The sequence below is a fragment of the Dysidea avara genome, chromosome 13, assembly GCF_963678975.1.
Source record: "Dysidea avara chromosome 13, odDysAvar1.4, whole genome shotgun sequence".
Lineage (NCBI taxonomy): Eukaryota > Metazoa > Porifera > Demospongiae > Dictyoceratida > Dysideidae > Dysidea > Dysidea avara.
This window is the reverse complement of record NC_089284.1, coordinates 12,106,513-12,170,872: the sequence shown is the minus strand read 5'-3', so window position 1 is coordinate 12,170,872 and position 64,360 is coordinate 12,106,513. Positions and strand designations below refer to the sequence as shown.

The following is a 64,360-nucleotide window of genomic DNA, read 5'->3' as shown; positions in this document are numbered from 1 at the left end:
ATTCCAATGACTTGCTCAACATGAACTCTGACAGTGGGTAGTTGGTGCAAAACATCGATCTCCCATCAAATTCAGTCGTATCACGTTCCTCTAATTGGAGTTTTACCTCAGCAGTTGTACAAGCAGAAACTATAGTTTGTCATTTATGCCAGCTTGCCTACTTTGATATCTTATTTAGTAAGGCTTTACAGCCAGTCTGCAGGACACCTGGTCCTACAGCCTGTTCAGTTGAAGATGTCTCTTCAAAGACACCTTTTTACTGTGCATTCCACATTCTTAACTATGCTAGGACCTTACCACAGGATCTTTGCTGCTTCTGTCTGACAGAATTTTGTGTTACAGTGTATTAGAAGGTTCTGTTGCGAGGTCCACTGACCTTAGTGACCTACTCCTGGTAATTCTACATCCACTGGGTTATTGCAAAATGTAACCATATTTGGCACATTCCCCAGTCTTTATTTTATCCTCACATCTCTTCTTTTCTTCGTTTTTAAGCTCAGGGAAGTACTTAGAATGCTTGAACGCCACTGTACTTTACTAGGAATGTTTCTACTCAAAATGGCATCCATGCACATGTATGCGAATTGACGATATGTAAATGTGATGCTGTCACGCCCCCTGTATAACCTCTATAGTTTGTTGGGTTGGAATTAGTTACTTTGGCATGCACAGTGCTATAAAACTGAAAAAAGGTACATTTTTCTCTAGGGCTCTCCATACATTTTAAAGGTAAAAATGGCACAATTGAATTAGGAAGCCATCTAGCAACCAGGACTGTCTTGAAAACTGCAGTTGCTTCTAGCTGCAAGTTTGTATTATGTTATGTGATTAACTTCAGGGTTTATCGGATCTCAGCAATCTTTGTATACTTTGTGGTGAGCAACATTGTTTCAACTACTGCACACTTGTCAATACAATGTTGGCTATATACCCATAGGCAAGTGGCTAACTCAAGTAAGTAAAAACATTAAGTTAACAACTTATAAAGGTAAACAACTAAAGTGGAGGTGTCACAATGATGCAACAATACCTAAGGTGGAGTTGTGGTTTCAGTTATGGCATTGTTATGCCAACTTTGGAGTGGTTCATACTGTTACGTAGCTGAAAATCGCTAACCTGAGCAAAGTACCTACGCACTTTAAAGTAAGCATCAGTGAATACCTTCCATATGACAATATGTTTTTTAAAGTTTCAAAGCATTCCTCATACATTACAAGGCTTTAAAAGATTACAAAACGACACAAAACTCATGCGCACGATAAAACTAAGATTTCCATTATGATCAGCATGTGGACAAACCCCAAAATGAGATTCATCCCCATTGGAGCTTGAATGACAGAGCAATCCTAAGTTAAATGCACGTTGTTATTTTGTACCAGGGTTCTACTGGGGAATATACGGAGAATTTTTTAATTAAAAAATCTCGGATACTAGAATGCCTACTATTAATAAAGTAACTCACTCAGTGTAGTGATTTCCCCAGTCTTTCTTCAATTGTGCATTTTCTCACATGGTTCCCATTGATTTTTGTCTCAAAAACATGGTGTTACTAACTTAAAATGATGTAAACGGATAACCTCTATAGAGGTTTACAGAAGAATCCAAAACGCGTATATTGGAAAGCCATTACGTTTGAACTTGCGTCACCATGATTTTTTGGCAGAACTTATTATAGGCTTCTATGGATGTATAAAACTTGGGACGTTCTATTAGCATCTCGAAAACCACCAGTACAAATTGGCTACTGAACAAATATGTTGTTAATCACTATAATATACTCCTATTGTCTGGAGTATTATGGCTAAAGCTGGCTGATGGGGCGAATTTTGCATTTGACCAAATACTTCTTGGTGACTAAAGCATACTTAGTCAGTGACTTTTCTTCAAAATATGGTGCTGGATAATCTTTATTTACCATACTTGAATCCTTCATCCTGACATCCATCCATCCATCCATCCTTCATTGATTCTTTAAACAGTCTCTAGCAACCATTGCTGAGTCAAGTTACAAAAATTCATATGTCCAGAAGTCTGAAGCACATATATTATTTCCGATATTTCTTGTAGATTATCGTGGCTATTACATGACATTAGGTCAGACGTAATGGCGTCCCATAAATATACTTGTTTTCGGAAAACCTTTATAGTTTGTTGGGTTTGAATTAGCTACTTTGGCATGCACAGTGCTTTAAAACTGAGAAAAGATACATTTTTCTCTGGGGCTTCCCATAGATTTTAAAGAAAAAAACTGGTGCAATTTAGGATCAGCCATCTAGCATCCAGGACTGTCTTGAAACTGCAGTTGCTTCTAGCTACAAGTTTATACATGTAATGAGGGTAACTTCAGGGTTTATCGGATCTGACAGAATAAAATGCACATTTTTACATTTATGCCAGAGTTCTATCAGGGATTATATGGAGAATTTTTTATTTTAAATATCTTGGATGCTGGAATGCCAAAGTCCAGTAGATCCATAAGTCTATCTTAACAAAACTGTGTTTCGCAGTCCTCAGTGTAGTGGGTTTTGTACTTACCGCAGTGTAATTTGAAATGTGGAATTCTTTTAGATTTACCTTAGATCGCAATCCATGACATGGGTGGATTTGGAGGTGGCCAGTGTTCCTCCCCTCATCTTCAGAATTTTTCATAGTGTAGCTCATTGTATGTACTGTAGCTAGAGTGAACTATCAATTATCAGACAATGTGATTTTCAAAGAGCTGCCACTCATTTCATGGAAATCCAACAGCTTAGTTTATTGTACCACAAAGTAGCCTAGCAATCATCCTCCAATAATCAGGTATGTAGGATTAGAGCTACAGCTACTTGTATGCTTGCTCCGATAAATGCAGTGTTCGAACAAAACTATCCATTTTCGAACATCACGGTTCACTACCAGAACACAATGCCCAATTTTTTTATCAAATCTGTGTATAATATACCTGTATTCATTAGCTACCAATGACCAAAAAATGGTTTTGATATCTTTTGCATAGAGGGTGTATGAAGTACAAACCTTACAATTTTTGACAGTATTTTCAGATGCCTTCTGTTTTTTTATGCCCACCAGTAGATTTTATGCTTCTACAAGAAATGCACAGGCACAGGCACAGATACTCATAAACAAGTACATTGCATGTGTAGAACTGCACCGTGAAGTTGATATCAAGGATATTTTCATTGGTGTATTGTATTATTAGCTACTACATGAAAGCAAGAGTTCATAATATTTGAGGGGGGGGCAGTGGCGGATACAGGGGGGTTGCAATGGTTTCAGCTGAAACCCCCTCTGAAAAAGTGCGCGCACCCCTGATTTATTTACGACTCGTTTGAGTGATAAAATCACCAACAGTTATGCATAGTGTATCACATTGAGACCTTTTCTACTGGCCAAACCTCATACTTTTACCTTTGAAATCACTAACAATGGCATTACGGCTTTGAAACGTGTTAAGCGCCTCTAAAAATAATTATTGATTTAGTGCTGTTTTGTTTCAAAACATTTTGCAGAGGCCTGGATCAACTATATATGAAACTATGTTTTGGAGGATTTTTATGATTCACCATAGATCTATGTAGCTATAGGCTACTGAGCTATAAGACTGAACATAGTCTCGTTATTAATTATCTATGCACTGAGTTAACAATCCCAACTGGACTATTGTGTTAATTTGATCTGTAAAGTATTAAAATAAATAAATAAATAAATATTGCTAAGTGGGATCACAATTATTGAAAACTTCTGCTGATAAATGCAATGTTCGAACAATATCATCCATTTTCAAACATTGTATTTTACTACTACAAAACAATGCCCAATTTGTTTTTCAAATTTATATATAGTTCATTAGCTATCAATGACCAAAACATGGTTTCGATATCTTTGGGAGGGGAAGGAGGTGCATAAAGTGTCGGAATTACATGCTTCTTTGTGTGCCCATACAAGGTAGAGAAAGGAAAGCCCTTCATGGTATTTGTGATGGGCCACCTAGATTAACATTTAGGAATGGTTAGGAGATTGTTTCTTTTTACTTCATTTTTTCACTTTTCGTGCATCAGATCTAGGAATTTTCAGAGGGGGTTTCAGGCTTAGTATAGCTACTTTGTGGTACAATAACCTAAGCTGTTGGATTTCCATGAAGGGGTCGAAAATCATATCGCCTGATAATTGATAGTTCACTCTAGACACTTCAGAATAATTCATACATTTTGGTGTAGTTTATGTTTGTGTATAGTATGTCTAAGGAGCTACCCATATATAGGCATAGCACAAGGGGAACATGGGAAACTAGGTGGGTTAGGCTGTATATGTTTCTGGTCCCAAAATTGACCATGTGACCAGGATTTTTTTGCAATTTTTTGATGTGGTACACTGCATTTGACATAGCAGTACATGGAATTATAGGAAAAATGAAAAACACAGTTAATGTATATTAAGTTAGTGGAAATAAGTGTTTACAAGACATGTAAACCTTTCAACATATATAAAATATTATAAATTGTTGTGTGGTAATTGCACAATTCACTCAGCAAAAAAAATGACCAGGAAGGGAACCAGAAACATATAATTAACATTAACTTTTCGTGGCCTTAGAGCATAGATATTATATTCTTTATACGGCTCATTAGTCGGACCTGGAATGTCCAGGAAAGCCTGCATGTGAGCATTCTGGATCTTGTTGGGTAGTCCATATCTTTCCTTAAGGAGTGAAATTGGTTGGGAGTAATTGGCCTCTGTGAGGGGGAGACCAGCAATGGTCCTGGCAGCATTTCCTTGAAGCTGGTCCTTTAAACTTCTGTGTGGCACCAAGTGTGGGACTGCTATCTATGGCTGCACTGAATGAGTCCCAAACGTTGGCCAAGAGAGAAATTCATCTGAGAATATTAGCAGCATGAGCTTAGGAAGTGTCTGCTGGTGACTTGGGGATAAGAGCTAGTCATATCAGTGATCTCAGAGCCACTTGGGAGTAGGGCCTGAATGAATGTTGGATGTTCGTTGAATGATTCGAATGTAGTAAAGTTCAAATGAAAAGCTAAAATTTGAATGTTTGTAAGTGCATGCGTAATTGAAGTTGTGATGTCATAATTGAAAACATGTATCCGGTGCATAGGAATTGTTTGGGCAGAAGGCCTAGTGTAAACTTTGTAAGAATGAATATGCTTATCACAGAGGAATCAGTAACTTGCGAGACCACTTGGCCCGTGCTCACCCTTCATAACAGCGTCCATCAGAGGATCAACCTTGTCTAAATGCGTATCTATCTAAAGCTAAGTGCCCGGAAGGTCGTGCAGAGAGAATGATGAAGTGCATCTCTGACATGGTTGTATGCGATCTTCGCTCAGCTGCTATGGTGGAAGGCATAGGGTTTCGGACTCTTATGAATTATGTTGAACCTGGATATCACTGCTACGCATTTTGCTGAAGTGGCAAGAAGGAAGTTTGCAAATGGATAAGTTACCTTCAAACAGTCGTGGAATAGTTTGCTTTTGCAATGGATATTTGGACTAGTTGGGCCAATAATGCTTATTTATCACTTACCTATACCAGAAGATGGAATATGGCTACCTGTGTTCTAGCAACATCTCCATTCCCTGAGCACCATACAGCAGATGACATTATTGAGAAGGTGCAGCAAGTGATGGCAGATTACGAGCTGGATAAGAAAAACTTGCTGTCAGTGGTTCATGACCAGTGCTCAAACATGGAATTGGCTGGTGACAAGTTGCACGAAGAGACTGGTAATTGTCAGCTACAGTTGTGCTGTATATCGCTTGCTTGAGGAAGACTTGAGCATCACTGCCATTTCATAAGCTTTGAGTGTAGCAAAGAAGCTAGTAATGCACTTTAGGCACTGTGTTATTGCCACTGCTGAGCTCATTATATGACAAGAATCAATGTCTATTGAATGTAAGAAGTTACAGCAAGCCTGCATTGCTCGATGGAATAGTAAGTTGTATATGATACAGAGTCTACTGCACAACAGGTGGCCTTAGACTACAGTGCTTGCTGACGAGAGTGTGACAAAATGTCAGTATCAATATTTGGAGTTGTCACCAGCACACTGGGTAATTTTCTGGAGGATATGTCAAAAGTATTTGAGCATCTAGAGGTTGCTACAGTGCTCCTTAGTGAAGAAAATAATGTATTGATTTCTGGTGTGTTGCCAATTGTACATGGACTGGGAAGTCAATGATGATGATTCCTCCTGCATTAAGGAGTTCAAAACAAAGGCTTCTGCTGCCTTACGACGAATATGGGGGCTTGACTATTTAAATACTGAACTTGCAAGTGCTATTGATCAAAGGTTTCGTGGACCAAGTCTGCTGACTCTTTCACAAGTCTTGTAATCTCAAAGCCTAATGTCACCCTTCAGTTTGTCATCCAAGTACTTCAAGTTACATGTTGCACCAGTTCAGTCGCCATGTAAGAATAAGACAAATTGACATCCTTCTTGTTGAAGGAGATGGTGATCCTAGTGATAACTGATCCTAGTGATAACTGTGAAGATGAAATCAGCCAACATTTTGGTGAGAAAGAGGTTTCCAGGAATACAAATCCCTTGCAATGGTGGAAGATGAATGAGCTTAGATTCAAACACATGTCTAGAGTAGTCAGGTCAATTTTAGCTGCAAGTGAAAGGCTTTTTTCAACAGCTGGGCTGCTTGAGAGGTGGATGTTCTTCATCTGGCAAACCACAGCTGGCTGCTGGTGATATCTCCTTGGCAGTTAGTGAAACCAGGCTTTAAGTATCTGACTGACTGTATATATTTCCATTTTATGTTGTTTTATTAAAGAAAAAAAAATAGTCTAAGAACGGCCCAAGAAACTGATGAGCAAAGACAAGCAAGGTGCAGTACACAATAAACAATTATGACATTTAATTTTATAATGGTGCTGTATATAGATTGACTAGATGCAGGGATTCTGACAGAGCTAGGCATGCTGCAATGTCCACGGAAGAACAAGAAGCCAAGGTCATTGATGACCAAGGGCCTACTGCAACCACAGGACCATCCAAAGTTATTAAAGGAGAAGTGGTGACTGTTATTACAATTGAGAAGTACAAAAGCTGTCGTAATTGTAAAGTGAAGGTGGCACCAGATTCAAATGCAGCTTTAGCAAGTGCAGTTCAAAATTGAAATTAGCAAAATGTGTAAATCAGAGCGTAGCCAAGGTAATTTTAGGCATTTTTTTATACCAAATAGTTTTAGGAGAATGCAACTATGCTATCACACCTCCTTTAAGGACATTGTATCATCTGTGACACAATCATGTTTAAAACTCACTGCATAAAATTATAAATAGCAAGCGGCCACTTATTAATATCTCCTGTGCTGACTGTTAATGCCTCAGTGCATTAATTGTGTGTAGCTACTTTTAACGTGACAAGTGTGTGCAAGGAAGGTTACAAACTAGTAGGAATTGTTGCAATAGCTTATGCAAGGAGATCATCACTTGTAATGCAAGCCAGCTTGGCTAAAGTAGGAATTAACTTGGTGACTCATTCCAGGCATGCCATGATAACTGATTACTTAGTTGTGATACAGCTTACTAAGTTGTGATACAGCATGGTAAAGGTAGTATAATTTAAAGACTTGTATATTTTGTTCTTACAGACTGTTCAAGATTACAGGGCTAGCACTGTGCTTCGCTATCTCCAAATGTCCAGTAACCCGATCACTTACACACAATATGTGTTTATCTTTACTGTTCTTATTTGTGCTATTGGATTAGCTGTGTGGTGGGAGTGTTATGGCACTATAACAACAGCAATACAATTGCCACCTGTTGAGAGGAACTATCCTCGTGAGTATATGTATGTGTGTACGTATGTATGTGTGTATGTAGTGTGCAGCATTGGTGTGGGCGTGCATGTGCGTGTACGTGTGTGGGTGCGTATGTGCGTGTGTCTGTGTGCGTGTGTATGCATGTGTGTGTGTGTGTATGTGTGATGTGTACATTTGTGTAGTGTGTGTGTGTATGCATGTGTGTGCGCGTGTATGTATGGTGTGTGCATTTGTGTAGTGTGTGTGTGTGTGTGTGTGTGTGTGTGTGTGTGTGTGTGTGTGTGTTGGTGTGTAGTGTTCAAGCATGTTTGTTTGTATGCAGTGTAGTGGATCAATCATAACATGTGCTTCTGTGTGATGGATAAGTGTCTTCATTATTGATCATAATTCAGGGTATCTATTTATATAAAATATAACATTTGTGTATAGCAGTTATCAGAGTAATGTTTCCAATCACATTCTGTAGCATTTGTAATTTCTATTACTCTAGCCTGTCCTCTGAAGGGTCAAGTGAGGCGTATTTGTGCTCCACATCCCAGCTGTACATCCACTTGTTCACTGGAATTTTTTGGTTGTACTGAATTTTGCTCCATCAATGGCTGTGGATGTCCTATTTCAAAAGTGCTGAACAAGCATCGTAATGAGTGCATCTCTCTGAGTCAATGTCCTGGTAAGTATTGTGACATGGTTGTTAATCAGTGGTGGACTGACTATACAGAGGGTTGTATTAGTTTATATGGAATTCCTCTTTTGTAAATTACTGCTGCACCCCAGAAAAATTACACAAGAAAGGAATCATTCAAGAAAAGAAAAAAAAGTACCATATACGTATGAAATTTTGAGGCATGTCATTTTCATGGATTAACAATTTTTAGGATTTTTGTAGTTTTATTTTTGAGGATTATAGCAATGAACCATAATCATTAATTTTTGAGGACAAAATTTTTGCAGACAGCCAAATCAAATTACTTCCCTTGAAAATTTGTACATAATTATGGTAAAAAAATTATGGTCTTTTGTAAATACCTGAATAAAATGAGTCATTATTTGGACTTAATTAAAAGGTTGACTTTTTGCTCTCGTAAAACAAACAAATTAATACCCTAATGAAGCAGTCAGTCATCGTTACAGTCTTACAGATTGGCATCTAGTCACAACTGTATGCCAAAGGATGTCCATTCAGATCTGCAATAATTCTACTTTTTAATGTAATATTACTGCTATGCAATAGGGCCGAGACAAATAGTTCAAAGCTTCGTTCAGTTTCATAATGTTCAGATGCAGCTTTACCTCACCAAAGCTTCGTTACCATGGATACTCCTTGTGGAAGCTGCCATTTATGTACTTTTGGTGTAGTTATAGTTGGAGCTATAACAAAGTGTAGGAGTTTGTACTACAGTACCCCTAATAACCATCAATTGTGTTCATTAATTGTTGGCATGACATTTGTAACAAAGCTTCGGTAAAATTTTCAAAAAGAGCTTCAGAGGATGTATTTGTACATTCGTTCCAGCCGTACTATACAATCAGAATTTTGTAGGAACAAGTTGCTAATGAATGACACATATGTGTGCCTCTTGAGAAGAACATGCCACAAATTGTACAATACAACTCAAAGTGGTTAAGAAAGTAATGGAGAATCACATCTACATCAGCAGCTCACCCTTTCTTTTGTTTAGTGGCTACCTTTGTATAAGCCTCTCACATACACTGGAAGGGGGGTATCATTGGCAGACTCAAGTTGACTCACCTCTTTTCTGAGCTGTTTAGTTTTATTTGTCAGTCGTATTTTCCATGGTGGAGTGCTTGAGCTAGGAGATCTGGGTGGAGTAAGTTTGATGATACATAAGCAATTGAGTAAAGAAAAGCAGATATATGCCCGTGAATTTGCTCAACAATTAGTAACCTGTATATTAGTAACCTGTATATAATTAGAAGACCGGATGAAGAAATCAAAGTTGATGTTAACCCTAATGCTAACCTTAAGTTTCTCTGTTATGCATAATGATTTCTTTACTGTCTGTATGAAGGTAAGTTTTTGGTGAGTTTGAGGTGATCTAGGGTTGGCCTGGCTTTGCTGGGATGCTTGCTTTGCTCGCTCCAACCCTAGCTTGCCTCAACTCACCAAAAACATCATACAACTAGTGTGCTTGATACTTGGGTGAGTGCCAGACAAATAGCCTGTATAAGTCAGCGTCTGGAACTAGATGAATAGCCACTACATTTATTTAATGGTAATAATTGACATAAAGAACATTTATCCAACCTATCATTCACCCAGAACAACTTCATCTGTATTAAATGGCTCTAAAAATAATTACCAAGTTGGTTAACTACTTTGGAAATATTCCTTACAGATTATAACTACTTTGAAAACATTCCTTCGGGGCTGCCCAAAAGGGGGAGCAACTGGGGCATTTTGCCCCAGGCCCCAGTCTGAAAGGGGCCCCAGGCTATGCAGGTTCAAAACTGAATTTAAAAACATTATAATATTATAACATACACGCATGCCTTAGTGTCCACCCACGTCTTCAATATTCAAAAGTAGCACTTTGTCTTGGTGCCTAACAGCTGGCATCATATGCAGGAGCCATGATTCATATAAAGGGATCGACTGTGTGCCTATGAATACATAGGTGCTTATATGGCATTGTGCCTATTAACTGTGACAACTGAAGCCTGAAGTGTGTATGACACAGCACAACAATTTATAAAGCTTACATTCATCTCTTAGGGAAGGATTTACAGAGCTAACATGAGCTCGTCTAATAGAGCAATCAGGTATATACTCTAATAGAGCAGTCAGGTGTACTGTAATAGAACATGCATGTAATGTTAAGGAACTTCATTAGTGGAGTTTTTTCAGATATTTTAACATCACATGCAAACTGAGCATGACTTATACTGCTATAGCTTTGGTGTGCAGTGTTAAAGATATAGAACTCCATTATTTTATCACTTGGGCATACAAAATGAATCCATGTGCACATTTGTAGTTATAATGTTTGATTGTAAGTCATTCCATTTGTAACAGTGGATTCATGGTTCCTATACCAGTGGGATAACTATTGTTTACAGATGTCTGTATGTGTCTCTATGTCTGTTCTCATTTCAGGTAGCTTTATCTAGCACTAGCTTCGTCCCAGGGGCACTTATAATTATGCAATTATAATTAATGTACTATAGCTTATAGCTACCTAAAGCTGCATGATAATGATTTAATTTTGTGCAGGTGCTGGTCTGGCGAAAAGCAAAGATACAGTACACCATATATTAAATCTAGTAGTAAAGCAACATCCTAGTTACAAACATAGCTGTATAGCTGCAGTAATTAGCTCTAACATTTATAGCTTTATGAATCTTCTTGAATGTGAGTCCCTGAAATACCCTTAAAATTTCAATCTCATTGCACTGTTGTTTCAAAACTTTTCTGGGAGGCATGCCCCCAGACTCCCCTAGATAGAGCATGTTTCCATGCTGTGTGTGCATATACGGAATGTTCAAACTTAAGCATGACCAATCATGTGTGTAAAATTAAATATATAGGGCCCCACTTTAACTCTGCCCTGGGCCCCTTAAATTCTCTGCATTCCTTACGGATTATCTTAATAAACTCAAATGGTAAAGTTTAAGATTTAAACAGTATAACAGAGGTGCTTTTTGTCAGTGTCCAGTTTTATCCCTGATACTAAATAGCTACTTGTCAGGTAGCTAGCTCAGTAGCACCTTGCACCATTAGGTATATGCATACACCAAAATTGCCTCCAATAACATTTCAAAATGTGACTTTAAATTTCTTTGGGAGCTTGCCCCCAGACCTCCTAGACTAGCTGCCTTGGATTAAGCCTTACCACTTTCACTTTTTCTCTGACACCCCTGCACAACAGAGAGGGTATTATTCATTAACAGTGTACACAAATGCTGGTAAACAAATAACCTGGTTCTAACCAAGAGGTGTAGGTAGCTATAGTAGCAAAATAAATGAAATCATCATTAAGGTGTTAATGTCCAAACCTGACTTGAAATGTTTGTATCAAACTAGACGGTAAGTTGAGTTTCTCTAAAACATGTCAGTATAGAAATAGTTCCTAATGCCCCAATAATTATAGAAATGACTGATACCTTTTTACACTTCCACATGTGAACAGCTTCAATCTTTAAGTTAGTGTGTCTTTCTTGTGTGAGAGACATGAGTCACCAGAAATGGCGATGTCAATTGGAAAACTTCATTATTAAGGACAAAAGTGATGAACACATAGCTTGCAGTCACTATTTCTGCAAATTCTAGGAGAGACTGTCACTACAAATCTAGCCTGCTTACCAAGTATGCACGTAATGGGCTAATGTCATGGATGAATTATTTTGTGTGTAATGAATTATTATTATATAATTCACTGTAACATATATATGCAGAGTTAAGGGGTTACAATGCTTGAGTTCCAACTTGAACTATATAGAGAGTAATGAATTAATGTGTTGGCAAATTCCTAAGCACTACAGTCTTCTGCAACTGGTCGACACTAATATCAGTGATCTCCAATCTTTGGAAGTAGGAAGGAATGTTATTAGAGGAAGATTATCATATAAAGTGCATTCACTTCCTATAGTAGAAATATATACTTGTGCATAAGTATATAACTAGTTCAAATTTTCTTCTTTTCCTTCTTACAGATTTATGTCAATACCCTCCTTGTAATGATTTTACAAGACCAACCTGTCAAGTGTTGTCTTCTGCTTTTACTCATTATGCTGAGTATCACAAACAAGTGGTGACCCAACAAAGAGAAGGAAGGTTCTTAAAGTACGTTTGTAATTCTCGATGTGGTGGTTATGGAAACAGAATACAAGGAATAACAGTGGCACTAATGCTTGCTATTCTTAGTAACAGAACTCTATTAATAGAAATGAAACATCAATTTGATATTAATATATTACTACATCCCAATGCTATTCAGTGGAACTATGTACCCACTACAATTAACAGTATTCAACATGTTGAATTAATAGACTGGGGAAACCTTCAGAACCATTGGGCAACTTTTTTGGAGGCACTGTATGACTTGAATACTGATATGATTACAGTTCGTACTAATCTTGGATTTTCCTGGTATTTTAGAGTATTTAATGGTAAATTGACTAAACAATTTCATGATGTGTTTGGTATAAGCCAAAATGACAATGTGTTCTCTTATGGTTGTGTCTCTAAGTATTTGTTTACATATGATAAGCGAGTTATTGATGCAATAAATAAAGAAATGCAAGAACTTCAACTAATTCCTGGGAAGTATGTGTCAGCTCACTATCGGACTCAAGCTATTACTGGTGATGACCATTTGAAAGGCCCTATAAATCCTTTACCATATTTTAGATGTGGTTTAATGATAGCAAGTATTTTAGGGAAAAGCTATCAGGTTTACTTCATATCAGACTTTGAAAAAGTGCACAAAATGGTGACTGATATTTATGAAAGGAAAATTGTCACCAGCAATGTCAGCAAGATGCACATTGATCGATCTGATGTAATACACTTGTCAATAGATTCTCTCATAAATGGATTTATTGGAGTACTGGTCAACATAGAGGTAGCAGCAAAAGGCGCAGCATTCATAAGATCTGGCAGCACTATGTCAGACTTGATAGAAAGCATTGGACAATTTTCAAAATGTTCTGTAGTTAGAAGATTTATTTAGAAATAATATCATCCATTCACTATGTTCCAACTCTGGTAGAAGCTGCAGCATTGGGTACTTGAACAATGATTCACCTAACTAATTTGTTTAAAACTTATATTCATTTATAGCTATTCGGTATTGCTGTATTATAGCTAAGTGATCACAATTTTCTGTTTTGTAAACAACATTGATGTATAATACAGTTTATAGGAGATGTAAAATGTTTATGTGCTTCAAATCAGATGATAGAGAAATTCTAGCACTGTTGTACTTCCCTTCATGCAGGTTAATTGACTGTAGTTGAAGCCAACATATCTTCTTAATTGCTGCATAACTCATTGTACATGTTACAATCTGATCACATCTGGCAATCTCTTCCCGAAAGGGTGGTGGGGCATCCCTTACCTTTCAGGGAACGGAGAAACTTGCTCTGCCCCTATAACATGAGTGGGAAGGAGGACCAGGAGAGGTTGGCTCCAAGAGCTGTCTTTCTTGGTGGTGTGGTATAGATGACCTCATACCAAAACTGTAGTGTCAAATTTATAATATTCAGGCAATTGGTTGTAGTTATTGCTACATTAAATTTTGATATGAATACCTGCCTACTTTGCACTACTTGTGCATTTTAGCACAATTAGTGAGCAGGTATCATTTGCCAATCACTCTTGAAAGAGACAGCTGTTAACTACATCAATGTGTTTAAATGAGAGTATAATCTCATTTGTTTTACAGTCAAACATTTCTTTCATGGCATGATCTCCAGAGAGACATGCATGACTACCCATGTATAACAAATGGAACTTGATACTTCAATAGAATAGTCAGTAAGTATGCATGCAATTAATATTCATAATGTGTCTGCTACCAAGAGTTTATAATATATATGATGAACTCTAGCTGCTACTGTTTCCTTTGATGTGGTATGTGATCATAATGGTTCATCGATGGTAGAATGTTATTACAAAAAAAGGTAAACAAACATACAACACTGTGACTGAAGTATATAGGAATTAACTGGTATTAGGTGTACATAGGTGACCTCCCTTGTTTTGTTTCTTTTTATGGGAAAAAATGAAGCACAACATGCAATAATGTGTAATCTAGATACTCTAATAGAACAGTTATCCTAATAGAATATTTGTTCAACAAACCAAGTCTACAAAAAGGTGACTGAAAAAAATGGCGTGGCCCCAAAAAATCCACAGCAAAAAATTGTGAAATCAAAGGTGGTGATGGCTAAGCTATGTTTAAAAATTGAAATTAACATTATTGCATCCATTCTATCCTTGTTATGAAAGCTGTACATGACGTCACAGCTTGGCTGCTTTAGTGCAGATTTCACCAAGTTTAAATGTACCAATGATTGAGCGGGTATATGCATGTTGTTACCTTATTTTATTGCAGCTTGTTCAAGTATGCATGCACTTAAACCAACAATAATACATTATTATTACAGATAGCTTAACATGTCATATGTACAATTATAGTGCAGGAGTAGTGGTTAAATTTTGTTTTAAAGCATTAAACTGTTCAACAATTTCCTGCCTAGTTGTTTTCACCTGTGATAGCATACCAAATTAAGAAGTATCTCTACAAGTTAACCCTAACTCACTTGTTCACACATTGCTAAATCTCCAGCTCTTTGTCGCAGCGTAGATAGTCTCATTAGCTTTTGATTTCGTTCTTTCCCTTTTGCAAGTAACTCCACTCTTGATTTCTGCAACTGTCCATTCACCTGTAAATGTACATATTAATGTTGCTTTCAAGTGCCACAAAATAATTTATCAACACACAGTGTACAATAACAACACACACCTTTTTCAGCTCCAACTGCATGTTCTTGTAGGCAGCCGATTCCTTTATCTGTAGCACAATGTGTACAATGAGATTGTATACGCTCGGTCACGTAAACAATAATGGTACGTACAAGTTTCCATAACGATTCCATGGATTTCTTAACTACTTGATGTAATGCTTGTTGCTCCAGATCTGTATCAGTATCCTCACTGGGAATACAATCAAAGATGAAACAGTAAACGTAATAGTATACAAGGATTTGTTTTATCTGGCTACATACAATCAAGAGAACAAAATAAATAAGTAAAAGTTACCCAGTCATATGGCTGCTGTTTAGCACATTTGTAGATTCTATGGACATACAAGACGAACAAATATTTCGAACAAAGGTAAAATTTTGTAAGGATCTGATGTTACTTGATATTGTGGTATATGCCATTTTAAATTTCTACTACTAGATCCAGATACAAAAGTACAGTTCTAAACTAACTGTTTTTTGTTGTTGTTGTTTTTAAATCCATAGCATTGTGGTGTTAAGGATTTAAAACAGATGCCGTAGTTCAACTAAATACCCATTATATTAGGCAGCACCAACACAAGGTGCTTGAATCACAGTGGAATCTCTCTATAATGGACACCTTTGGACTCAGATTGTTTCTAGGCCTACATTTAGCTATAACATAGACAGTGTTGGGAGTAACACATTACGTAACATTATTACTTTTGTGGTAACTAAGTAATATAACGAAATACGCTATAAAAACAGGTAATATAACTCAAGTTATTTTACTTACAAATGTAACGCGTTACCTAAGTAATATAATTACTGTAACGAATCTAATATTGCATAATATTATTACTACAAGTAACGAAGTTACTAATCTCGTTAGCAATCCACTGAGTAACGCTTAGCCACAACGAAGTAATGAAGCCTACTGAATGAAGCTTATACACCAGCTTCTTACTTATAACCAAGATTTGCACATTGTCCAACAACACAATCATGTCACGTGATAAGGTGATAGTTTCACATGTGACAGTTTAAGGCTGTGGACACAAAGTAATATAATATGTAATATTATTATAGTTACTTTATTATATGGGTAATATGTAACTGTAACTAAATAGTTCAGTTGTAAGTAATATGTAATATGTAACTAGTTACTTTTACAAAGTAACTTGCCCAACACTGTAATATAAAGGTTTTCCTATGTCAGATGTAAACGCATGAAGCCAGACATGTTGGGACTGAAGTCCCACCCCCTATTTGAAATGTGTCCTTAATTCAGAGAGTTTGTTAAGAGAGGTTCCACTGTAGATCTAAGCAATATAATGTTGAATATAAAATCCACAATACTTATTTTTGACACAGCTTATTTCTGAAACACGTACCAAAATATGTTAAGAAATCCTTAAAACAAAGCACGCACAGTACTAGTGATAAAATCAAAGTTCAGGATTATTGCATTATTCAATTTTCTCAGTTATATCAAGTTGGAAAAACAGCAGAAAGTGTCTTGATTAATAATACTTTGTAACGTATGTACTTGATTTTCTATTGAGCACTTTACTGTTTCTCATAAGAGTAAGTGTATGGTTTATTTTAGAGTAACTAAACAAAGCTCACTGTAGGGCTAGCACACTGTACTGATAACTACATGTATCATTAGGGGAATGAGTGGTTTTTGGAAGTGAGCTTTAACCATGTTGCTTTAAGATGACTTTTAAGTGTGTAGAATGAAATATCAGGCAGTACACATTGCACAAAACTGGGTGTCCAATGTTTAATAGTGAACATGAACGTTCATTTTGAATATGTACCAGGAACAGACTAACAAGTAGAGAGTACTCACTATAATTCCTGTGCAATGTCCCTCAGAGAAGACATAGCTAGGTCAATTTCACACAGATCACTTTTTGTTCTCTTCAAACGCTTACTGCACATCCACAATTCTACCTCCTGTCCAGAAACTATTACAACATCCAACACGGTAACAGTACTACACATTAAGTATTATGTACAGGAGGTGTGTACACATACTCCTACAAAGGCTATGTACAATGACGTCATCTTGAGCTTCCTTTCTTAAACAAAAGACTACTCTATTAGATATTCTAGTTTATGTCTAAAAATATTCCTTTTAGCAAGAAAATTACCTTGAACTGACAGGAATAGAAACTGCATAATTGAGGTATACCAATATCACCATAACCCATGCACGGTGCTACAGGTGTGGTATCTGGCTGTGCTAGTTTAATACTGCATGCACATGTATGTAAAATGACCTCACCTGATTCATTTTCATCTCCACTCTGACTAGAGTCTTCATCCTGGTGGGCCCGTCGTCTTTTTTTAGCACGCGGAGCAGCTGACGATGATGACGGTTGTCTCCTTTTACTGCCAGATACTGTCTTTGCATTAACTACAAAATGACAACTGTGAATGATTGATAAATATAAAAGGACCATGGTCATCTAGATATTCCACTGAAAAGGGCATTCTCCAATACAATTACAACGATTAGTAGATAAAAACAAAGTAACATTACCCCTGTAGAAAAACTTTGTATTGATCAATCACTCATTATAGTATGTTCATGTTGAGCTGAATCCTGAAAAACAGCTAAAAATTAAATGTGATTTTTTTCTCAACAGAGTTAACATTTCAGCCAACCAGATGATTATTGGTAACAACAAAGGTGTCAACAACAGACACGTACAGTTTGGCTCCATTACAAGTTCAGGAAAGGGATGTTATGGACATTGTACTTATGTGGCTTCCCCATATGACGTGTATTGTGAAAATTTTGATTGGCCGTAAAGATTATGTCAAACATTCGAACAAAAAGATTTTGAAATATTTTTAGCGTGTCAAGCAGTACTACAAATGAGCCAAATTTCAAGATCGTGTGTAATTGCATCCATGAATTATTAAATGTTTTTGAGGATTCAGTTCAACGTGAACATACTATAGACAGTAATAATTTGCCATAATTGTTACAACTGCACAGCCTTATCAATGCATTATTACACCATAAGTAATCCGTGTGATCACCACCCCAACCCAAAGTGTCACCTGTCTAATGGAAATTGTCCACGAATTTTCTAAAGGTGTTCAGATAGGTAAATTTGTTAGCATAATGAAGCCAACTGATTTATACAGAGCTAGAACACACGCATGTGGTGAAATAGTCTAATCGAACAGTCACTATTGACAAGCAATCTACACACGAGGCACCTCCCACTACAAGTGCACCTACTGTAGTACTAAATTGAGAAGGATTATAAGACAACGCCATCAGGAAATCAAGAATGACTATTGTTTGAAGGAAATTGACCATACTAATTTACCTTCTTCCCAAGTTAAGAAAGAAGCTAGAAGCCCAGGACACCATTGTTTGGTGTTGGTGGTGCTCAACTTTGGTATTCACATGACTGAGGTATGCACTGCACTCCCAGAACTGCATTAAATTGGTGGGACTTCAAGAAATGTCTTCTCTATATGCAGTGGAACAGTTATCCGAACCCTTGGAGACCACCTAGTTCTGGTTAACTTTAAAGCTTGGATAACAAGTTCTGTAGGTGTTCACCAAGCCCATGGCCAGTCTGCTAGCAATGTCACCATACCTGGTTCACTATGAGCAGACTCCTCCTCTTGATGAATTTGTTGTCTCTTCTTAGCATTTTGAGTGGATGATGACAGTGACTGTTTTCCTTTTCCACTTCTTACTATTGACTTTGCACTACCTACAAAACACAAATACATGACATGTGTGAGATAATTTCACAAGCCTGGAACTCATTTTTTTTTGGTATATACGCCCATACAGAAGGAAAGATCCTGTACTGAACTTATAATGTGATTATGCATATTAATCAACCATCTATAATTTGTTCTAACTAATATTCAGTGATTCACTAAAGTGAAGCTAATAGTTAGCTCTTCATTTTTATACACTCACAAGAAGGACATGTCCCCTTTCAACTCAAAGGGTATATACATTGTCTCTGGTAGCCTACAAGCCTGTTAGGTAGTTTTTTTTTTAAAAGTTACAATACCCATAGAACCCATTAAGAAAGTTATTCTAAATCGTATCTTCATTTCTCACATGAAAACCTTTTTACTCACATGGGAAAATGGTATACAATTCCCCAAAATAATTACAGGAACAAGGTGCGTACCATGTGCCTAGTTAAAATACTACAACACAATTTCTGCAGTGTGTATGTATATCATGTTAATGGTGCAATGTGATTGGTCTATCAACATGGTTAAGACACCTCCGTGCGAAAAGCTTATGATGACAGTAATAATTCCAGTGTAGAAGGGGTTCACTGGGGTTCATTAGATATTCAGAACATACTTCACGTAAGCTTCAAGGCAATGTACTTTGTTTTGTAAAAATCATTTGAATTCTGGGTGAAATTAAAAAGTCGTGGTTTGGTGTAAACAACTTCACCAGACTTAAATTGCCACGTACATATTGTGTACACAGAACATTAAACTGAGATTGGCTTACCGTATAGCCTAAATATTTTGACTCTTTGAGGGGCAAATTTTTCAAGGTTGAGAATATATATATATATATATTTTGGCGGACTTGCAAACACTACCAGACTATATGGAGGTCTAAATATTTCAAGGATAAAATTTTTGCTGGTAACCCCCAAAACTGCAAAATCAGCTTTAAAAAATCCCCCCTCGAAATATTTAGGCTATACGGTATTACTCTCCTCAACAAAACAATTTTGTGTAATTTGTTTTAGTGGCGCTGAGTGCATCCAACCTCCATATTGGCAGTCCCTTTCCTTTTAGAAAAAGAAGGCTGGTTACATGAATCCGAGCATGAATCTTACAGGTAGCCCATTCCTTTTGTGACAATAAAAAAAGTAAAAGAGGGCTGGCTACGCAGTTAGACATAGTACAATTATTTAACATGTCCAATTACACACCATGACCACCAACCAGTTGATCGAGCAGTAGCAGGAGATTGTTTATGTGTTGTTGAACTGGGCACATGACCAGTTGATCTTTTGGGCTGCCCAGCAGCCACTTTCTTAACTTGCCGTGAACTGGAAGCACTGCCAATTTCTCTCAATAAATTGCTCCTTCTTCTGCTAGCAGATGCTGGCGAGTTCCTCAATGATGGCATGTGTTCTATTATCCTTCTCAGTTCAGTAGGTGTCGAGGTCTTGCTACCTACACTAGCTTTGCTAACAATGGGAGGTACCTCATGTACGGATTGCTCCTCAGCAATTGACAGACTCGGTGGGGATGCACTGCGTAAACGAGGCGGGGAAATATATCCAGGGGGACCACCGTCATCATTGATCTCATAATCAGACGGCTGTCCTGGGAGCTTGTTTCGTGCCCACGTTTTCTTGATTCTAAACGGTTTTCTAGAAAGAAAATTTTGGTCACTATAAACGTATTGTATTTCTACTACACACCTGGGCTTTTTCTCCCATTCTCCTGGGTCAAATCTGTAGGAAACATTCGCCATGGTTGCCGCCTAAATTCGAGTCTAAATTTGGATTATAACGACGCGCTTGTGAACTGTACGCTTATATACGTGTGGGGAACGAGGTGGGGAATTGGGTTGCTGCAGACTAAGCCAAAGCCCAAGAAAACCACTAAGGCAGGCGAAAAGCAGAAAGTGAAGTGAGTTGATAGATGCTGGAGGGTGTACTCTAATATCTATGGTTTATTTGTCTTTACGTTGTGACGCAATCGTAAGTTGTTTGAATTAAAGCGCACCGTCAGTATGATTACAGTGGGATTATAAATGGAACATCAGCACATTATACTATCTTAATAAATAATATTAAGTGTTGAGATTGCTTGTCAGCGTAAGGAATAATATCTAACCCTATATTAAACTTTTGGATAACAAAAGTTGGGTGCATTCATTCTGCCTAGCTGGTCAAGTCATTTGTGCAATTGGTACATCTTGTGCCAATGCTGTTTGGGGATCTCGTTTTATGTCCAGTAGCTGGAGCGACTTCTGTAGTGTGACTGTGAAACTAAAGATGTAATATATTGTTGTTTTCTTTAATCTGCTTTACCAGTTAGCACTGCTAGGCGAACATTAATTTATGAGTTGCAACACAAAAAAAAAAGTTGTAACACTCATTCAAGTACAGTAGGACCTCCATTATTCGAACACCTGTGTGCCAGTTGAATCACAAAAGTGTTCAGATAAGTGAATTTGTTTGGATAAATGAAGTCCATTGATTTATATGTGACTGGATTTTGGAAAAACGATCCAAATCGCACATTAGAAGTTTCGAGATAAACGGTTGTAAAGAATTGAAGCCAGCATAGGTCTCCAAGGATAGCAAGCACATGTATGAAATTTACACAAAAGATGCATCAATCTGTTATCTTTCAGGCCACTTCCAGTACTTATATAGCTGCTTGTAGAGTTTCCCACCAAATAAGATAGAAAATCTGAGCAGTTGGACGAGCGAAGTAGTATCACGAGTGCTCACAAAGGGGTGGGGGGTGGCGGGGAGGGCAAGAGATAGACCTCAAAATGGAGGCAGGCAACGATTGGAGTCCAGACACGAGATTACAGGTCTGTGCTGGCTCCTTAGTGGCTGATATGTAACAAAATCAACAGAGAAAACGTCTGGCCAACATTATTAGGCTGTCCACCAGTAAACCACTGATTCTTGCCAAGCCAGGTCCTTCACAAGGCCTGAAACCGCCATTTGAGCACTTTACACCACCATCTGTTAAAACCAGCCTCGAGTAGTTTGAGTAGTATTGAGGGTCAAAACTAGTAGTACGATAGTGTAGCTATCCACTGGTGATATTAGTTTGATTTTGCCTGATGTGCGATTTGGATCGGTTTTGTAAAATCTGGTCACATATACAGATCTCTGTTGAACTACTCTAATAGAACATACACCTGTTCACAAAATACCCTAATAGAACAGTCACCGCTAATGTTCAGATAATTGAGGGTTTGGATAATCGAAGTTCGGATAATCGAGGTCCTACTGTAGTAAAAACCGTAGCTATTTCATCCAAAATGACACTTAGAAATATTGAATATAATTTCCAGAGTAATGACCATTCATACGTTGAGTATGAGTCTGAAGAGAGCTGCATAGTCCTTATAACAAGAAATATGTAAATGTAGGAGTTGATACTATCTTTAACAAATGTTGTAAACATAGATGTGGAGGTCCCAGGTTTGAAGATTTTTTTGGATGCTTTTCATGCACGTTTTTACTTCTTGGTGGCTGTTCTATTAGAATACCTGTTTTAATGTGTTTGGTTTTGCCTTAGCTAATAGTCTACAAAAATTGAACTGTAGTTGTGCTGCATACTGCAGGAGAGGTGGTATCAGTACCTTATATCACTATGATCCCTTGGAGGTGCTACAGATGATTCCCAATTAGGCCATGCAAAATTAATCACATGTTTCAAACCCAACAGGCCAAAAAATAAATAAAAGTCTGCAGGACATACGATAGTGTGTTGTGCAGCCAGTGCAGACACGTGATAGACAAGTCTGTATTTTACAGGAGCCAAGAAAATACTGTTTTCATGTATCAGTAGCTCGATAGTGCCTGAATTAACCATTTTTGCTGTGGAAATTCCCTCAGGTCAGAGCGCCTCCTATTTAATATTTGGGTCAAATCTGCCAAGCGATCACTGAGATATGCACCTTCAAAGTTCATCTTATTTTCGTTGTATTTTTCTTCCAAATCTTCTTATATGCATATTCTTCTTTTCACACACTTCAGAAAAATTGCAATAACTCGTGTTTGCTTCAAATTTGGAGTGATTAGAATATGGATTTAATGTCCACCAGTATGGCTGCAGGTGTAGTTGACCTCCCTTGTTTTAATACTCTTTATCAATAGGATCCCTTCAGTGGGTAATATCCAAGTGTAGTAGGGTCATGGTTTGATGCCATGGTTGTGACTTTCTTTTTTCATTGTAACTAACCTTATTATTTTGCTTGGTGTCAACGGTCATCAGTGGCTTCCTGCTGCCACTCTCTCATTTACTTTATTGGGGCCCTCCACTTTCCCAATATTACCTTCAGAGGCTGCAACAAATGTAAAATCATGCTGTACGTCTCTGTAAGGATCTGCGTCAGTACGATCATATCAGCTGTCACTGTCCAGCATTTCCATTTGGGCTTCTGGTTTAGCATCGCAGCTTGTGTGCTATGTATAACTTGTTTAAGTTCCAGCATAATATATGCTGCAGGTTCGAGGCTGCCCAAGTCCAGTCATAGATTTTTTTCTCTCCTTTCTCCACCTTTTCAAACACATTTCTTTAGACAGGCTGTAGGACCAGGTGTCCTACAGACCTTCAACACTTGTGCTGTAAAGCCCTAATAAATAAAAATAAATAAATATGCAATTAGAACCACCTATTGTGTTTGGCGGAAATATTCACATGGGACAAAGACTATCTTTGTTATTTGTTCAGCCAGTTTGTTGCTTTACTCAGAGATTTTTTAGTTTCAAGACCACACAATGGTGGAACAGTCTCCCTGAGGACATGTTGATGGCACAGGATTTCTCCTCCACTTTATTTTCATATTTATTAACTAACTGATTGTGTGTATAAGTATATTGTGTTAGTATGTCATACTGTATGTACTTTCATGGTTGTAAGTGTACAGTAGAACCTCGGTTATCCGAACCCCTTGGGACCAGGGGTGGTCCATAAGTCCGAAAAGTCCATACCTCTGAAACTGTGTATAAAATAGCATAAAGAAAATTTTTTTAAAGATCAGTATTCTCAACAACCTAACAAGTCACTACTCTAACAGAGCAGTCATTTCCGTAGTTTGGTTAACTGTGAATCCGGATAAGTGGGGTCCGGATAACTGAGGTTCCACTGTATGCATCTGTGTTTTGTCATGTGCTTGTAGTGTATGTATGTTCCCTCAACCAGGGTAGAGCGGCTATGCCAACTGGTTTGAGTTTATATTACAAATCAAATCAAATCTGTATCACTGTTGATAAGCCTGCCAAAATAAATTCTATCCCACTGAAGCCTTACATCAAAGTAAAAACTAGGAGCTAGCCCCTCAGTAGGTAAGTATCAATGATATCAAAGACAAGTTACACATTCAGTTGGATCAAAGACAACATGAAGCCATAAAATTAAAAGCACAGCAAAACTTGAAGTGGTGTTATAACAAGAATATAATTATGATATCACTGTAATTAACACCTAATCTTGAGCAATTATCACGTTTGAGAGTGAAGTGAAGTGTGGGATAGATGCCAATTAAACCATACTTGCACTTCTAGGATATCTTTGTTATCAACACCTCTGCCTTAGCCTTGGCCTCAGGTTGATAACGATATCCTACTCGTGGTGGGGTTTAACTATAACATAATTGTTCTATTAGAGTAGTTGAATGTTTATGTGTACACCTTAAAATAAACATTATGGGTATTCACAACACACATACACACACCCACACACGTACGTGCACGCACACTTCAGACATTTCAGTTACCTAAAATACTAGGTAATCAATCTCCAGGGGTTTCAAGTAATAAGTTTCACTGTATACTGTGCACTGTATTTTTTTCTGTAGCCAATGCCTGTGGTTAACAAGATTCCTGGGAGCTGGAAACAGTGGGCAAAAATGTACCCACGATTAAAAGCCATCAACCAGCTGGAGTTTAGGAATACTTTTCGTCAGCAGTGTGTAATAACCGGCAGGCGCCGAGCCCTTGTACCCAAGTACCGTATGTCAAGGATCAAGGTGCATCAGTTTGCTAGTCAGGGACGTCTTCCAGGAGTAACAAGATCAACTTGGTGACTTGCTGGCTCCTAGCCACATTGTATTTTATAAATAAAACTAATGATGCAGTTAGTCTCACTTGGCATTTTCTCGGTGTGATATATATGCTGTTGATTTTTTAAATGCTTCCTTGAAAAAGGGTGGGGTGCCTAATTGGCAAGAGCCATCCAAAAAATAGGGTCTGGCCATCTGACACTATTGTATAGCCTAAATGTTTCAAGGAAGAATTTTTTTTCCTGATTACAAGATTAAGCAAAATGCTTATCAGCATACATTACATATGGGTTTGCTTGCAAATCCATAAAAAATTTTATCACCACTACAGGTGTATTGCAAATATGGCCCAAGCTCAACCATATGGTATCATGCAGTCATAGTTACATGTAAAATGCATTATCAGTTTATGTCCTTGTTTGTTAGTAATTTGTGCTCTGTAGCAAGATCATATGTCATATTTTACTGTGTACTGAGTATGTATAGACTGAACTATTGATTTGTAGCTGTGGTTTAGCTCCATCACAAGTTTGAAAAAGAGATGCAACAGACAGTGCACTTTTATAGTACTTTTTTGACCAAGCTGTGTAAATTGTCATTGTTAGTTGGATATATCTGTGCCAAAGCCAAACATTTTGCCATTTCGTATTCCTTACAGTGACCATATTCTCCAGGGGTGTGAAGATCTCAGTTGAAAATTAAATTATTTAGCTGTAGTTGCATGGAATGCTGGAATTTTTACCATATTGACTAACTAGCAGTGCTGCACTTCATTGCCCACAAACATGCTGTTTCTGTATATACAGTAAGTATATATATAGTATATACACTTGACCCCTCATCTGTATATGGCTGTATGTTTTTTGGTGCATGTAACATGTATCATACAGTACAGCAAGAGTTTATAATGGTGTATCATGGAAGTTTGGGTTTTTCTGGCCAAAAATATCACCAGCTTCACTACCATCCTGGCGCCTTTGGCAGTACATTGATTAGAATCCCAAAAGTGCCTTCAATACGACCCCAATAGATTACTACAATGTGTTATTCAATGAAATTTTCTACTGACTGACTAACTGCCTTCCTTAACTTGATAACAGCTAAGGCTACAGGCTTGATTTTTTCACTGTTTGACATCGCTTCAGCCCAACAGGTGCGGTTTGGCATACCATGGTACGTACAATGTATGCATCATAAGCTTACCTTTGTCAGCCTCTATTTCTTTTTGCTGACAGCCCAAGGTGTCAATTCGTGGTAACACAATGGCTTCCCTATGTTTGTAAACAGGAATTGTCCGTATTTTCCATGGTAACTGTATTGCGAGCTTCTTCTACTGTTCTTCATTTGTTACGCTGTGAAACAGGCTGAATGTGAAGCATAATGGCCACTTCACTTTCAAAGCAATTGATAGTTTTGTTTCTGTTTATTCAGGAAAAAATTAACACAAACCACTAATATGTACAATTAGTTAAACAGAGAACTTGATAGTTTGCCATGCTTTCAGTCAAAAATATTAACTATGGAGCCATCGTTCTTTTGGTGTGGTATGCATGGGTTAGGGAGGTTGCCTACACCTACTAGTGGACATATTAAATCCCTAATTCAGTCATGGATATAGACTGAATCAGGGATTAAATGTCCACTATTAGGCATTCCAGTATCCGAGATTTTTTAATAAAAAAATTCTCCATATATTCCCCAATAGAACCCTGGCACAAAATAACAACTCGTGTTTAACTTGGTATTGCTCCGTCGTTTGAGCTCCAATGAGGATGAAAATCGCTGTGGGGTTTGTCCACACGCTGATCATCATGAAAATCTTAGTTTTATCGTACGCGTTACATATAAGTAAGTTTTGTGTTGTTTTATAATATTTTCAAGCCTCGTAATGTATGTAGAATACTTTAAAACTTTAAAAAACGTACTGTTGGGTGGAAGGTAGTCACTGGTGTTTACTTTAAAGGGCGTAGTTACTTCACTCGGGTTAGCAATTTTCAGCTCCAGAGCAATTTTTTTGATGGCTGTGTCATCAACTCAAAAGTATAAACCACTTCAAAGTCGGCATAACAATGCCACAATTGAAATCACAACTCCACCTTAGGTATTGTTGCATCATTGTGGCACCTCCACTTTGGTTGTTTACCTTTGTAAGTCTTTATGTTTTTACTTACTTGAGATAGCCACTTGCCTATGGGTATACACCGTTGTATTGAGAAGTGTGCAGTAGGTGAAATATATTTGCTCACCACAATGCATACAAAGATCGCTGAGATACGATAAGATCTGAAGTTACTCTCATTACATGCACAGACTTGCAGCTAGAAGTAACTGTAGTTTCAAGATAGTCCAGATTGCTAGATGGCTTCCTGATTCAATTGTGCCATTTTCCCCTTTTAAATGTATGGGGAGCCCTGGAGAAAAAATGTACCCTTTTTCAGTTTTTAAGCACTGTGCATGCCAAAGTAGCTAATTCCAACCCAACAAACTATATATTTCTGAGATCAACAATCAATACTCTATCTATTGAGCATATAAAAAAGCCCATTTTTCCAAAATTTAAAAATTGGGGTGGAATGCCTACCACTATAGTATATCTGCTGGTGTATGCGACCTCCCTAATTGAACTTAAAGTTCTTATACTATAATAACCAGTAAGCTTCTGAGCACCAAATAGACTATATGTGTTCTTAGCACAGGCACAACAATGACAACACCAATAGTGGTCAAAATTAGAGAAAGCCAAAAACTGATACAGGAGCTAGGGGACCAGGAACAATTAAGATCATGTATATAGCTAGCTACCAGTTGCTTTAGGCCACACCAAATAATTCGTGTCTTTGTAGTTTTTACAACATGAAATATGTAAACTTCGTTAGAATATTCAAAGCACTGTGTACTGTGTGTGGCACTAGTGGGACAAAACTTTCCCTTTATTAGCGCGGGCCCTGGCATACCGGGCTACAGCGCTGACGTAATCGCGGTTAGGTAGTTTTCAAGGGATTTTTAGGTTCAGTACACTGTGGCTTTTCGTTGTTTGTTCCTAGTAATGACATTTTGTTGTTAGTAAAATGTCAACTTCGGATGATTCAACTGTCCAAGGTGTTCATGATGTTGCTGGAAGATTATACGACTTGTGCACGGCCGGCGAATACGATAAAGTGAAGAAGATTTTGGATACGCATGGTCAGCGAGCGATCGCAAAGGGTCTCTTTGGTTACAATCCACTTCACGCCGCTGCGAGCAGTGGACACTACAAAATAATAGAATTGTTGCTACAATTCGGGGCAGACGCTAACTGCAAAACTGCAGATGGCGGATATACTCCACTTCATTTAGCGGCCTCGGCCGGACAAGCTTCATCTGTTAAAGCGCTGCTAGAAGATGAAAAGACTGATCTGCGTGTGACTGATGCGTTTGGACGAACGCCGACGGAAACGGCAGAACAAAACTTCAAAACTGATGTAGCCAGATCTCTGAGGAGTCACGGTGAGTCAACTGCATGGTTATCAATGTTAGTATACGTCCAGGTTGGTTTCAAAGCCATGAGACTAATTCTGCAGCGTCAGTGGATGGGCGTGCCATTAGGACCGGTTCTTCTATTCTTAAAAAATATGATGGGCCTCTGCCGATAAGTTTAGTTTTCACTGGCATTGTTTATATTGAAATTTGAAACTGCTAACTGCAGTCTATTATACATTCAATACTGTCTTGTAGACCTGTGCAAATGTCCCTGACTTCTGGTGACATATGCACTCGGCTCGCTGAAACCTAGTCAACCTGGGGTAGGTGGGCACGTGTAACAATAATAGTTGCATGACCTACAACTAATTTAATTTAGCTATTGTAGCTAGCTACTATTGTGTATCACAACATGATGCTACTTTATTTAATTTGTGCCAGCTTCAAAAGGGAAAAAAAAATTAGCTAAGTAAGCTCCGTAAGTAGCTATATAGTAATTTGTGTGGATAACTTTTTCATACTAACATAATTTATGGATTTGACAAACACTGGACAAAGAAGTGTTACTTTGACTAACAACAAAGAAGTGTTACTGTCAGTACTATCAGACCCATACCATAAATCAATTAAATTTGGTGGTGAACTAAACTTGGTGAATTGGTGATTCATCACTAAACTGCCAAATTTAAATTTGGTCAATATTATTAGGTCCAAGCTTTTGTTAGTAGTTGTTGAAGTAACTTCGCGTGGATACTACTTAAACACACCCTACTGGTAAATTAGTGTGGTACCACACATGCAAACGGGTGTGGCTTACAGACTAGAACTCATACTTGATTAGTGGGTGTGGCTCCATATAAGCTTGCAGATAGTAGAGACCACAAAGGAGTAGGCATGGCCCACAAAAAAAAATCACCCAAAAACCAGCCTTGATTTCCCTGATGACGATGAGGCAGTAGAGGTAAGGTAAAACTAAGCCCAAACAAGCTTTCAGATCAACCCGAAATGCTATCAACAAGTTGCTACGGAATTTTAAATAAAAATTATTAAACAGAGTTTTCTAATTACTGACTGCCTGACTGACTGATGCCTTTAGACAAGTGTAACTTGATAACAGTTAAGGCTATGGGCTTGATTTTTTCACTGTTCGACGTTGCTCCCGAGAGATGTCTTTTGGCAAACCACAGTACGTATAATGCATTCTTCATAAACTTAACAGTGCCCTCCTTTGTGTCCTATTCAGCTTGGCTGACAGCGAAAGGTGTCAATTTGGCAGTAGCATGTGATGGCTTCCCTTCGTAACGGAAATCGTCCGTATTTTCATAGTGGCTACTTGGATTGCAGAGGTGCTTTTCGAACAGTTCTTGGTTTGTGATGTAATGGGTTGAACATAGCTGACAATGAAGCGTAATGTATACTTCACTTTTTAGACAATAATTGGTAGTTGGGGTGTGTGGTGTCATTTCTTTCTTTTGATGCGGTATGAGTGGGTTCACCAGTCATAATAATTTTATTTTACAAAAAAGTTAACAAACAAGTACACAAAAAAATTGGAATTTTTAATTAGAGTAGGGACCATATAGCATATCGATAAAAAGTACTGAAGCAAGCTGGAGTAGTGCACAATATTAAATATCACAGTAAAATAATAAGAAGTGTTATATCCCTACTGTGCTGAAGATACCATAAGAAGAGCACAGTGGGGATATATAACACTTCTTATTGTTTTACTGTGATTTGATATCGTGCACTATTCCAGCTTGTTTCAGTACTTTTTATCGTTGTGCTATATGGTCCCTACTCTAGTTGAAAATCCCAATTTTTGTGTACTTGTACAGAATGACATAAATTTCAGTTTTCAAAAAAAAGTACTTTTATTGGTTCCTTTTGACTTCATATTTTCCTGTAGAGCTATATTTCTTCCAAAATAACTTCTAAGGCTTTTTTGTGATTAGGGAACTTTTTTATGGTGGTGTTTAGGTGAGTGTTCTATTAGGATTTGGCAAAAAACATAGGCAATCTCTATTATCAACCACATACTGCTGAACTATAGTGGTACACTGTATGGTGGGTTTTTGCAAAGGGAGAATTTTTTGTGATTTTCATTGATTATGAAAATTTTCCCCCTTGAACTTTGCAGCTTGGTCAAAATGGCATTGTTTGATATGGACACCCTGAAGATGCGAAAATTCCCTCTCCCCCTCAGAATTTGGATGGTGGCAATGTGCAAAAAATTCTCCTGTATAAGGTTTTTGCTTTTATAAACCACCCAATAACTTAGCTACTGACCTAAGTATAAAGGGGGTATGCCGTATGCCAAATGGCACTAAAGCTGGACCGATTTAAGCAATGTCTAATAGTGAAAACGTCAAGCTCACAGACATGTCCTTACTCATTATTGAGTTACAGTTGGGCATGTTTTAGTCAATCAGTCAGTAGAAAATCCCACTAAATAATATTTGAAAGAATTATTTTGTGCAAAAGTATTGTGAGGCTGGTTTCTGGTCAGTACATTTGTAATGGATAGAACCACTAGCTATTACAACACTTATCATATGATTGAAAGCACGCATACTACAGTTATTACATAGAAGTTTCTGGAACCTGGCAGAACAATTAAAACACCTGTACAAATTCCACAAATATTAACTGTCAATTTGTCAAAAAATAATTGCAAAACCAGCTAACTACAAAACTTATTGTCTATCAAAGGTAATTACAAACTAGATATAATGTTAAGATATATAACAGTCCTTCACAACGTTTTGTGGGAAAGCAAGTCTGTATGATTCCTAATTTACAGTACCATGTACTGTACTGTATGATGCAAGGTATATGACAACTAAATGTGTACTAGTACGGCTGGAGGTATCAGCGAGCTCCCTTGTTTTAATGCTATTTTGTTGCAATTGTTCCTATGTAAAACATTTCCTTATTGTTGTTCATAATGAACAAGTATAAAGGTAACTTCTGTTTTTATTTAGAAATTATTAGAGCTGCAGGACAAAAAGGAAGCAACCTAGATGCATTACTCAAAATTGATCGAAGGAGATTGGAGGATCACTGCTATGAAAGAGCTTTAAAGGTTGCTGTTGTGAAAAATAACTGTACCAATGCTGAGAAGTTGATCTTTGTTGGAGCAGAGAACATTGAAGAGGTAATGAAATGCAGTGAACGAGTTGATATTGCACTTATGCTACTTATGATAAAAGCAGCAAAAGAAAACAATTATAAACTTCTGCGAACTTTGTTAAAAAATCCTGCATCTGAAGAAATTACAAAATATTTCACTCTCCCTGAAAATGAGCAACCTTCCAATGAAGCAGTAGCAGTAGTCTCTGATGAGATAGTGCCAGTTGTTGATGGTTCTGAGGTTAAGTGTACACTAAGCCCTGACAAAATTGTGAAGCATGTATCTGAAGAAAAAATGAGGACGAAAGTTCCCATAAAGATAGCCCTTAAACTTAACCATAATAAGGTTCTTGATGAGTTGTTGTTTATCACCAATATTGATGCTGATAATGGTAGTGTTGGGTGGAATGATTTGAGTTTAACTGAAGTGGAAATTAAGTGGCTTCGAAAGGTTTCCATTGTGATAAAACATCTCGACATTTCTCAGAACCAGCTGAATTGTCTACCAGCTGTACCTGCTTTGGCGTCTTGTCTGAAAAGGTGTACTAAACTTGACCTACATCGCAATAACATTAGGGAGATCCCACCATCAATTTTAGAACTACCTTGTATTAAAGAAATAGATTTATCCTACAACAAGCTGTCTTCTCTTCCAAATATTTCATGGTCTGATTCTCTTATCCGATTTAATCTTTCACATAATGAGCTAAGATCTTTGCCAGACCGTTCAACCAATAAATGTTCAGCTTCCATGAAAGAATTGTGGTTAGGTTACAATCGTTTTAGAGAAGTTCCCAATTGTATTTGCATTTTGAGCAATTTAAATAGCCTTGACATTAGTTTTAATTCTGACATTATCATTTTACCAGTTGCACTTGGCCGTTTAAAGGAATTGAATACTCTTACTGTAAAAGGGCTGCACCGTCTATTCGATCCTCCTTTAAGCATCTGTGAAGATACAAAAATTTGTGTTTCATACTTAAAAAGTCGATTTGTTAAACTGGGCAAGTATTTCCATATGAAACTAATGCTAGTTGGAAAACAAGAAGTTGGCAAGACCACCATGGTCGGATGTCTTAGGGATAGGCCAATTGAAAAAGGGCACACAGTTGGTGTTGATATTTGTGAATGGCGATATCGACCACATTCATTGTATGGGACTTATTTCTATTTCAGTGTGTGGGACTTTGCTGGCCAAGTAGAGTATTATGCAACACATCAAGTATTCTTGAGTAAGCGGTCACTCTACTTGGCAGTGTGGAAGGTCACGGAAGGAGAGAAAGGCATTAGAGAATTGGAATCATGGCTAAGCAACATAATATTGAGAGCTCCCCAGTCCTGTATTATCATTGTTGGTACACATCTTGATCTTCTCGTTTCAGAGTTGGGAAAAGAGGCTGCTAATGCCAAATGTGCAGAGTACACACAGATTTTCCACAACAACCTTGATCAAAGTTTTATAGAGAAAAACGTATTTTGTATAACATATGTAGGACTTGAGGGAAAGCAAATAGGTGTTACAGATCTGAAACTTAAGATTTACAATGCTGCAAGTGAATACAGAATAAATGGTCATGCAGTAATGGGGTCTGATATTCCAACCAGTTATAAGCTGGTAGATAGAGAATTATTAAAGCAAAGCAAACCTGTTTTGCAGACTGGAGAGTTCAACGATTTGGTGAGAAATCTTCATCAGGCAGATCTTCAGAGTAATGATGAGATTAGAGCAGCTGCACTGTTCTTACATGATATTGGTTCATTGTTGCACTTTGATGATCACCGACACAATCTTGATGACTTATACTTCATAAATCCTCAGTGGCTTTGTAAACTTATGTCCACTGTTATCACAGTTAAGGAAAGAAATGAGCATGTTGTTAATGGAGTAATCAGCAAGACTGATTTGCATAAATTGTTTCAGTCGGCTAAAGAACCTTACTCTGATTCCTTTCTCGAGCAATATTTGGTGTTGTTTAATCGTTTTGAAATAGCCTTGGCATTGGATAAACAAGCTGACACATTTTTGATTCCAAATTTTTTACCTGCTGTAAGACCAGTGGTTGATGAACTTGAAGGTGAAGAGTTTTGCTATATACGTCACTTTCTCTTTGAAACAGCCACTCCACCTGGACTGTGGAGTCGATTACTTTCACGGCTGATAAACACCATTGATGATGTAAAAGAATTACTGAATCAACTTGACTCTCCATCACAACAGCATTCAAATGAAAATATACAGTACTGGGCTACAGGTCTCTGTTGTTTTGCAAATGATCTACGTTTTTGCATAAAGTCATGTCGTATTGGTGGCAATGATGGTATCACCATCACTGTTTCCTTAGCGGCAGAACAAAGAGGAATCATGAGTCGACTAGTTAATCTGGTTCAGCAGATAGTAAATGAATGGTTTCCTGGTCTTGCTGGAAAATGTGGACAAATTTTCCCTTGTTATGAGTGTGCCAAGTCATGCATTGATAACAAAGCAATGTTTAAAGTGAAGGACTTACTTCCTAATTTGTGTGAGCAAACAAATTTGAGTTGTGATGTCTGTCATAAAGAAGTACAGCTTAAGTTACTAGCACCTGATCTTTTGTTAGATGACATGACCACATTTGATTTTGAAAATGTTCAGTTGTCTGAGAATGTCATGTGGAGAGGGAAGTTTGGAAAAGCATTGCAAGGAGAATTAGATAATGGTGATGGCCAAGTGAAGTCAGTCATTGCAAAACAATATGTTATGTGTGAAGAAGCTTTCAATGAGAAAAATTTTGCTTTGTTTGAAGAAGTCTTAAGAAATTTTCGGGCCGAAGTTGCTTACTTACAGAAGGCAAATCATCCTTGTCTAGCTGCCATCATTGGAGTTTGTAACTATCCGAATGTCACACTCGTGATGGAAGATGGTCCACTTGGAACATTAGACATGTGCTTATTGAAGGAAAGACTTCCAGTGTCCAGGATTGTTGTGTATCGAATTGCAGCACAGGTCACATCTGCTTTGCGTTTTCTCCACACCATACCAGTAATTTATCGTCATCTCACTTCAACCAGAGTTTTGATGTGGTCTCTATGTTTAGATAATTTGATCAATTGTAAGTTAGCTGATCTGGAGCTAGCAACTTATGGAGATGTAGGAGGTATTGAAGCTGGACAGTTTGTAGCCCCAGAGGTACGTCAGCAGGCAATATATGATTACAGGGTAGACATTTTCTCTCTCGGTCTCTTATTCTTACTAATGATGCAAAGGAGTTACCCCATTGAACAGAGACAGTCAATACCAATATGGGAAACTCCAACCAGCTATGAATTCATTTCAGTTCCTGATTCTGAGTTGTATCACATGGAAAACTTGGTGAAACAATGCTGCCAACCTAATCCCACAAACCGTCCTGATTTATCAAATGTGGTACAGCATTTGTGTGATCCAGTTTTTCAACTAGTGATGGGTGTAACCTGCCTCCACAATGCTTATTCTATTAGTTGTGTCTGTGCTGGTACTTTATCAGGTTTCGCATGGCTATGCCATCAGGGAATTGATGGTGCAAATATTTCTATGTTTACAATGAAGGGTATGGAGACAGACAGAAAGTGCTTCATCAAAGATCATCAGATTTGTTGTATGTCTCCCCATCAGGATGCTGTGTGGGCCACTACCAGACTAGCTAATCGTAAAGGAGCTTTAGTGAAAGTTGAAAGAAAGGAAGACCAATGTAGTTATGTAGAAATTCCTATACAGACAGAGGAGGACAACGATGATGCATCGCCCAAAGGTGACTATGGCACCTGTTTGACTTTTTCTGATAATCATGTGTATGTGGGTACTGCAAATGGATGGTGTCTGATGTTTGCAAGTGGCCTCGATCCTCAAATAAATGAAACAGTTTTACTAATTAAACAGCAAAAAGTTTCAGACAAGCCTATACATTCCCTGGTTGTGATTAAGAGCATGTCTCTTTTGTGGGTGTCCACAGGCCATCAGATTTTGTTTGTAAAGCTTGAAGACCTTACATTTGATGAGGAAATGAAGGAAATTGATGTAGGTCAACTGGTTGGGAAATTTTTCATATCTTCAGATGCAGAGATAGTGTGGAGTGTCCGCATTCATGGGCACACAATTTCAGCTTGGAATGTTCAACAACGCATATGTGTATGTAACTTGAACTCATATGATCTTGTAGATAGGAAATGTGACAAGCAGAAGAGTAAAATATTATCTGCAAATATTGCAAGGGATACATTGTGGCTGGGGCTTATCAGTGGACACATTGTGGTTGTCAGTGCCACTTTTCCAGAAAACTTATTGACTGTCATGAAACCATATAATGAGTTGGTACAATTTTTAGTTCCTTTATATGAAGTGGAGGATGATATGACAATGCTTAGTATTGGAAAGTGCTATCAGTCTGAGAAAGTTATAGATACATCAAATAGTAGATACTGTTCTGATGCTGTTGTTTGGGAAGCACTAGATGCAAAGTATATGCATCAAATCAGTCAATTGTCTTCTGGTGATGTCTGGTTGAATGATGCCACTTTGTCCAAGGTTTGTATTGTATAGTACTGAGCTGGATTTTTCACATCTGGTACAGTATATATATATTATACAAATTTAATGAGTATGTGTGATTAAATTATTGCTGTCCTATTACACAGCAAGCACTATTATGGACTGCAAATTGTAATAAAGTGACTCGTCTGCTATGTATCATTTTATCCCTATAGACAGTACCCATAGTATTTTAAAAATTGTCTTCATGGTTTTTACCCCTTCATGATGGCTACCTCTAAAGTAAAATACCAATATTTAGACTCTATTTAGGCTGTTTTGGGTGGGTAATAAATCTCATATACTCCACCTTGTTTTCTAATATACTCCACGCCTTCAGGCACAATATAACATATGCTCAAAATCTAGGTTTATCCAATCGTTATGCATTTTTCACGTGTAGTGATTTAACAAGCGCGATTATTTTGTCACGTGAGGATGCATAGTTGCCATGGCGCTAGTATTATCGCAAGAAAACCAGCCGCTTTTGCTGAGCCTACAGCAGAAACAGCCGTGGATGAGCTAGGTAATCTGAGTGTAACGTGAAATAGAGTCTAATTTTAAAAGCAGTTATACGGGCACAATGTGTAGTCTATGAAATTAATAAACCCTCCGGCCCTTAGTAGCGCCCTCGCTTCGCTCGTGCGCTACAGCCCGGGCCTTCAGGTTTATAAATTTCATAGACTCCACATTGTGCCCGTATAATTATTATATATTGCTTTGCTATACAATGCATTGTGCTGACTTCATTTTGTATGCCTTTAGGTTAATGAACCATTATGCTCTACTCTCCAACAACAGCCAACAGGTAGTATACTTTTAATGTGTGGACTTTGTATATATCATACAGTACAGTAGTACTTTATAGTAGTGATCATGGAGGTTTGAGCTTTCTTGCCCTTCAGTATCACCCAAGTAACAGCTTCACTTTTTGGCGGTAGTGGTTAAGCATAACCAAGCCCAAATATGCCTTTAGAGTGACTCCAAACCCTAGTTTCCTACAAGTTTCTATGAAATTTTAAAATATTCTGTTTAACCAATTTTCTACCAACTGGCTAACTGATTCCTTCAGCCAGCAGCGTAACTTGACTATGCTTAACACTATGGGCTTGATTTCTTCACTTTTCGACATTGCTTTGGCCCAGGATGTGCCTTTTTGCTAACTGCAGCAACTACAGTGCATGCATCTTGGACTTACCTTTGTCCTCCTTTGTGTCTGATTTCTTTCTCCACTACTCTTAAAGGTGTGACGAGGTGCAAGCTGACTGTCATGAAAATCATCTGTAATTTCTGTAGTGAGCGGATTGATTGCAGAGGCGCCTCCCTCACCATACTATTACCCCTACCACCCTACAACACATTGGGTTGTGCCGCCACCAAACGTGGGCTACCAATCATCAAATTTTTAAACCAACAAAATTACAACCATAACACCTAAGTCAATAAACTACAACTACCGGTTGAGTGGGGGGCTTAGCTCCAAATCATAATAACCGTAAATAATAAATTTGTGGCTGTCCAGCCCCCGGACAACCACCGGGAAAAACCTAGTAGGCTTTTCTTTTTTTTTTTTTTTTTTTTTGCCTACTAGGAAAAACCAAAACAAATAGAGCTCCACTCATGTGTATGCAAAACCAAAACAAACAAGAAAAAGTCAACTATTCCTCTGCCATCCAGCCCTCAGCTACCTATAGTCAAGGAAAATCAAATATCCATAACATCACAGGGAGGGTGGGAGGGGTAACCCACTAGTGTGAACACGTGGCGTAGAATGAACTTTTCACGCTACAACAGCCTTTTAAAACCCTTGTCACGTGAGATGCTCACGTGACCACCAATAGTATTCATGCGGGAGCTTATTTTCTGTCTAATTCATTACATTCAACCGACAGAAAATACACCTCCCTCACCATACTATTACCCCTACCACCCTACAACACATTGGGTTGTGCCGCCACCAAACGTGGGCTACCAATCATCACTCTAGGGTTACAAAGAAAGCTTGTACAAGAATACATTATAAACCCAGCTGTTTGGTGACAGACAATCTGTGCTCTACTGAGTCATCCACATAGCCATCCTTGGCATTTTCGGACTTCCAACGTCCGTGACGCTTAAACAGCCTATCTGGCACACCTGCATTAGCTGCCTTAGTAGCTCCCCCAGAACGCAGACTGTGCAAACCAAAATCGGTCGGATTATATCCCAGCATACCGACCTTTCTTTTGAATTGCTCCCACATGCATGTGTAGCTAATACTGCCTGCCTCACGAAGGCATTCACCATTCTTGGTCCTACGTATCGGCCGGAAAAGGAATCTCTGCACCTGCAGTGAAGTATCAGTTCTCTGTAAATAATTTTCCAAGTATGACACAGGACAGGTCTCCTTTCCACTTCTTGCAATGATCACTTCATCCCCTCTCCTGAGCTGGTCCGTTTTGCTATGGGGAATCTTGATCACCATAGCATCCTGCCTGAGTGATATATGGCTAGTCTGGACATTGATCAATTCACTAAATCTCAGGAACCCTGCAAATGCAATAAGACATGCAGTAGTTAAACGCATATCTGACAGGGAGCCACTCCGCTTTGCATCTGCTACCATTTGCTCCAGCATCTCGACCTTTACTGGGGTTTTCTTGCAGACTGGCTTAGCTAGCATTCTCTGTAAACCTTGTAACGTTGCCTTTACCAACGGGGAACCTACTGGGGATACCAACCCTGCCGTTGAGTGTATCCAAGATAAAGCATTACAAGCCTCTTCTGCTGCTGATTTGGATTGTAAAGTATCACCTATATACTGGAGGTACAATGCAACATGAGCTTCTTTAGCTGGCACAACTGGCAACTGATGCTGCTTCGCCCAGGACTTCCACCTCCTGAATGCTCCCAAGTACTTTTTGACTGTGGAGCCAGCTCGACCATGTAGGACAGTATCCGGAATCCTCTTTGCCAGCTCCTGCAGAGCAGGGTCCTGCAACTCTTTCAAATCCAGCCAGGCTCCATGGGAGAATACCTCTGAAAAATATATAAGCAGACATTCGTGACCACATACAATTAGTATACCCTCGTAAAAATTCTCAATTTATATAACCAGCAATACGTTACAATTATCGGCCTTCAAGGATTAACTGTTTCCCTGAACAACAGCACTCCAGGCTGTGGCAACACTAACTCACCTCACCAAGCTGGGGCCCTACTCTGGTAGAATCCCGACCGCACTCCAGGCTATGACCATACTCAGGTCATGGATCACCAGCACTCCAGGCTGTGACCATACTCCGGTCATATAACACCAGCACTCCGGGCTGTGACCATACTCGGGTCATATAACACCAGCACTCCAGGCTGTGACCATACTCAGGTTGTATAACACCAGCACTCCAGGCTGAGACCATACTCGGTCATATAACCCGGCACTCCAGGCCGAGACCATACTCAGGTCATATAACACCAGCACTCCAGGCTGTGACCATACTCAGGTCATATAACACCAGCACTCCAGGCTGTGACCATACTCAGGTCATATAACACCAGCACTCCAGGCTGTAACCATACTCAGGTCATGGACCTCACTCCAGGTTGTGACCATACTCCGGTCATAGAACACCCACACTCCGGGCTGTGACCCTACTCAGGTCATAGAACACCAGCACTCCGGCTGCAATCGTACTCGGTCCTAGAACACCAGCGCTCCAGGCTGTAACCATACTCCAGTCATAGAACAGCAGAACTCTGGCTGTGACCATACTCCGGTCGTGAACACCAGCACTCCAGGCTACTAACTGTTGTAAACAAGAAACCATCCTAACAGCTACCATTTGAGACGCAAGGCTATCACTGGGGTGTTAGGGACCCCTTTAAACAAATTGCAACCCGAGCGACCTTCTACAAACAGGCCTTCAACTTTGGGTAGTTCCCTAACTTCTTTCACAAACTGGGCTGGATTGGTCCCGTTGGGAAAAATTAGCGGCCAAAAAGGGGCTGAAACCCACTTAGGAATAACCAACGTTCCTTTAGCCTTTGTAATGCTAGCATGCTTTAACAGCCGCGGGACCAGAAACGGTGGGGGGCACCACCAATTAATATCCTGGCCCCAGTCACACGTGAAAGCGTCAATGGCCTCAGTACCCGGGCAATAATAACGCGAGTTGAAACGTGACACTTGATTGTTACACCAATCAGCAAACCTATCAATAGTGTGAGGCCCCCAAAGCCTGTCTAGTTCCTTGAATACCAATGGGTTTAGCGACCAATCATCGTAGTCAATAATTCTACTAATGTAGTCTGCTACTTCATTCTCCCGCCTAGGTATCCACTCTGGCTCTAATCGAATTCTGGCCACCACTGAGGATTCAAAAATAGCCAATGCCTCCTGCTGGAGGGCTGCTTTTTTGCTACCACATTGAACTATCCTAACCACATTTTGATTGTCTGTAAACCACCTTATCCTTTCATTTTGCAGCTTGGGACCAAATGATTCCAAAACCAAACGCACCGCTCTAAGCTCCCGCCAAGTAGAGCTTTGCTGGGCCTCCTCCTTAGTCCATTGACCACTGGCAATAAGGCCTCCATGCTCTACTGTATACCCCCCAAACCCAGTGTCACTTGCATCTGAGAAAACCACCCTCACTGCTGATGGCTTGGGCCATAAATTTTGTCCATTAAATTCCTTTATTTTCCCAATCCAAAATTCCACTTCACTTTTCGCCTCCTCAGGAAGCTGTAATAGGGCACACCATGATCGCCTAGTGTTCAGTGCGCCATATAGGCTGCGTGTCATGAGGCGTGTAACTGGGCCTAGAGCCATCGACATGGATATTAATTTGCCAATAGCACTAGCCAACATTCTAGCAGGGACAGTTGGCCTTTTCACCAACGACTGCAACAAGTCACAAGTGTTTTCTAATTTTGATTCTGGCACTACTATTTTACCCTTCTCCAAATCAATTTCAAAACCAAGCCAAATTAATCGTTTAACAGGTACCCATTGTGACTTAGCCTCATTAACTACAAAGCCAGCTTCACCCAGATCATTGCGTATCTGTACACTCACCCTTTTTGCCTGGTCCTCACCCTTTACTGCCACTATACCGTCATCTAAGTACAGGACAACCTTCAAACCTTGGCCCCTCCAGTATGCAATCAGTGGTCTCAAAAGTTTGGTAAAAGCATAGCATGCTGAAGCTAAACCAAAAGGTAAAACTGTAAATACAAAATACTTGGGGACACCTTTCAAGTCCCAAGCAAACCCTAGAAAAGATTGGTGCTCTTCAATTATATCCAAGTGGTGATAGCCTGATTTCAGATCGAATTTCATCAAGAAATCCCCCTTCTCAAACATCAAAGTGGCAATTCTTAGGTCTTCATATTTAAAATGGTCTTTACGTAAGAACTGGTTCAAGTGCCTAAGATTTACTACCAACCTATGCTTACCACTGTGGCTAGCTACGACTGATAGGGGACTACAAATTGTTGGCCTTGTTCCCACCTCTCTCACACACCTGTTGTTTACTAGCTCCTGCACACTGTCCGTGACAAAATCCTTGTAGTCCACGGTAGACTTGTGGTTACCCTGCTCAAACGGGGTAGGCATAAACTGGAGGGGTAACCTATAGCCATTTTGAATCCAATCAATTACTGTAGCTGGGGCCATAAGAACCTTGGACCAAAACAGGATATTTTGCTTAAGCCTCCCTTGTACGTCCATTATTTGTGGGCCTCTGGCCCCCATATTTTCCCATTCCCAGGATCTAGCCAGTTCCCACTCATTCTCAAAGCTGGCAGAGCCTAACCCAAAACTGTCTAGGGGTTCAGGAGGGACATGCTCACTGTCCAGAGCTTCTTGCCCACCACATGCCCCAGCAGGCCCAGTTGTAGTAAGTTCAAGGCCATCAACACTTGGAATTGGGTTTTCACTACTTTGTGAAGGTGTCTTATCAACACCTTCTTTGTACTCAGTTAGTTTGCAATTTTGCTGAGCTGTCTCATCAACACCCTTTTTCAGTCCTATGTTATGAGCCACCCCTTGACTCTGGGAGTCCTTTACTCCACTCTGACATTGACCCACAGAATCAACACTACATGTTGTAACACTTATGTCGCCAACGGCACCAACACATGATTGACCAAAAGGATACGGTTGCTGATTCCTGGGACAACTCCTTGCTAAGTGGCCCATCTGCGAGCAACTGTAGCAGGGCCCAATTGGTCTTGTCACGGTCCTTGGTCCTGGTGGCATCCTGGCAGCACCCTCATTGGACCTCGGTGCCTCCTCTCTCCTGGGCTTCTTTCTGCTGGCCGGCCCACCAGACGCTGCACGTTTACGCTTGGCGTCCCTCTCTTTCCGAGCACGGTACAGCCGCTTCTCGTCGTCCGAATTATCCGCAAGCTCATCGGCCTCATATTCGGCGACTACTCCCCAATCCGAACGATCAGCAATTCTGATGTGTTTTTGACGAACACGGATCTCCTCATCACCTTGCTCCAGTTCAGCTTTTGCTTGCTCCAGAGCTCGCTGGGAAGGCTCGTCGGTTGCTGTTATCTTCTCCAGCTGCTTTTTGGCAGCTTGCACGTGGTCGTCTATCTTGTCATTAAAGACGAACTGGGCTTCACAACCCTTTTTCTTAAACGTGTGCGTCTTGCGAGTGAGTTTCTCCATGACGCTTTGGGAACATGCCGCTTGGGATGCGACCATCTCCTGACGGAATTCGCTGAACTTGGCGGCAAACTGCTCCCCGATGGTCGTCGAGACTGCACTAGCAATCTGCCGTACTTGTTCTTCTTCCATCGACATCTGTTGAAAAGAACTGTCTAAAAAACCAAAAAGGTAACCCACTAGTGTGAACACGTGGCGTAGAATGAACTTTTCACGCTACAACAGCCTTTTAAAACCCTTGTCACGTGAGATGCTCACGTGACCACCAATAGTATTCATGCGGGAGCTTATTTTCTGTCTAATTCATTACATTCAACCGACAGAAAATACACTTCTTTGTTTGTAATGCTGTATAACAGGTAGAACATACCTGAAATGAAGTGGAATAGCCATTCACTTCCCAGTAATTGATAATAAGGGTGCACGTTTAATTGCAATTTCTGTAGTAACTGGCACTGTTCTTCATTTGTAATGCTGTATAACAGCTGAAAATGAAGCGAAATGGTAACAACGCTTTCCAGTAGCTGATGGTTGGAGTGCACATTATGTCTGGCTGGTACTATTCTTTCCTTTGATGTGTTATGTACTTTGAGCTTGGTTCACCAGTAATTGTTACAAAAAAGTAAACGAAAAAGTATAAGGAAAGATTAGAAACTGTAGGGATCAAGGCAAGGTAACAAGGGAGGTCTGCGGCTATACTAGTGGAGTCAAGACTATACTCTAGAATTAAATGTCCACTAGCTAGTATAGCTGCAGGTGTAGATGACCTTCCTTGTTTACTTGTTTTTTATTTCTACGATCCCTACTCAAATATAAACTTTCTAATACTTATATAAATCAAATGCAGACAAAATTTTAATTTCCAGATGTATTGTGGACAGTTGACACTTTTAGGTCTGTAATGACTTTAATGTAGTGGTCTATGAACTAGTCACTGTAGACAATTTAGTGTCACCCATATTCTACACATTCATGGAGAATTACACTAAACTAGTTTCTGGTTGATATTTGTTTGACGGGAAATCACAAGCCTTTGTTTTGTGCGCTTCCATAATTAATGATACTCATACATCATATACACGTAAACAATGTAAACACCAGCATATATAATTATGAGTCATACAATAGTTGCATATACGTATATTATTATAGTAAAGCATAAAATTAACTCATGTTTGCTCATGTGCTACTATTTTTGTAGTAAGCATCAATGAAACTTTGGTAGAAAACACAAGCACGACAGAGGGCAGTTCAAGTATCCTACCTGGTGAGTCTTTACTCATAAGAGAAACATACAAATTTGGGATGAAAATTTTGTTGTAGATTGCTTTGTAATACTGAACACTGAGCAGTGTCCTCTACCAGACTGTGACATAGTATCAGTTAAGTTTGATCATGACGGAGGAAAATTACTCATCAAAGGGTATTCCATAACAATAACTGTTCCTAAAGGTGCTATCTTGGTGGGTGATGTTGTACAGATTCAAGCTGCTGCCAGCTTGTTTGGACCATATGCCATTCCTGAAGGTCTTCATCCCATTAGTGCTTACGTATGGCTAGGAGCTTGCTATACTTTTAAAAAGCGTATACAAGTTGAGATAGAACATCATGTTTTCGTGTCTCGCCTAGAGGACAGTGAGGAGTTATGTCTACTGACTGCCTGTGACAAAGATAGGACTATTGGCCCGAGTTTGTTAGAAATGCATGAAGAAACACATGTGGAGTTGCAGGTCACAATTGATGGATCTTTTGGCTGTTTTAGTACAGATCATTTCTGTTCTTACTGCTTGGCAAAGAAAAGTGAAAGGATAATTGATAGAATTGCAGCATATCATGTTGTACCAAACAACTATAGATCTGTAGATGAATTCAAATCTGAGATCTGCTTCTGTTATGATTTGGAGCCTTGCACAATGGTAAATATTTATAGAAATAATTATAATGCTCTTTTACTGATATAAATTTAGAGGGTTGAAAAACGATTCACTGACCGACAGATGACTCAGAAGAGTTCTTGTTTGATTTATGATGTTGCAGTCACCTCTAATGAGAATGAGACGCTGTGCCTTTACTATAAAAGTGATGTAACAAATGGTTGGAATATTACGTGCTTACATTATGATAAGGTAATGTAAACTGTGTATATACTTGCACTGTGGCAAATGTATTGACCTCTACAGATAGATACTAAAAAGATCAACTTTCGAATCTGGTACCAAGAAGTAGCTGAGTTAGAAGCAGCTGAAAACAGGGACCATTTTCCGCCTCGTTTTATTATTGAATTCAACTGTTGTAATCCAACCATTATGCTTAGTGTCAATTACACAGTACAAGTAAAGAGAAATGAAACTGTCAGGAATGCAGTACCATTCCATCTCTTTGTTCCTCCTAAGAAAAGCACATTGACTGGTAAACCATTCACTATATACACAAATTGACTACTGTTATTTTTGTGCAAAAAAATTCATGATAAAAAATGTGAATGACTGCTCTATTACAAAGAATATTTCAATCTTTTGCAAAAAAATTCATGTAAGAAATCTTCATAATTTTACATACGAAAATTATTTACAATGAAAAAAGCAAACTATGGTACTACATATCTAAAAGAATTGGCATGTTTAGTAGAATTGTTATATGTCTTTATTGGCAAAACAAGTTTTTTACATGATAAACTCTTTATACATGTACACTCTCATATGCAATGGATCATGTATGTATAAATTGACTAATCATTGTGTATAGCTTTCCTCTCTCTTTTGTTGTAAAATATGCAATACTTGTTAAGCTCCAAGTTTGCATTAACTGAAGGAATAATCTTTAGTCATTCAAATGTAAGTCAAAAGTTTAAACATATTTTTAATTATAACTATATAGTTCTTTTTAATATGTATATCAGAGTAGTTGTGTGTGTTCATACATATATAATATGTAATTTCTTTGTATAGATATCCAGAAGAAAAGAGATGTGTTTAAAGACATGTATGATAAACTGATGAATGTATTAGATGTTGCAAATCTTTCAAAGTACTTTGTTGCTGCAAGGATCATTTCCATTGATGATGTAGATGTTATCAATAAAACTTTTGAGCAAGACAAAAGAGCACATATTGTTTTATCAGTAGTATCACACTCCCTTGAGGCAGGATTCTCAGGAATGTTTGATGACATGCTTTCTATTATGGAAACACATGGAAACCAGACTAACCAAGAGCTAACCCGGGAGATGCAAAGACTTATATAAACGATTAATAATAATTTTTTTGTTGACGATTATGGCTGACCATGTCTTACTACTACAGTATACAATCGCGTGTGTGGAATTTTATATTAAATGTGTAAAATAATTATGTAAAGCATATTTGTGTTTGTTTTGTTTTGACGTCAATTTCTAAAATAGGCCAGTCCACACAAGCATGCACTCTGCCAAATCATGTGTATAGATCTCTTCAAGTCTGCAAACTTCAGTGGTAGTTGCAATTGGTTATTTGTACCCCAATGACAGACAAACTTCAGGGATTGTTGGGGATAATTAGATTGTACTTTGTGTAAGCACAATGTATTTAGAACTGTTTCTGCCCTCCTGTGCCTGGTAGCTAACTAGGACTTGCTGTACAGTTAACCTTCCTACCTTAGTCCCGAAGTTATCAAATTACCATTAATATATATATATATACATGTAAAATTATTTTACTTGCATGCTTTATGGTGAGATTATTTCTTTGTAATACACAGAAATTACAACTAGCTACATAGTATACACTGAGTTCACAGAACATTTTTGTGCACATTTATACATGTAGTTGATGGTCAAACAGTATCTCATACTGGTGACCGAAGTAATTAAGTGTAGTATAAAATCAATTATCATGTAAGTTATATAAGTTATAGTATTTGGTGTTTTATTACAATTTAATGCAGTTAAGCTCCTTACTTGTTGCAAGTTACCAATTGCAACTATAGACTATACTTAGGCCACTTACTAGTAAGTAAACTTGGTGAACGGTCAAGTAGTTATATATACAAGTTACCTATTGGTAACTTGCATAACTGCTCAACTATACAAACACCTAGCTGGTTACTTGCAATTGGTAACATGTAACAAATGTGATATATTAAACATGCATACATGTACCAAATAGTTACCATGTAAGGCAATTCCCATTCATAACTATGCAAGTTATTTTATTTATGTTTTATTAGTGGTTCTAAAATATACCACACATAACAATATTGGTTACGAAGTTGCTATTATTATAGTCATGATTAAAATTAGTAATAATGTGCTTAAAGTACTTTGACTACACTTGCGTGCTGGTAACTTAATGTAAAATCCTTTACATACTCCTAAAAAGTAGCAAGTTACTAGTTTACCAACCATAAAGTGTTCTGAATTATTATATATAGAAGACATCTAAAGTACTGTTTAGTTACTTGCTAGCTGGTATAACTTGCTGTACAGCTAATTAAGTTCCCTAGCTTGCATGGAATGTATAATTACGATTATAATTATAAAACATGTTCCAAACTAAATAAGAAGCCAAAGCTTTAAGTTGTGGCAAGTTTTTCTCAAAACGTAGCGAAATGTCTGTGATGTACCAAAATTTACCCTTGTGTAAGTAGCATGGTTCCTACATGTGTAGGGCAACATTAAGAAATTTTGTAGGAAATATTCCCACACTGTGTTGAATTTTGTAAGAAAGATTCCTACACATGACATGATGTGTAGGAATAATTGTAATTCCTACAAGTGTAGGAATGATTTCTACACTGCAAGAAGATGTCTTACACTTTGTGTCATGTCATGTGTAGGAATCTTTCTTACAAAATTCAACAGTGTGGAAATGTTTCTGCAATAAAGCTCTACACATGTAGAAACCATGCTTCATACACAAGTGTAAAATTCCTTCCAGCACTTTACCCCAAAATTGTGATTTCTTATTTAATTTGGAATATGTTATTAAAAGTAATCACAAAAGGTTAAGGGCTTTTTTTCATCAAAACCTGTCCTCTAGAGCCCAACCAGGGTCAAACTCAACTGTTATAAGAGTCATGATATTTTGACTACATGCATCAGTAGTCCACAATGGACCATGCACCATATATAAGTGGTGTATTATAACACAAATAAATGGTATGGTAAGTAGCATGGCTTAGTGATTATTCTAGGTACTCCAGCGTATCTGATATATATATGTTATGATCCTTAAATGTTTTTTTCCCACACTGAACCAATGTGTATATATATATATATGTACCACTTTCACACCTCAGATCAAAGAAAAGCTAGTGCACATATATCACATATTGCACTGGCTCAAAATGTTAACGAGATATATGCACTGGTAGGTATACCTCGTTAAGGCAGAGCATATATGTCATTACACACTGCCCTCATCATATTTCTTTGATGTTATACTGTTATTCTCTTCTGTTATATAGGGAATCAAGCAAGCTGTGATTGTGGGATTCAATTTTAATACATCAACAGTAGTTTGTTTTTTACTTTTGTAAATGTAGTAACATAATAAACACTAGTCTCAAAAATTAAAATTACTACTTTAGCAAATTTAAAATCAAACTACTATTAAAATTGAATCCCACAATCACAGCTTATTTGGAAAAATTCAATCCCACAATCACAGCTTACTTGGTTCCCATATAAGAGAAGGGCATAGTAACTAAAGATTTTGCCAATTAGGTAAGTCTGCATGCTAAAGTAGAACATATTAGTTATACCACGGGCACTTGTGCTTTGCCTGTATATACGCACTTTCCCTCGGGCACATGCATACATATCAGGCAAAGCACTCGTGCCCATGGTATAACTATTACATATATAGCAATACAGCAAAAGTGTTGGTTTCTTGTACAAAATACTTGAAGTGTCAGTATACTAGAATGTAACCCCAATTTCATGGAAACTCAAGATCATTTTGGCATTAACGGTTTTATTTATACTCCTTCATCCCATCATCTGAGTAGAATGTTCTCCAAATGCACATCACTGAAAGTAACTTCAAAGACGTATTTTATTAAGTTAAGAGTTGAAATTTTGTTTCATTTTGGAATTTGTTACTTTGCAGAGGCCTTTACAGGATTTAATTATATTTAATTAATAGGCTTTTAATGCAGACTTGTAATGCAGACGAGTCTGCATTAAATTAAAGGTCTGTGCACAAGTTGCCCACATCTGGAATATACGTACAACTACAGTACTTTATAATTACAGCTATATACCTACTTATAACTCAACTAACACTATAAGACTCATGACATTAAAGTTGTGGGGAGTAATCAGGACTGGCTTCTTGAGTTAATGTAGACTGCATGAATTACTAGGATCAAGGAAATGAGTACAAACATGAAGATTCTAGCTGTTTTTTGATGGTGTCCATTGATTGATGATTGGTAAGGCATTTAGGTGAGGAATTCTGTTGAAATATAATTACTAATTCTTTTATAAATGTCTGGTAGTGTTGTTCAGGAAAAGTGTGTGTTTCATTTTCTGATATTTGGCAAGGTCAAGTGGTTCCTGAGAAAATTCAAAATGCAAAATAGAATGATAATAAGCACATGCATCTATTTACATGTGGTACTACATCCTTATGTAAGTAGATGAGCAATGGCTACATACAGCATGGCTATATAGGGGATGATCATGATAAACTCATTGGCTGAATATCAGATTAGCTACTTGTCAGGAAATTGGCGATGATCCCATAATATTAGCTGTGGGGGACCAGAGTCCTTCCACTTTTAGTTTAGAAGGGGGTACTAAGATCAAGATACTCTAATAGAGTAATCCAAACAGTATACGTTTAATCTGTCCTTAAACTGCTCATATAAAGAGATTAGCAAGGAAACTATGAGCTACGGATCTCTTCAGTTTTAAATCTGATAGAGCAATCATATACTCTAATAAAACAGTCAGGGGCAGTAAAAATGATAATAAACTTTCACATGCAGTAAACAGCTAAACTATCAATTTGCTGACTTCATCTTCGTGGGACTATAGAAACCCTCTGGAGGTGAAAAGCACACACCTGCACTCCAGTCATATGCAAGCCATGTCATATATCATATATACCACCCCACAAGCAATTTAAAATTCTAGATTTGCCACTGTTAAGACGTAATTTGTGCACCAGAAAACTCAGACTACTATAGATTACAATGCACAAGAAAAAATTATGCCACATTCCTTACATACAGTATAGTGTATGCTGGACAGATTCCAGCTGTACCGGATTAACAAGCTAGGAAAGATTTGCAATAATGTAATACAACACAATAAAAACAAACTAGTGTGAAGAGATCACTACTAAATGTAGTGAAGGTCACTACAAAAAGAGTAGTGAAGGTCACTACTAAATGTAGTGAAGGTCACTACTAAATGCAGTGAAGGTCACTACAAAAAGAATAAGAATAGTGAAGGTCACTACAGAAGGTCACTACTAAATATAGTGAAAGTCACTACTAAATTTAGTGAAGGTGAAGAGTAGTGAAGGTAGAAAATAGTAGCAAAATTTTGTCAACTATTGTAGTAAAAACGAACTACTGGTAGTGAAGATCACTACTAAAGGTAGTAAAGGTCACTACTAAACATAGTGAAGATCACTACTAAACATAGTATAAAGGTCACTACTAAACATAGCGAAGATCACTACTAAACATAGTAAAGGTCACTACTAAACATAGTGAAGATCACTACTAAACATAGTAAAGGTCACTACTAAACATAGTGAAGGTCAATACTAAACATAGTAAAGGTCACTACTAAACATAGTGAAGGTCAATACTAAACATAGTAAAGGTCACTACTAAACATAGTAAAGGTCACTACTAAATTAAATGTATAAATGTCACTACTAATTTTGCCTACTGCTGTACATTTACAAAATGAGATTATAATTATTGGTCACAATGTTTCTGTTTGATCTGATATACTCTATTACACATATCACAAGCCAATGAGATTTCACAGAATTTCTTTTGAAATGCTTCAAATGGAGGAATAGTAAAGGTAAAAAATGATTGATAAAGTTGTTCATCTTCATCAACCTTCTTAATATACTGTGCTAAATTTTTCGGTCCATTGAACTTTGCGGCATCAATAAAAGTATTATTTCCTGGAACTTGTTTATAGACCTCTGGAGCACCATAGTAGATTGGAATAGTCTGTGACAAATATCCATGCCAGATCTTCTCAGTGATGTATTCTGATGTGACAGTGTTCTCAAAAGATATTAAAAATTTATACCGTTTCATTCTGAGAAGATTTATCTTTATGTCAAATGGACTAACAGTTTCAGTACCTACTCTTGACTGCGGCATGATAGTATTGTGCAAACATTTTCCAAATGAATCGATCTTGATATATTTCATTAGCTCTTCTAAATACTTATACCTCCATGTGGCACGACAGTCACTCACAAACATTGCTATACCGTGTCTATTGGAAGGAGGGTCAAGTCTTAATGCTTCCAAAATCGGCTGTTTAATTCTAGGTAAGCACAAGTAGAGCAATGGAATTGTAACTGAAGTCTTGTAGCTAACTCTAATGTCTGCTGGTGGTGACCTTTTTGGATCATTACAAGGCCGACTCTCAGGTCCCAGGTTATACCGGATTGTTACTTGTCCTGGATATGCAGGCTGTTCACAATAACTAAAGCATTCATGGATGTACAGTGCATCAGCTGACTGGTACAGCTTATCATCCTCAGTGTATATACATTGTCCTCCATTAGGTAACTTACAATTTACATTCTGATATCCACGATATCTCTCCACTGAAAAACCCTCAAACAACTTGGAATATAATACTATTTTGGTGTGATCACGACACATATAATCTGAGCCAGCAGAACGGACTAGTGTACGCGGACACGAGTGTTTGTGACTCGGTGTCAAGTTCCGTTGCTTTGGCGTAGAATGAGGGATGAAACGACGCCCTTCTTGAACACTCTCATCATGGACTGCTGTGAATTCACTTTGAATTTTATTCAGTTTCACTATCCACACGACTACAATCACAGATGCACATAATGCCAGAAGAAAGAGAACCTGAACAAGACGACCTCTATATCGGATCGATCGGATCATTACGCGCTAGCGTCTTAAAATGTGATCAATGGCACGCCTATGAATTAATTAGCACTTTCGTCATCAATTAGCAGATCTGGCAATTGATTAGACATTCGTCTACGATTCGTCACTGCGCTACAATAACATTAAGACAGGTACATATTGTGTACGATTACTGTGTAGCTATTCATTCCTGTAAACTGCAAGCAGAGTGGCGCATTCCTAACCCGCAACCACACCCAACAGTTTGTAGTTGAAGTATTAAACAGTTCTGTAATTGAAGTGATAACATGTGGATTGATGATGCAACTGCATGTCAGCAATGCTGGCCTCGTGTAGCTCAACAAAACGGTGGCGACTATGCCCCACCTATTTTTTAATCACTTGCAGAAAATGAAGCTTTAATGTTCAGTGTTGTCATTCGTTCAGATATAAATGTTTATTATGGTGTTGTGTAGACATTCACAATGGCATGCATGCATGATAGCTACCAAAATGATCAGTATATTTGTTGTCATGGTGCTGCAAGTATTTTCCACTGATCCTGAAGGATCTATGCAGTATAACTAATGGGGTTTTATTATACACTACTATTTGATGATTTTTGTTCATCATCAGTGCTAGCTAGCATGTATTTTCACTGCCACATATATATTTCCCAATACCATAAATGGCGAAAGTTTGGCGAGACCTAAGTTAGGCGAGACCTAAGTTAGGGGAATTAGCATGCAAGCAATGTAAACAGTCGTTTTTGTCAGGCTGAAAATTAGGTTTGTCAAGTCAGGTATGGGCCTAATTGCTACTGTATATTCCCATAAAGTTAATTGCTGATTCCATGACAGTTGAGCAAATTAATGAGAGATGGTTAAGTTTATATGTCTGAGATTTCTAGACATGAAAACTTGATCCCTTTGTCCAACAAAATCACTAGCTATATACCAATTTTTTCAGGTGCATGATATTACATAATCAGGGCCCATTGTCATGCACATTTTACCCAGTACACAAAGTGAAAATATATACAGTTCTGGTATATAAAATCTGATCACATATATAGTAAATAAGTAATTCTATTTCAGTAACAGCTAGTTCATGAATTACTGTGGGTGATAGATCCATGGGAAACTGTATCAAGAGCAATTCAGCACCTGACAATGAATTTGAAGTATACTTTATTAGTGATGCACGCAAACTAGATCGTCAGGATAGCAGATTAAGAGGACTGTTACGAATCACAGATACCAAACTGTTATTTACACTGAAAACTGACAAAAGTGTTAAAACAGAATGGCAGTTTGAACACATACGAAAGTGTGGATGTAACAATGATGACAACATATTCATTATTGATGCGGGTTCAAAATGTCCCATTGGAAAAGGCACGTACATCTTCAATACTGAACATGCTCAAGAATTGTATGACTTGTTTAATGAAGTTGTTGCCAGAAAAAACCAACAAAGCCAAACTTTGGATGGTGCAAACAATGCAACGATAGAAGGTTCACCAGGATATGAAATTTTGAATAAACCATCTAACCCCACTGCTACTGACGAAGAACCGACACAGCCTCCTGATAAAGAAAAAACATTAAGTTACCCAGAAATTGTTATTGTTAATGATGCTCAGAGTGGAAATATGAATCAGCCATCTAAGGTGTCCTATGACTACTCATCCATTGACCTCAATAAAACAGATGTGTTAAAGGAGAAAACAGATGGAAGAAAGCAAAGGGAAAAGGTAAGACCTGAAAAGCTTCAGATTGAACAAGACGCAAACAATGATGATGGACCGATGAGGTCACCATATGTTAATGTTCCAGATTCTCCTGTTGCACAACAGTGCATGGAAACTGATCGGGATAGTACAGATGAAGGAAAACAGAAAAACAAATTTATACCAGCAAAACTCAAAATTGATGAGAAAGAACAAGAGACTCTAAGCAATGATGAACCAATGCCATCACCATATGTTAACATGCCAGAATCTCCATATACAAAAAACTATGTGGAAATTGATCACAAAGAGAAAGAGGAAACTAAAGAGAAAGAGTCAAAGCCACCTGCATTTACATACAATTACAGCACAGTGGATGAAGTTGCGACAGTAGCACTGACTAAAGTAAAGCAAGATCGTGATGAAGAGAAAGAGCAGAAAACACTTGCTAAGCAAGACAGCAATCAAACAAAATAAAAATAAATAAATAATTAGCATTGTAACAAGAATTCTATATTATTTGTAAACTTTTATATGTTTAATTTTATATGCTGGTACACTTTTATTATGCAATAAAAATTATTTTATTAATAATACATCAGTGGTGTTTGATACAAGGGTGGCTCCAAGAATTTTGGTGACAAGTCTCCAAATTTTTTGTTGCATAGATGTACATGTAAATCTAAGGGGTCTGGGGACAGGAAAATTTAGAAAATTTAGTACTCTAATCAGGTACCAATTTTTACCGAAAAGCTGACATTTTAAACATATGCTGCCAGGAGCAGCCAGCTGAGAGTTATAAGATGGAGGTACCGGTATGTGCAGTTTGAAGATTACAACAGATATGGATGCCATTCTGAAAACCTTTAAACACTCTGAGATAAGACTTTAGCTGTGTTGGTAAGCTTTAAAAAATACAAAGGTTAGTTGATTGCTCATTTCAATCCGAACCTTTGATACCTTCAATGCAAAATTGCTTGAATTTATATATACTTGACCAGTTTCTGGAAATCTTAGAAACTCCCTTGTATCATTTTTTTTTTGAATGGAACAATTATGCAAATTAGAGTGACAGTTTATGAACTATATAGTATGTACAGGTTGAGCTGAATCCTGTAGCTGAAAAAGAAAATGGTCAGCATGCAAGCAAATTAACATTAATTTTCAGCTAACCAGATAATAATAAAGGTGATAACAACAGACATGTGCAGTTTGGCTCTGCCACAAGTTCGGGAAAGACAATGGGCGGTGCATTTGATGGCTTCTTGTTTATGTTTTCACCATACATTTCCTATGGGGAACGTCCCCATAGGAAATGTATGGTGAAAACATTAATATTATGTCAGGCATTTGAGCAAAAGATTGTGCACGTCCATCTTGGGACTAGGTACAGTATTTGGGAAATGTGGAGTTTTTGTAGGTGATTTATATAGCTGAGTATGTTTATGCATTAAACCAACTAAACCGGTTTTGCCAGAGTAATTTCAAGCATCTTAGGGCAGCAAAACCATCAAGCATTGATTAGATCAACATAATAGGAACATTTAATTTATCACTCTTTTTCAGCACATATATGTGCATGCGTAAAATATTGTGTGTTTGTGTACAGCTTTACCAATCATCAATAGTAGAAGGCTTGAGCCAATTATGCTGATATGATTTGAATTGCAGGAAAAAGTGTAGTGAGTTCAGTAGTTGCTTTTCTTTACTTTGGGTGCGCCATTTTAATTTAACAATACTTTATTATTGTAATGGACAAAATTTGATACAGCCTAGCAACTACAGTGCTCCCTCAATTCTGACCGGATTTGCGAAAAGGTACCTTTTCCACACATTTTACAGGCGAGCAAACAAAATGATTTAACTTCTGACTCTGTAAACTGATCAACTTGCTTTTAGTGTCAAAATGTAGCCAGATACTTTAGTCACACTCATGGAAATTTTAAGGCAATTTTATGGAATGACTAAAAACTTATGAAGCTTCAAAGATCAAACAAATTTTGTGTGTGAAAAAGGTACCTTTTTGCAACTTCAGTCACAATTATATCTGCATTATCCAAACACTTGGTTATCCAAACAGTAGAAATGACTGCTCTATTAGATAAATGTTGTGCCAACTGCTAGATCTCTAGCTGCTTCAAAATTTTCATGTATCATCAGTCAACTTTCTGTAATATAATCTTCTAATAGTTGAAAATACATTGTTATAAGTTGACCCTTATAGTAACTTTGCTATACCTGCTACAGTGCCCCCTCAATTAACTGACCTCCTTGGGACCAAGACATGCCCAAATAATCAAAAAGTTCAGATAACCAAAGTCCATTTATTATACAAAAACCTGTTCAAATACTCTAATAGAACATACACCTTTGGCAAAATACCAGTACTCTTATAATAATTCCATGGGGTAAGAGAAAGGAGAGCGGCTAGTTGTGAATGATTTTGAAATGTAATCATATAATAAACTATGTTGTAATAGATTGATTCAGTCAAAGTTATACATATGTCCAATAAAAGTGTCTCAAGATACACCAAAGGGTGTATCCATTCACTGGACTGGATTACTGGACTAGCTGTCATATAAACTTAGCTAAAAACACTTTTTTTCAAAGCGATTATAACTAGACTATCACATGTTTTATCACATGATCAGTGTTTCTTTTTAATGTAGCTTTATATAATTGCATGCATGGTGTAAACCACATTGAATTGTATGACAATGTGTATTATTTACATAAGAGAGCTGGAGAAGATGAAAAAAGGCACTTTGACGATGAACTATACTAATAAGGGTCTTGTGGATAATGTGCAGTTTCATTGTAAATGAAGTTGATTTCAAAATGTTTATGTGACCATAATCAGTGTATACCAGCAAATGGATGTACCCCAATTTATAATTACAATTTTCCCCCATTTGCAGTCCACTATTATTTTAATCTAGCTATTTATTTTTTAAAAACATGTAACTGAGAACACTACTAGGTTTAATTTAAAATATTGCCTCAGTTAGCTAAGACCATTAGCATGATGATAGTTAACCTTAAAATTTTCAACTAAATCTCATCTTGCATAATTAGCTATGCTTTCCCTCTCATTTTGCTATTTAGCTACTTAAAATTGTAGCCAGTGTGATATATAGATCCAATTTCCAAGGGCTGGATTAAAGTACACTGGCCAGAAAAACTACAACCATGCGTTCCTAAACTTCATAGCTATTTAAAAAATACACCTGTGGTTATTTTTATAAATGATCAGAATTAAACTGAGCTAAGACCATAAAGTATAAATTAGCTACAAACTTCATTTAGTGCCAAACACAAGCAGAAAATACCCATCTTCTTTCAGTAAAATATAGCTATTACTATACATGTGAGTAAAGGTGGACCTCACTGTATTCTGAGTAGTGCATGGTCCCTTTAAACAACATGACAGATTCAGTAATCTCCTTGTACTGAACTAATAGGGGTGGATTCGGGAAGGCTTACATGGAAACCCAGTTTGAAAATATAGCTGTACCAGCTAGCTCTAAAGGACTTCGCTATTGTTCACAGCCCATGTACAAAAGCCAGGGGTCTGTTACACCATGAAATATTGAAATATCATTGATAAAATTTTCAAAAGTCAGGGGCGGATCCAGGGGGGTTCAAAGGGTTCCATGGAACCCCCTTTTGAAAGAGCCTCTCTTACTCGAGATACTCTAATAGAGCAGTCACAGTAGTCTTTTGAGGAACAGTGTAGCAAGCTAATTATATAGTTATAAATAAGGAGATATAGTTGGTGAGGGAATCTATGTTGAGGGGCAGCTATTGTCAGCAGGTGATGACCTTTTTTTCTGGTCTTCAACTTACAGCTAGGCTGAAGTTGCAATTCCAAAGTGGAACCCCCCCCTTTTAAAAGTCTGGATCCGCCCCTGAAAGTTGTATGTATATATTAATGACGAACAATGACGATGTGGTGGCAAGCAAGGTCTTTAAATATTTCAAGTGATGAGCAAGGTCTTTTGTGGTTTCATAAGTAAAACATGGAGCTTAAAGCTGCAAGTTATTAAATGATTCGTAAAATTATGCTCATTTATAGTACGTTTCTAATGTTTGCCTCACAAACATTATCATACCAAACTGCCATCTCTCTCAATACTTCACTGACCGTACAAAGCACCCCCACCATTTCTATTTTGGGACGTAATTGTGAATAAAGCTCATTTTTGGGACTTAATTGTGGATAAGGCTCATTAGCATTGAAATATGATATTTGATGTAACATATTGATATGACTATTATCAGCCCCTCGACAAAACTACATAGTACAGTCTGATACTTTGTCTATGGCTGCTTTTAGCATATTAAAATAGGCAGGCGCCGACAAAACGAAGGGTATGGCCATTCAATTGGTGTAGTTGTATTTGTTAGGATAAAGGCTTGCACCTGCCGGTACATCCATAAACAAATATAGTCTATATACTAATTATATACAAAACCAAATAAACAGTTATTGCAATGACTGTCCAGCAGTGTGTGGGGTCTCATGATTATGCTGCCATTTCTGTGTACTCGGTTGTACTTTATTGTGAGAGGTCGTTAGGCGCTTTCCGTGCAGTTAGTTATAGCATTATTCTTTTGTAGCTATTCATTATTATACTTTCCTTGATTGTTGTATGAGAGAAAAGCCATTATGAATGATGATAATATGTACAGTACAACAAAACAACAAAAAATGTAAGCATGCGAGTGCTCGGACAACATTCGACCACAAATAGGTCCACATATGGAGCCAATGTGGGAATGGCAAGCTTAAGGAACTGAAAAACAGTACAAAGTTCCTGGCACTCCTTACATATTTTGCCAGAGAAAGCCAATACACTGGTAGAGGCAGAATTGTCTAGACATTTCTTGATGATATAGTGCAGTACATAAGCCCTTAAAATTGACATAATCGTTCACTTTTTGATAAAAGCACCAATTTTTTTACAGGGTATATGGAACGTGCACTAAGTATTTTAAGAAGGGGAGGCACGTAAAAAGTCCTCAGGAACACCCCCTTTTGCACCCTGACAAGAAAAATATTTGTTACTATTAAAAATCAATCATGTTTCTATCAAGTTAACTTCTGGGCCTAGTATCATAGTAGTACAAAGCATACAGCTGGAACATAATAGCCTATTAGTAATCTATAAAAAAACAAATAGTTTTCTCACCTAGGCAGTAAACAAAATCACTAAAATTTCCATTTGCAGGGATTCTGTTAAAGTTTTGTACCTTCAATGCTGACGATTGTGTAGTACTATGTACAAGGATCATCCTGATGTGTATCGTTTCTTTATTAAAGGGGTATAACAAAAGTTATTTAATGCTAAAGTCACAGGTGGATAGCTCAGCAGAAAACCATTAACTACAGCAGTTCAATTATCAAACACAGAGCTTGAACAAAAGGTCCCTTGTCCTTATACTGGGCACCATATGAAAGGTAATTAAATTTCTAGTTTAATGAAGGCAGTTGCAAGTTGTTTCAACATCTTGTTCTCAAGTTACAGCGCTTTCAATTCAATGTAATATAGTATATAAGCAAGAAAAGCACAAGGATGTGTCATAAGGTACTTCTTAGTGCTCAAAATCTCACTTCATTGGAACCCAGCTCCTTTATACTTATTTTGAACATTATAAAACAGCACTAAGAAATACCTTAATACTCATCTGTGTGCTTTTCTTACTTATGCTATATAACACTGAATTGAAAGTGCTGTAACTTGAGAACAAGATGTTGAAACAACTTGCAACTGCCTTCATTAAACTAGAAATTTAATTACCTTTCATATGGTGCCCAGTATAAGGACAAGGGACCTTTTGTTCAAGCTCTGTGCTTGATAATTGAACTGCTGTAGTTAATGGTTTTCTGTTGAGCTATCCACCTGTGACTTTAGCATTAAATAACTTTTGTTATACCCCTTTAATAAAGAAACGATACACATCAGGATGATCCTTGTACATAGTACTACACAATCGTCAGCATTGAAGGTACAAAACTTTAACAGAATCCCTGCAAATGGAAATTTTAGTGATTTTGTATACTGCCTAGGTGAGAAAACTATTTGTTTTTTTATAGATTACTAATAGGCTATTATGTTCCAGCTGTATGCTTTGTACTACTATGATACTAGGCCCAGCAGTTAACTTGATAGAAACATGATTGATTTTTAATAGTAACAAATAGTTTTCTTGTCAGGGTGCAAAAAGGGTGTTCCTGAGGACTTTTTACATGCCTCCCCTTCTTAAAACACTTAGTGCGCGTTCCATACACCCTGTAAAAAAATTGGTGCTTTTATCAAAAAGTGAACGAATATTTGGCTTAGGCGCTGGACTAATAGATTTTTGATGCATTAAAGAATGCCGTTGATATTGCTATTTAAAAAAAACAACAGAAAAAATCATGACACGAAAAGGTATAAGAAACAAAGGAAAGAAAATAATGCAACTGAGTTTTGAACCCAGATGTCCAGGTTTGTAGTACCCACACCCTACCATTATACCACCAGTGCTTGCTGCTACTACTATTTAATACTATATACTGGGTAGTCTAACCCCATACCCTACCTAACCTAACCTAATGGCTGAACCTGTGTCCTAGTTGTGTGTCTTCCTAATCTTAAGAGCTCTGTTCCTAATCCTAGAACTGCTGTTCCTAATCCTAAGGGCGCTGTTCCTAATCCTAGGGGTGCTGTTCCTAACCATGTTCCTTAATTATAGAGATGAATTTCTAATGTTTATACAACAAATGACTGGCTAAATAAATATTTGCACCATGACCGGTGACCGTCTAAATATCCACTTCAATTAAAAAAGGAAGCGGTTCTTTTTTTCACAGATAACTGACAGTCATCCATCCACACGAGTATCAAGCAACTAGTTGCATGTTTGTTAGGGTTAGTATGGTATTCGACTTTAGGGCACATGTCTAGTAGTTGCCCTGAGTATTCAACTTTAGGGCACGCAACGTCTAAAAAAATTGTAAAGCTACGTAGCTGTATAGTAGAATGGCATAGTGTGAAAGTTGCATCATTTGTGAGAAAAGCATGAAACTTTCCATATCAATTGTACTCCTAATGACATTCATTTTTTGATATAGCGCCATCGCAGACTTGACCTTTGGTGACCTTTGCAACCATTAAGTTTTATACTGCAAATTGGTGATTTCTGTCACAGTCTTTATCTCCCTGAGATATTATTTTCCTATGTTAAAACATCATCCAATTAAAGACATCAATCCAAGAAACAACTTGATTTTTGTTTGAAGTCATGTAATAGCTTATTCCATTCCAAAGTTATAATCATTTTTATTAGTCGTAAAATTCTTTGAATTTATCTGGCCTTGGGGTATAAATCACCAATGAACAGGTACCTTTATAGTATTTCATCTGGCTAATACAAATGATCATAACTTAAGGAATGAAATTACCTACTGATTCCAAATAAAAACTAAGTTGTTCCATGACCTTTAGTTTGAAATTATGTTTAATGGTGTAAAACAATGCCTCAGCAGTGGCAGATCTAGAAATTTTCAGAGGGGGTTTCAGGTTGAGTAAGTTTTCAATAACTGTCAGGAGTGGATCCAGACTTTTTGAAAGGGTAGTTCCACTCTGGAATTGCAACTTCAGCCTAGCTTTAAGTCGAAGACCTAAAAAAGGTTACTAGCTACCTACTGTTTTAACGACATAATGCTGATTTCAAAGGCAAAAGTATGAAGTTTGGCCAGTAGAAAAAGTCCTAATATAATACACTATGTATAACTCTGGTGATGTTATCACCCACACGACCGCGAATTGCCACCCACATGAATCGTAAATAAATTAGGGGCGTGTGCTATTTTCAGAGGGGGTAACTTCAGCTGAACCATTGCAACCCCCCTCTATCTGCCACTGCTCAGGGAGACCAAGACAAAAATGATGAATTTTCAATGTAAAAATGGCCATAAAGGTTGCCAAAGGTCAAAATTAATATGCAATGGCACTATATCCAAAAATAATTAAATGTCATTGGGAGCATAGTCTATGTGCCAAGTTTGATGCTTTTCTCACAAAGTGCACAAAACACTACATTCTTGATCAACAAAACATCGAAAAGATCCAGCGTAGAGCTACTAGAACACTTGCTGGCTTGCAAGACACTCCTTACACAGAACGTTTACGTATACTAGGCTTACCTTCATTGCAATATCGTCGACTAAGAGATGATATGATACTATTATACCGTCTTGTTAACAATGATATCGGCATTGATTTTTCTGAACTTTTTACCATCTCCTCAGTCACTTCTACTAGAGGCCACATGTACAAGCTATACAAGCCCCATGCTACCACCAGAGCAAGATGTCACTTTTTTCAATAAGAGCAGTACTGAAATCCTTGGAATAGTTTACCAGATTATGTAGTTACAGCACAGTTTCTAAATGTATTTAATAACCAGCTTGATGATGATCAAATGACTCAAAATTATAGTGTAGCTACTAACTTTATTCTTAAGTTGATAAGGTCTCACAGGCTTTTGCCTTCTTTCCTTTAACACATAATAATAATAAATGACCTTATAATATGGCAGTATGCCGCTCTACTAATAGGCGCTTAATAATCTTGAATTGATAAGCGCTGCGCAGAGTGTAGGGTCTACACTAGAAAGTTACTTTATATGGTCAAGAGTTCATAATATTAGAAGAAGTATATTATGAACTCTTGATATTGTTAAAAGTGTCACAATGGCGGATCCAGGATGGCATTTGGGGCAAACTGATGTCCCCCTACCCCCCTTGTACCATAGCCAACTTCCTTTATTGAAATACTAAACCTTGTCAGGCCAAAATCGATTTAAAAATATGCCAAAGTCACTTGAACTCAAACTCAAAGCAACTGTCAAACTATCAACCAGCACTTTCGTGCGTAGTAAGCGCCTCTAAAAATAATTATCGTGCTGTTGATTTTTGAAACAGCTTTTAAGATTTCAAAGCCGTCTGCAAAGCCAAAATGGCAAAAATCAACAGGTTAGTCAGACACTACTAAGAGGTGATTATCTGCTGCTTCAAAAATACAGTAACTAACTGCTCTCTCCAACCACCTACAAGCTACAACCAACTCTTGCTACAACTTATAGCCTATTTGTGCCCCTCCCCTTAGCTACTCCTGGATCCGCCCCTGAGTGAGATCAAATGTTTACGGATTGAGTGTTTACAGCACACAATACGTGTATATGATCAAAATCGCGGTGATGTGGCCTGCTAGAGGAAGATTTTTGAAAGCTGTATTGCTCATAACAACATGCGCAAGTGTTGCAGTAGTGTGGGTTCTGAAAGGTAAGGAACTTTCAACCGAGACCATAGCATCCAATGATGGGAGTACTCACCGTCAGCTAAAGCACAAAGGAATGACGACAGCTCCGCAAAACACGCGAAAGGAACGACCCCAGAAGGAGTGTCCTCCACGTGGGCGGTTAGATAGTACTGCTGGCTCAAACAACATGTGCCGCGATCAGACCAAACTAATAATATATTCAAAATTGTACGATGGTTTTCCAGTGGACAGATTTCGTGGATATCAGAAGTACATAGAAAATTGCACACTACCTAATGGAGTGCAGTGTGTGTACACTGAGGACGATGACTTGTACCGGGCTGCTGATGTATTGTATGTTCATGATTGTTTCAGTTATTGTAAACTGCCTGCTTATCCAGGTCAGATAGTAATTCGTTACAATTTGGGACCTGAAAGTCGACCATGCACAGATTCAAAACTACCACCGTCAATGGACATTAGAGTTAGCTACAAAACTTCAGTTACAATTCCTATGCTCTATTTGTGCTTGCCTAGAATAAAGCATCCAGTTTTGGAAGCATTAAGACTTGACCCACCTAAAAGAAGACACGGTATAGCAATGTTTGTTAGTGATTGTCGCTCATGGAGGAATAAATACTTAGAGGAGTTAATGAAATATGTTAAGATTGATTCGTATGGAAGGTGTTTGCATAATACTGTAATGCTGGAGTCAAGAAAACTTACCAACGACTCTAATCCATTTGACATAAAAATAGATCTTCTCAAAATGAAACGGTATAAATTTTTAATATCTTTTGAGAACACTGTCACATCAGAATACATCACTGAGAAGATCTGGCATGGATATTTGTCACAGACTATTCCAATCTACTATGGTGCTCCAGAGGTCTATAAACAAGTTCCAGGAAATAATACTTTTATTGATGCCGCAAAGTTCAATGGACCGAAAAATTTAGCACAGTATATCAAGAAGGTTGATGGAGATGAAAAACTTTATCGGTCATTTTTTAATTTTGATATTCCTCCATTTAAAGCATTTCAAAAGAAATTCTGTGTCTTTGAAGACGCACCATTGGCCTGTGATATGTGTAGTAGAGTATACCAGATTAAGCAGAATCGTTGTAGCCTATAAATATGGAGCACGGGTGTTGATATTGTATATTATGTGTGGATGAATTATAATTAAATGAACAGGTCTATGCAAGGCAGTGTATGTCAGTATGCATGTGAAAAAATTACCTGACTTGAATATCAAAAGAATCTTCATAAATTTGTCAACTTATAGATTACACAGGACAGCACAGGTATATACACCGCATGCACACATGTGATGTGTATACACTATCTACCTACCTAGAGATGATTCTATCCTACTGAAGCCATAGCTACATCTATAAGTAAAAACTATGTGT

At 37.8% G+C, this 64,360-nt stretch overlaps 6 protein-coding genes across 8 annotated transcripts; 4 read left to right on the top strand and 2 right to left on the bottom strand.

Annotated features, from left to right (window-relative positions):
• Window positions 1–7,616: 7,616 nt before the first annotated feature.
• Window positions 7,617–13,718, top strand: LOC136243334 (uncharacterized; the record flags this gene model as incomplete). The annotated part of the gene is given in 3 exon segments (XM_066034857.1): window positions 7,617–7,806; window positions 8,278–8,457; window positions 12,459–13,718. Coding segments are annotated over 3 exon segments (1,389 nt in total), but the record flags the coding sequence as incomplete, so codon positions are not given.
• Window positions 13,719–14,884: 1,166 nt separating this feature from the next.
• LOC136243072 (centromere protein U-like) lies at window positions 14,885–20,849 on the bottom strand. The gene is made up of 9 exons (XM_066034590.1): window positions 20,708–20,849; window positions 20,223–20,656; window positions 18,884–19,003; window positions 17,548–17,679; window positions 17,110–17,227; window positions 15,387–15,465; window positions 15,275–15,322; window positions 15,072–15,194; window positions 14,885–15,018 (listed from the first exon to the last, which is right to left on the bottom strand). The coding sequence occupies exons 1-9, from the start codon at window positions 20,758–20,760 to the stop codon at window positions 14,941–14,943; spliced, it is 1,185 nt and encodes a 394-aa protein (XP_065890662.1). The 5' UTR covers window positions 20,761–20,849; the 3' UTR covers window positions 14,885–14,940.
• A 7,193-nt stretch (window positions 20,850–28,042) lies between these two features.
• LOC136243768 (leucine-rich repeat serine/threonine-protein kinase 1-like) lies at window positions 28,043–46,233 on the top strand. Of its 2 annotated transcripts, none has more exons than XR_010694985.1 (8): window positions 28,043–28,527; window positions 31,485–36,172; window positions 36,941–36,983; window positions 44,035–44,100; window positions 44,157–44,749; window positions 44,801–44,959; window positions 45,014–45,365; window positions 45,782–45,921. XR_010694985.1 is itself a non-coding variant. In XM_066035376.1 (8 exons), exons 1-8 carry the CDS (start codon window positions 28,110–28,112, stop codon window positions 46,075–46,077), a joined length of 6,492 nt encoding a protein of 2,163 aa, XP_065891448.1. In that variant the 5' UTR covers window positions 28,047–28,109; the 3' UTR covers window positions 46,078–46,233. The 2 variants fall into 2 exon arrangements, 1 of the variants encoding a protein (XP_065891448.1); XM_066035376.1 differs by having other exon boundaries at window positions 28,047–28,527; window positions 45,014–45,242; window positions 45,782–46,233.
• LOC136243770 (uncharacterized) lies at window positions 37,536–43,162 on the bottom strand. Its single transcript, XM_066035377.1, has 2 exons — window positions 42,316–43,162; window positions 37,536–37,859 (listed from the first exon to the last, which is right to left on the bottom strand). The coding sequence occupies exons 1-2, from the start codon at window positions 42,969–42,971 to the stop codon at window positions 37,856–37,858; spliced, it is 660 nt and encodes a 219-aa protein (XP_065891449.1). The 5' UTR covers window positions 42,972–43,162; the 3' UTR covers window positions 37,536–37,855.
• Window positions 46,234–51,959: 5,726 nt separating the features above from the next.
• Window positions 51,960–54,228, top strand: LOC136243767 (uncharacterized). Of its 2 annotated transcripts, none has more exons than XM_066035375.1 (2): window positions 51,960–52,075; window positions 53,034–54,228. In XM_066035375.1, exon 2 carries the CDS (start codon window positions 53,038–53,040, stop codon window positions 54,109–54,111), a length of 1,074 nt encoding a protein of 357 aa, XP_065891447.1. In that variant the 5' UTR covers window positions 51,960–52,075; window positions 53,034–53,037; the 3' UTR covers window positions 54,112–54,228. The 2 variants fall into 2 exon arrangements, with proteins under 2 accessions (XP_065891447.1, XP_065891446.1); XM_066035374.1 differs by having other exon boundaries at window positions 53,000–54,228.
• An 8,570-nt stretch (window positions 54,229–62,798) lies between these two features.
• LOC136242708 (alpha-(1,3)-fucosyltransferase 11-like) lies at window positions 62,799–64,181 on the top strand. The gene has a single exon (XM_066034159.1). The coding sequence runs from the start codon at window positions 62,866–62,868 to the stop codon at window positions 64,078–64,080; it is 1,215 nt and encodes a 404-aa protein (XP_065890231.1). The 5' UTR covers window positions 62,799–62,865; the 3' UTR covers window positions 64,081–64,181.
• The last annotated feature ends 179 nt before the right edge of the window (window positions 64,182–64,360 follow it).

What these genes read in the sequence shown, in the direction of transcription:
- LOC136243072 (XM_066034590.1), bottom strand. Translation starts at nt 20,760, where the DNA reads ATGGCGAATGTTTCCTACAGATTTGACCCAGGAGAATGGGAGAAAAAG. An exon ending in GACATTGCACAGGAATTATA is followed by an intron (nt 15,466 to 17,109) that starts GTGAGTACTCTC and finishes TTGTATTCCCAG; the next exon opens with TGAGGATACTGATACAGATC. An exon ending in ATTTAGCAATGTGTGAACAA is followed by an intron (nt 15,019 to 15,071) that starts GTGAGTTAGGGT and finishes ATGCTATCACAG; the next exon opens with GTGAAAACAACTAGGCAGGA.
- LOC136243768 (XM_066035376.1), top strand. Translation starts at nt 28,110, where the DNA reads ATGTCAACTTCGGATGATTCAACTGTCCAAGGTGTTCATGATGTTGCT. An exon ending in CAGTTCAAGTATCCTACCTG is followed by an intron (nt 44,101 to 44,156) that starts GTGAGTCTTTAC and finishes ATTTTGTTGTAG; the next exon opens with ATTGCTTTGTAATACTGAAC. An exon ending in CGTGCTTACATTATGATAAG is followed by an intron (nt 44,960 to 45,013) that starts GTAATGTAAACT and finishes TGACCTCTACAG; the next exon opens with ATAGATACTAAAAAGATCAA.
- LOC136243770 (XM_066035377.1), bottom strand. Translation starts at nt 42,971, where the DNA reads ATGTCGATGGAAGAAGAACAAGTACGGCAGATTGCTAGTGCAGTCTCG.
- LOC136243767 (XM_066035375.1), top strand. Translation starts at nt 53,038, where the DNA reads ATGGGAAACTGTATCAAGAGCAATTCAGCACCTGACAATGAATTTGAA.
- LOC136242708 (XM_066034159.1), top strand. Translation starts at nt 62,866, where the DNA reads ATGATCAAAATCGCGGTGATGTGGCCTGCTAGAGGAAGATTTTTGAAA.